This window comes from Brachyistius frenatus, unplaced genomic scaffold, assembly GCF_029030835.1.
Source record: "Brachyistius frenatus isolate BFR_SWC_R1_liver_20210118 unplaced genomic scaffold, ASM2903083v1 Contig_170, whole genome shotgun sequence".
Taxonomy (NCBI): domain Eukaryota; kingdom Metazoa; phylum Chordata; class Actinopteri; family Embiotocidae; genus Brachyistius; species Brachyistius frenatus.
Genome location: NW_027210769.1, coordinates 242,635 through 314,723, shown reverse-complemented (window position 1 = coordinate 314,723; position 72,089 = coordinate 242,635). Strand labels below are relative to the sequence as shown.

Below are 72,089 nucleotides of genomic sequence, written 5' to 3'. Positions count from 1 at the left end.
AACAAAGATATCTGATGAACAAAGATATCTGGTGAACAAAGATATCTGGTGAACAAAGATATCTGGTGAACAAAGACATCTGGTGAACAAAGATATCTGATGAACAAAGATATCTGATGAACAAAGACATCTGATGAACAACGATACCTGATGAACAAAGATATCTGATGAACAAAGATATCTGATGAACAAAGACATCTGGTGAACAAAGACATCTGATGAACAACGATATCTGATGAACAACGATATCTGAGGACGTAAGTAAGGATGTTAAGTGCGTGACTATCCGTGGTGTTACAGTACGGGTGCTCGGAGCGACCAAAAAGGACCAAAAGAGACCCGACTTCACCAAATGGGTCATTTAATAGATCTATAACAAGTAGAAACTACATTATATCACATGTTATGTGAAATTCAACAATCAACAGTGACATCATCAATATGTGCCGTAACAGAAGCATCTGTTTGTTCTCATGTTTTCTGGTTGTTTTTTCCAGCTGCATGCTGCTCTGTCTGTTATTTAGAGTTATTCTGAATCCTCTGAAGTCCTCGTCATGACATCGTCTCTCGGCCGTTGAACAGGAACCATATTTGCCTCCACATGCATGAAGGAGATCTGCATCGACCTGCTGCTCAGCCACTAATGATTCTCCTCTCACTTCCACTTCTCAATGAACACAATTGATTTCAGCACACTAACTACCTTTACACTAACTGGATATTTCCTTCTTTTGAGCACAGCTCTCTTCTTCTCCTGGATGATCACTTCATTACTCCTCATTGACCGACAGCAGCACCTCAGTCCAAACACAACCTTCAGCCTGAAGAGGGAAACTCAGAACCAATCACTGAACTGCAGATTTAGTTGAACGTTTTTTATTGTACTTTATTTTGGCCTCTTTTAGATCAATACTTTAGTTTTAACTTCATCAGCTTCGTTTCCAGGTTTAGTGAACAGGGAGGTGGTTTCCTGGAGGAACAGAGTCGTGCTGCGGTGTCGGGTCATATGAACACGGAGGATCTCCAGAACCGACCACAACAAACACGTTTCATAGATGTTCTCTGTTCTCCAACAAACACGTCTGAACAACATCTCCCAACAGCAGGTTGATGGTGAAGACAGCATGAAGAGCAACGCGTCGCATGAAGAGCTCGAAGGTTTAATAGAGACTTGGTGTAAAAATATAATAAATGCCCTGTAGTTCCTTTGAAGGACATTTCCTTCCATCTGACGTCACCTCAACGCATCCTGAGTAGATTCAGACGAAGCTCTGATTAAACAAGAATTAATTCAATTCAATTTTATTTTCATAATGAAGTATTCAATATCAAGACCGACTCCATGTCACATGTCCATCTTGTACCTGGCATGTAGTCAAACATCCATTTTCCCTGCAGACGTTTCCTCATTGTTATGTGGTGGGTGTTTTTCCAGGACCCAAATGCAAGCTCACAGACTCGAGGTATAAGTTCCAAAAATACTGTCTTTATTGTCCCAAAAAACAAACAAAAAACTACAAACCAAAAGGTGGCACCGAGCGTGTCCACTTTACGTCCAGTCGGGAGGGCAACTCAACCGACAGCTCCAGGGGGACACGGGTAACAGGGCAGCCGGCAGACCAGCGGAAGGGACGGCGTCAACAATCCTCCGAGCCGGGAGGGCAACTCCACCGACTGGTGATTTTGACCGGGATATCCGCAGGAGACACAGAGACCGGAGGAACGGGAACAGGAACAGGACTGACAGAGAGCTGACGGGGAGCAGACGGAAGACGGACGGGGAGCAGACGGAAGACGGACGGGTGGCTAACAAAAATGAACCGACCACCAGAGTTGTGCAGGGGCAGGGTACATATAGTCCGGGGAGGTGATCAGGGAGATGCAGCACACCTGCAGGTGGTGATCAGGGGTGAGTGGCTGCATCTGCTGGGACCAGTGAGGGGCGTGGCCACGGGAGGTGAGGGGCGTGGCCACAGACAAAGACAGGGGACACAGGAGGAGAGGTGATCGGGGGCAAAACGACAGAAGGTTTTGGTCTGAAGGAAACCACATCGATGTCTCTTATTATAATTATAATTATTAGCCACTGAAATCTTGCCTGTCATTACTGAACCTTTGATTTTAGTCCAACTACTCCTCTTGTTAACAGTCTTGACTCGTGTTCTGGCGATTTAATGTTTAAATCCCAGTTGCTTTGCTCTTACTGGAAACACAGACCTGCAGCGAATGCTGATGAGCCTGCAAGTTGCAGAACTCATCTCATCTCATCTCCTGCTCAATTAAAACCAGCTCAATGCTTCACATTTACAACCTCAGCCGGCCGAGGGAGTCCGGCTTCATCTGATCGCTGCGTCGTGTTCGTGTTTCAGAGTCGATGTTTCTGGGCTTTTACACAACATCACCTTCGTGCACCGCGCAGAGAGAATAAAAAACACATGTTGCCCCCACGAGGCAGAATACTCACCCCCAAGTGGGTTTTTATGATGAATTGTGTTGAAGTGAAATACGTTCCCACTCAGATTGTCCTTCAAACAGCTGTGATGTGTTCAGCAGCGCCGCTGACGGAGAGGAAAATGGAGTTTCTGCGCGACGTTATGGATGGTTATGTCGCGCTGCAATATGTGCTGTGGGTTTTCTGTTTTATGGCTGCGAGTGCTGCAGATCATATTTTTTGTCGTGAACAGTCACCAGCTGGGAAATTTCCAAACGCAGGACTTGGAGCTGGCGAGCAAATCTGTCTGATGGATTCTTCACAGAACGTCAAAAAACACAAACTGGTCCTTTAAACTGTTACATTATGATCCTGTTTGTTCACAAGCAATATTTAGCATAAAAAAACATCACAGACAGATCATCTGAGTCACAGAGTCGGTGTAGGAGGTGACATTTAATCATTTTTATGAATGTCAATCACGACCACAAGATACAAGACGACCGATCTGGTTTCTCAGATCTTCACTTGGACCTTTTATGTTTTATGTAAAGCTCTTTCTTTGAATCGCCTTGTAGCCATTCAATACTACATCCTGCCCACCGATAGCTGTAACCTGACTGCACCACAGGCCTGTCAATCAAACAGACACGCCCCCAAAAACAGGTCTTCTTGAATCTTCTTTTCTAATGAATGAGGGATTATTTTCAGATGGACCTCCAGAAAACTAAGAAGAAGGAGTGACTTTAGCTAACAACACCGAGATAACTGATGGACACATTTTATTCACTTTGGATTTGATGACAGAAGTTGAATGGGAGTCTATGGAGCCGGAGGCTTTTTGGAGCCGACCTCTAGTGGCACTCGCTGGTATTGCAGCTGAAGACACTTCTGGATCAGAACCATTTTACAGACCTGAAGCTACGAACTCTTTTAGAAACAGTCTGTGATGTAAACGTATGAAATGATTGAATTTCTCTCTCTGAGTGTTACATGACTGAATTGGTGTGTTTTAATTGCCTTTTATTTTCCCTCCCTACGGCCCGGTCCACTTAGCCAATAGAATTATACACTTGTGACAAGACAATTAATCTCACTGATAAAAGAATCAGCGATGAGGATCTGCTTTTTAATTTCTAATTACTGGAGTGTAAATATGTGAAGTAATGTCACAAGACTGATCCATTTCTCTGCGGGGAGCCTAATGAGGCAGATGTACATCAGGCTGACTTTGACTGTTAATCACTCGGCGGGAATCAGAAACAATGACAACAGCCCCTCGTCAGATAAACATGATGCTGTTGTGATCGGTAAACCGGGGAGCAGTCGGACCAAAATGTTCTCTTTGTCTGGCAGCGTGTGAATAGATGGCTTTACATAACACTCACACAGAAATCACACAGGAGGATGTCATTTTGCAAATATGAAGAAGTCTCCTCCGAGGCGAGAAATCACGAGAGCCAAGACGGAGCAGCACTTCCTGGAGCCGCTCCATCACAACACAACGAGGTGCCGCTCGCCGTATCCACGGTGACTCTCTGGGATATGGGCACATTTCTCTCTGTAGCACAAACACCAACTACAATGACATGAGGCTCATTTAGATGTGATTACTCACACAAATATACTTTACAGTTCACAGCTAAACTCCGTTTGTTTCGGTGGAGCAGCTCCAGACGATTACCGAGGAACGACGGGATTAAAGGGACAATTTGGCTCGTTCACCTGCTGTTCCTGGATCTGTAAAGTACAGAGCGCCGACTGGATAGAAAACACAGACTGGATAGAAAAGTGTGAAGCATGCAGAAGTGTCTTAAGCTGCAATAATGAGACATGTACGATCAAGATTCTGTAAAAATGGAAAACATTTTGGTAAATCTTGAAGGACTGAATGGGACCTTCATGCATGCTCAGCTGGTTTTAGTATTTTCTTATTTGTAGAAAAAGAGGTTGTCAAGCAGAAACTGGCCAAATGACAGTTAAACTAAATGACTAGTGGACCACATGTTGTCTAACAGCTCCACAAGGTAAAAGATATCCAACTAATTATAAAACTCTGTAACTGTCATCTTTTCTGAAACCATTGTTTGGTGTCCAGATTTTGAACTGAATATCTGCTGTTTATTATTTTATCACTTAAAACCTGAAAACTTTTCATTTAACAGTTTGGCCAAATCATAAATAATGTCAGAGCACTTCAAACAGAACAATCAAGAACTGACAGTCTCATAAGGAGAATCTAACAATCGGCCCTTGAGCAATCACTTCACCAGCAGGGAGGAAACACTCCCTTCAACCAGGAGGAAACCTGCGGTAGCCTCGGAAGTGAGTCATAAAACGAGTCATATCATGTGTCTTGTTTTTTCCTGTCTGTTTCCTGTTTTCCTTCGTGCTCACCGTTGTGTCTCGTTTCAGGTCTTCTTGGCTTCCTGCCCTCGTGTCTTCCCTCCGCTGATCGTTTCCACCCGTTTCCAATCATCTCCTCCTTCAGGTGTACGTAGTCTAACTTTCTTATCTCTTTTTCACCTGCCTTCAAGAGAAGAAGTTGAAGTCCATTTCACACTGCATCCCAACTTTTTTGGAAAACGTGGTTGTACAACACCAGAGACACTTTATCTTCCGACTTCTCCTGCGATGCTCATTCTGTCTGAACAGGCTTTTAGACAGAACTTGATTGGTAACATCTTACAAGAACAGACACAAAAATACCTTCAATATTTCGATTTGACCTTCACACACAAGTGAGATGTCAAACAAAGCTCCAGCGAGCTAGCTGTTTCTCCCTTATTCTGGTCTTAATGCTAAGCTAGGCGAGCCAGAAGAAAACCCATTAAACATGCCAAGTTTTCCCTTAAAAGATACAACAACAAGATCTTTTTTGTTCTATCTGCGTTGTGAAGCATCTCAACTATAAGCAGCGTGCGTTGGCATCACCTCGAGGCCTCGTTAGTTACGGCCAATTAACAGCACATTATTTCCAACTTTCCACAGAGTTCAAGTCACACACGTGTTTATATTTTGTCCAGAACCGTGACGCTGTGGTGGTTTCCAACATTGCTAATCTGCTGCACTTTCCAGGACGCCGCTGATTTACTCTGAGGCCTCGGAGGATGCCGGGGTTTTATGGTGAAGGTGGAGGGATGCGGCGTGTCCCACACAGATATGAATATTTTATTAGGCTTCTCAGGGGTCACTGCACGTCAGCCATGACAGCCACATAAATCAAGAGGCGTATCAAGCCGGGCGATGTTCTTGAGGTGCAGCAGACTGTTAATCCGGGCCAACTGTGACCCTTCAGACACAAACACGCCACAGGAATGTAGATAATGGGCTCTATTCATCAAAACCTCTCTGTGTTTATTTCTGCATAGAGTAAATAAACTTAAACACCTGACGTGCCTCCAGCTGAGAGACATGATGTCAAACTCAGTGTGAATCACGATAGGAAGTTATGCAGTTTTCTTGTAAAGTAAAATAATTTTTTTACAAGCGGGTTCTTATTTTCAATAGTGACCATCATCTCTATCAGTCCTGACTTTACTCAGCAGGTGTTCTGCTGCCCATAAATCCACAAGGACAAACAGTGTCAGAGTTATCAGATGGTTTCTGATGCGATTGGTAGCAAAAGATAATTAGAAGACAGGATGGACTTTTGATTTTTTTTTACTTAAAAGCTTTATTTTAGCATTTTTTTTCAGAATTTGAAAGCTGCACTTCTGTGACCTCACTTCTGTCCCGTTCTTGTGACCATGATGTACTTTACATTTTGCAACAGCTCAACCTTCAGCTGAGAGGAAACACCAGGGTTAGCGTCTCCCGTCGAGAGGCTGCTCGCTGCTCCAAAAAGATCGACTGAAGCTCGAAGCGGACCGCATGGATGAAAAAAAACCTTCTGGAAGAAAGTTTTATGATCAGATGAGACAAAGATAGAGTTGATTGGACACAATGACCAGAGGCATGTTTGGAGGCCTTCAACCCGATAACACTGTGCCCACTGTTGGGCACGGCGGCGGTAGCATCATGGCTGTTCTGCTGCCAGGGGAACTGGTGCAGAACACAGAGTGGATGGAATAAAGATGAAGGAGGAGAAGTTTTACAGTTTCACCTCAAACCATCGGGTAGACTGTTAAAACAACTGCCGCTCCAACGGGAAGATGACAAACAATCAAAGTTAGTCATGGAATGAACAAAAGAAACTAAGCTTTTGGAATTGTTTTCCCAAAGTCCTGACGTCAAACCTATCAAAAATATTACGCTTCTGTGCCTTCTGTGCCAGGAAACCAACAAAATAATTGAATTATATTAACTCTGATACAAGCAGTGGTCAAATATCCAATTAGAACTTGCTAAGGAATAAAAAAATTAGGTGTGTTGTATTTATAATTTTAACCATCCGTTGATTAAAAGAAAACTCTAAATAAATGATAAATTGTGCATCAAATTCTTGTTCTGTTCAGTTTTTCTATTAAAAATGTGTTTTTCAGTCTTTCTGCCTCAGAAAAATAACAATCCAAAGAAATCATTGAAATCTCAATTCTTATATCATTTATGGCCATGATTAATGTAAAACAGATTAAATTAAATAGATTGGATAATACATTGAACTATTTGTTTACTGGTATTTAATCTGAGCAAACGATTGCAGAATATAAAGAATAAATATTAGGCATCGACATAGAAAAGACGCAGGTCATGTAGTGGTGAAGATATATTTTCCTTTTAACTGCTGGATGCTGGAACAACAAACCTGTCGAGGCTCAGCTTCAAAGCGTCCTCAGTAAACTCACTGAGCCTTTGTGCATACTGTATGTTTAAATTGATCTCTGTAGCCCACCTCCAGCTGCCGAGAAGAAACCGGGTCTCCTCAGGTCACGTTTGTTCAGCACTCGAACGGAATCACAAAATCATTTAGTTCAACTCAAGAGTCTAATTATGAAGTCTTGTGCAAATAACAGCAAGTGAGGAGGCGCTGATGATGATATTCACTCTAACTTTAATATCTACAAAAATGATCAGAAGCACTGACGATCTATAGAATAAACAGAAAGATGAGTTCAGTTTTCTCTGAGTCTCACAGCACACTTAGTATTCTTGAGGCAGAAATGAATCAATGTTTCAATTAAAGCCGCGGCGATGAAAGAATCGAACAAGAAGGAGGCCGAACGCGACAGCTAATGGTTGCTAAGAAAACAAAACCATATCTCTGTGCACGAGCTGGAAAATGTCAGGATTGAGATAAATACTCGTTCACGACTTTAAACTCTGTATATGAATGACATTTCTTCACAGTTCTCCTAATTTATTTTTTTTAGACACAGTTAAGATTGTTTTTGGGCATCTTTTGGTCCAGTGGATATTGACAGGAAATGAAAGCAAAAACGAGGATGGGAACGATTCGTTTCCAACACTTTTCCTTCCAACTACCTTTAACCCCGCTGACAAACACGACGCTTTTACCCACCATGACAGCTCTCCATCAAAAAGTGGTTTCTGTATTCTGTTGTTTTATCTGCAGGCCGTCACTCTGTAAACGGTTCAAATCTTCTACATCACTGAACCGATTCTGATTCTGAATGACAACAAGCCACCTGAAAAAAAATCTAACCTGCAATGATCGATTGCTTCAAGAACCAAAATCCAAAGGTACTTTCCTCCAGCAGCCCTCCCAGTAGACCAGTACCCAGTAGACCAGTACTCACAAGCAGACCAGTACCCAGTAGACCAGTACCCAGTAGACCAGGACTCACGAGCAGACCAGTACCCAGTAGACCAGTACCCGGTAGAACAGGACTCACCAGTAGACCAGTACCCATGAGACCAAGACTAATCAGTAGACCAGTACCCAGTGGACCAGGACTCATCAGTAGACCAGTACCCATGAGACCAGGACTCACCAGCAGACCAGTACCCAGTGGACCAGGACTCATCAGTAGACCAGTACCAATGAGACCAGGACTCACCAGTAGACCAGTACCCAGTGGACCAGGACTCATCAGTCGACCAGTACCCATGAGACCAGGACTCACCAGTAGACCAGTACCCAATAGACCAGGACTCATCAATAGACCAGTACCCACCAGTAGACCAGTACTCACCGGTACACAGTAGACCAGTACTAACAGGTACCGATACCTGCTATGTAACACTAACCTGTTCCCTTTCCTGCTTTGCTCTGTTGACACCTGGTCTCAGGCCAAAAGACTCAATGATGTCACAACAGAGCTTTGAACCTGGTCTTAACTGATCCCCATCTCAAATGAACCAGGTCTTAAATGAACCCGGTCTTAACTGATCCCCGTCTCAAATGAACCAGGTCTTAAATGAACACGTTCTTAAATGAACCCCTGTTATGACGTGGTGTTTTACCAGGACCCAAATGCAGGCTCACAGACTCGGGTTTTAGTTACAAAAATACAGTCTTTATTTCAATAAACAAAAACAAACAAACAAACAAACAAATAAACAAAAGGTGGCACCTACAGCAGTCGGGAGGGCAACTCAACCGACTGATCCGGGGAGACACAGACCGGGGAGTTCTGTCCGATGTCCGGCCGGACATCGGACAGGACCGTTGGAAAAACAGAGTCTATATCTTCCAACTTGGGAGGGCAACTCAACCGACTGGTGACTCCGACATGTAGCCCTGCAGGTGGAACAGGAGCCGGAGGAACGGGAGCGTGACGGACGGGTGACTGTCGGTCCTTGCGGTGAACGACTCGCACTCACAGTAGCTCGCCATCGTCTAGCTGTTGCTAGTAGTAGTAGTAATGCACCGACCACCAGAGGAGTGCAGGGGCAGGGAGGTGATCAGGGAGATGCAGCACACCTGCAGGTGGTGATCAGGGGTGAGTGGCTGCAGCTGCTGGGACTGGTGAGGGGCGTGGCCACGAGAGGTGAGGAGAGGAGGACACAGGACACAAGCAGACAGGGGACTGAGGGGACACAGGAGGAGAGGAGAGGAGGACACAGAACAAGCAGACAGGGGACTGAGGGGACACAGGAGGAGAGGAGAGGAGGACACAGAACACAAGCAGACAGGGGACTGAGGGGACACAGGAGAAGAGGAGAGGAGGACACAGAACAAGCAGACAGGGGACTGAGGGGACACAGGAGGAGAGGAGAGGAGGACACAGGAGGACACAGGAGGAGAGGAGATTGGGTGTAAAACAGAGGAAAACAGAGGAAAAACAGGAATCCTGACAACCCTGTCTTAAATGAACCAGGTCTTAAATGATCTAGATCTTAAATGAACCAGGTCTTAAATGAACCAGGTCTTAACTGAACCAGGTCTTAACTGAACCAGGTCTTAAATGCACCTGGTCTTAGGAGGCAGGAAGCTAACAAATCTCAACTCAACTATTCAATCAAATATTACAACGTTATATTCTGCTGTGTCTTCTTTTCAAAGTAGAAAAGAAAAGATGAATACTTGTGAATAAATGTTTAAGGCTGGCAAAGTTTAAAACATTAACACTACAAAGGCTCTCGGAGAGCGCAGACCTTCTCCAACACTCGTGTTTCATTCTCTCAGGATATGCAAATTCATAACATCTACCACTACGGATGTCTCGGTAGATTCGTCCACGATGGCTCCGACAACCGCTGACTCTGAAGATGGAGTAAGAACGTGGATCCTGGAGGACGGCTGGTCCTCATGAACGTGGATCCTGGAGGACGGCTGGTCCTCATGAACGTGAATCCTGGAGGACGGCTGGTCCTCATGAACGTGGATCCTGGAGGACGGCTGGTCCTCATGAACGTGGATCCTGGAGGACGGCTGGTCCTCATGAACGTGGATCGTGGAGGACGGCTGGTCTTCATGAACGTGGATCCTGGAGGACGGCTGGTCCTCATGAACGTGGATCCTGGAGGACGGCTGGTACTCATGAACGTGGATCCTGGAGGACGGCTGGTACTCATGAACGTGGATCCTGGAGGACGGCTGGTCTTCATGAATGTGGATCCTGGAGGAAGGCTGGTCCTCATGAACGTGGATCCTGGAGGACGGCTGGTCCTCATGAACGTGGATCCTGGAGGAAGGCTGGTCTTCATGAACGTGGATCCTGGAGGACGGCTGGTCGTCATGAACGTGGATCCTGGAGGAAGGCTGGTCTTCATGAACGTGGATCCTGGAGGACGGCTGGTCTTCATGAACGTGGATCCTGGAGGACGGCTGGTCTTCATGAACGTGGATCCTGGAGGAAGGCTGGTCTTCATGAACGTGGATCCTGGAGGACGGCTGGTCGTCATGAACGTGGATCCTGGAGGACGGCTGGTCTTCATGAACGTGGATCCTGGAGGACGGCTGGTCTTCATGAACGTGGATCCTGGAGGAAGGCTGGTCTTCATGAACGTGGATCCTGGAGGACGGCTGGTCGTCATGAAGGTGGATCCTGGAGGACGGCTGGTACTCACGAACGTGGATCCTGGAGGACGGCTGGTCCACATGAACGTGGATCCTGGAGGACGGCTGGTAGTCATGAACGTGGATCCTGGAGGACGGCTGGTACTCACGAACGTGGATCCTGGAGGACGGCTGGTCCTCACGAACGTGGATCCTGGAGGAAGGCTGGTCTTCATGAACGTGGATCCTGGAGGACGGCTGGTCGTCATGAAGGTGGATCCTGGAGGACGGCTGGTCTTCATGAACGTGGATCCTGGAGGACGGCTGGTCATCATGAACGTGGATCCTGGATGATGGCTGGTCTTCATGAACGTGGATCCTGGAGGACGGCTGGTCCTCATGAACGTGGATCCTGGAGGATGGCTGGTACTCATGAACGTGGATCCTGGAGGACGGCTGGTCCTCATGAACGTGGATCCTGGAGGACGGCTGGTACTCATGAACGTGGATCCTGGAGGACGGCTGGTAGTCATGAACGTGGATCCTGGAGGACGGCTGGTACTCATGAACGTGGATCCTGGAGGACGGCTGGTCCACATGAACGTGGATCCTGATGTGGAGCTATTGTTTTGTCACTTTGAAACTTTAATCTGCTGGATATTAAGATCTATGACAGATTCCATGGCAACACATGGGGTACGACTAATAACTGGAAAACTATCAGTAGACTCTTCTGTAAGTGCGTGACTATCCGTGGTGTTACGGTACGGGTGCTCGGAGCGACCAAAAAGGACCAAAAGAGACCCGACTTCACCAAATGGGTCATTTAAACTACATTATATTTCATATTATATGAAACTCTATTCTAATTGTATATCCCATTGGGGAGGTGGAGTGATATTTGTAGTGATGAGCAGGATGTGTTGTCATGGTGATTTGACCAATCAGATCTCTGGGGCGGAGTTACTGGTTGTATAACAGGTTCTTCTTTGGCCCATGTTACACCCTTCCACCATGTTTCTTGAAAATTGGGAAGACCATTTTTCTGTTATACTGCTGACAAACTGACGGAACAAACCCCAACAAAAACATAACGATGTTGGAAAAAGTCACACGAGGTAACAAGACAACAGGTCGAAATGCTGACGCGGCACAAAGGAAGATTTTAAACACGGAGGGTATTTCTTACAGTGTGCAGCATATATTTCGTGCCTATGTGGCCCATGCGTTCCAATAAAAAAGAGTTTGACAAGAGTATATATATGTTGTCAGCATGGATAATGTGTGTAAGCAGCATGTACTTCACATCCCAACTGTCAGCCGGTGAGAAGCCAATAAAGCAATATGGAGCTGATTCTGCCGCGTCGTTCATGTTTGCCACCGGCTTATCATCAGCTGCTCGAGAGCCGGCAGCTCTCCACCGCCACACAACCTCCTGCTTATGTCTGTGTTTGTGTAATCGTTGCTCTAATTGATTTAATTGAGATTTAATATTCATCTATGCATTTATTTAGTGCTGTTTCCTGTGTAACACTGGGTATAAACGGTTGATAGCTTCAGTCATCATTAGAATCAGTGTAAATTTCAGATTTTAAAGACACGGTGTGTCGTGGCTCCTTGTGAGAGACATAATTACATAATAACCACTTTAATAAACTGGAAGAATAACTCCACCTACTTACTGTTTTACAAGGTGCACTGAGCTAAAACTAGTCAAAAGCCCCATTATTTTTTCTAAAATAATATTTTTTTTATCTACCTTATTTCCTATATCCCATAAGTATTTGTAAATTTGTTCATATTGTGTGCACTTTTTTTGTCTCTATGCTGCTGTGCTGAGTAAATTTCCCCACTGTAGGATTAATAAAGTCAAATCTAATCTAATCAAGACATCTAACCGTCATGAAGCTTCTAATGTTCAGAGTTTGCATGTTGGAAACTGTTTGAAACAGTTCATATATTTGATCATTTTACATCCCTCCAGTTTTTTTGCAATTGTTGCGGTCAAAAATGATTCATTTTGCGGAGTTTTAAGTGTTTTTTTGCATAAAATTGCAGAAATTAGAACAAGTTTCAATTTTAGGAAGAAAAATGCACGTTTTTTTAAGCACTTCCTGATAAAGGAATAAATCTGTAATCACTTCCTGTGATAATAATCCTGCTACACATTACAGAAATATTTAAACAGGACTCTTTATCATACAGACGAGACGAGTGGTCAACCTGCGCTACCATCTGAGTCGCAGCCTCCTCAAGGTCATTGTGCTCAGAGCAACAGGAACATATGTGTTCCATCGAGTGTGTTTGAGGTGGATAAGAAAAGAGCCTACATTTTGTTGTTTCCATTGAACTGCATTATGTGGGGTCATGAAGGGTTAAGGTGTCCGTCAAAACTCCACCTGACATGAATACTCAAACAATCCCAGATGCATCGAGGTGTCACCAGCCGCTTATTTTAGTTTCAGTATTTCCTGTTTTATTTCACTTCCTGCCCCCTCCCCCTCCTGACTCTGTGCACCTGCATCCAATCAGGCACTTGATATAACGCAGTTATCGTCTGCTGCCTGCGCCACCTTCTTCGGCCTTGCTTGAAAGGCGTCACAGCGTTATTTAGACTTTCAACCGGGCCACAGACACTTTTCAGTGAAGCGGACTTTTGGCAGGTTTCAGCAACTTTTGCTCAAAACGGTAAAACAAATTGAGTGTGAAAAGCTGTAAACTTTCCACACTCAACGGTCGCCATCTTGGCCTGACGATACTACGTCCCGCCCACCAATAGCTGTAACCTGACTGCACCACAGGCCTGTCAATCAAACAGACACGCCCCCAAAAACAGGTCTTCTTGAATCTTCTTTTCTAATGAATGAGGGATTATTTTCAGATGGACCTCCAGAAAACTAAGAAGAAGGAGTGACTTTAGCTAACAACACCAAGATAACTGATGGACACATTTTATTCACTTTGGATTTGATGAGAGAAGTTGAATGGGAGTCTATGGAGCCGGAGGCTTTTTGGAGCCGACCTCTAGTGGCACTCGCTGGTATTGCAGCTGAAGACACTTCTGGATCAGAACCATTTTACAGACCTGAAGCTACAAACTCTTTTAGAAACAGTCTGTAGTTTTAGTATTCTGAAATGAAATGATTAAATGATTTTGTTTATTTTCAACTGAACGTAAAAAAATAAACTTCAATAATAAAGAAATAATAGTTTGGCACAACTTGTGAAATTAAATCCTTCTAGTCCTCTAAACTTGTAAAGATCAAAATACCAAACTCCTTCACATTAGCCACTCTTCCTGCAATCAACCTTGTAATTGAAAATGGAAGTGCCTCCAAATGAGCGCCATAATTAGGGTTATCATCAGTGAGGGGAAGCCACTTCATAAACACTTGAGTCTGGAGTGCCTGACACCCTCCCTCTGAGCCGTTCATCACCGCCAACGGGATGATGTTTGTATTAATGACCATCTTCATCCTCGTCCTCATCACATCTTTAACTCATTTCATCAGGTTTGTGCTTTTGTATACTCAACTCTTAATTCCAGCTTGATTAGAACAAAAACAACTCCTCACTTCACACTTCCATCAAACAAAGGATCCAAATCTTCTGAAGCAGCAGCAAAAAACTTCGAAATGAAGCCTGGTGTCTTTGAAGCAGATTCCTCCGGGGGAACGAGGGAGGAGGAGGAGGAGGAGGAGGAGGGAGGTGAAGTGTGGGTATCATACAGACTGTGTTGACACAGCTGTGTGCTCCAGAGCTGATCGAGCTCCTGAGTAAATACTGAGGCAAAACTCAGACGTCCATGGTCAACCTGCATCAGAGGAACGTTTTCCTCTTCTTAAGATCAGAAAGGCTTTCAGAGGCGGACACGTTGCTATCGTTTGACCAGTTTATGTCCTGATATCCGTCGTTGAGCATCGAGCTTCAGGACTGACTGTCATGGTGGACGGTGGACGTTCGTCTTTACCAGTCTAGATGCACCAAATCCAATTTGTTTTCTCACAAACACCAGAGCGGACAGTCGGTCCTGAAGATCTGATTTAAGAAAAAAGAAAATCCAATTTGCCCGCTCAGAGCCAAAGATTGCTCCTCAGGACACTTCCAGGATTATCTGGTGTCCTTCAGAGGTTCAGGAGGTTTTAATTTGACCGCTGGGCTTGTAGCAGCAACGGGGTCGAATTTTCCTTTTCTCATTCAAACCGGCACATGAGGACTCTAAGATGAAGATCACTCAGCCTGTCAATCATGAAAGAACACAATTATCTGTTCAGTCGTGGAAATGAGAGGCAACTCTTCTCACATTATGGATCTACAACCAGATAGATATATCACACGGGTAGATGAGGCGACCTCGCATTTAAATCTAAACTTCAAACGTACATCACTCAGTGCAGAATAAACTCTGAACTAAATGACCTCGTAATGCTGCTGGCGGTTGAAAACCACCTTGAACAGCACTGTGTGCTCAGGAAGACGCTGCGGTGGAGGAGTGTCGGCCGGTTACTGATTGGTTGAAATGAAACGAGGTCTACGCCCAGTAGGGTAAAGCAAAACTCAGAGTAACTCAGATTTAACCTGTTGAACTCCGTTCACGTGCAGCAGAAGCCGTCTTGGAACGTTTTGTTTGCAACACTATGATTTACTTGTTAATTTGTGGGAGAATTAACAGGTTGAAAGGGAGGAAGAGGAGAGAAGTTGTTTTTAATCTGAAACCTTCCTCTTGTAAAACGCCGCTCTCAGCCAATCAGAAAAGCTCTGCTCACTCCTGTTAGTTCCTCTTTGTTTTGCAGACGTCACGTCTTTCAGCGAGTGTTCAAGGACGGCAGCGTGTAGCGGTTACTCTGCTCCGCTTTATTCCTACAGGGGGCAGCGGTATTGATCTTCACTGCTGAATTAGCATTTCATATCACCTTTCCTCATTTAAAATGGTGATTGCTGATATCTCACCAGGACAAATGGTTGGCTTGGGAATTGCAGCTGAGGGCGATACCGATCAGCCACGGAGAGTTAACGAGCTTATCATCACAATGTAAATAGAGGTGTGTGTGTGTGTGTGTGTGTGTGTGTGTGTGTGTGTGTGTGTGTGTGTGTGTGTGTGCGCTCAATGATTGCTTTAGCCCCCCCCCCCCCCCCGTCATGGTTGGTAATCAAAGGATAAACTGGAGGAGAATTACAAATGACTGTATCATCTGTGGATGTGACGGGGTCGGCTCTAAAAAGGATGATCATCCTCGGCTGTCTGTCACACTGTAAGAAGAGCAGATCTATCAGCTGGCTGCCTGCTGCAGGAGTAATAACACAGAATACACTTATTGATCCCTGTCCACCAAATCAAAGAGAATTAATTTACAGAGCGGATCAGCCGCTCGATGAGTCGACTTTGTAACCGAATGGTCATAAACGTGAGAGCTTCATCAACGGCTGTAATTAGTAACGCTCCACTAGTTCAGGTGTTGATACTTCTGAAAAGCAGGTGTTAATAGTTGGTATTTACTGCTGATGTTCATCATCCATTCACTTCGATTCTATATATAATCCCTGAAGAGCTGGACACGCAATTAGTCATCACAGTTTAGTCTTATTTATATAGCGCCAAATTACAACACAGGTTATTTCAAGGCACTGAACACATTAAAGTCCTGACAGCAGAACTTTACAGCATCATATAGAGAAACCAACAATTCAACAATTCACACGTAAAGTAGGAGGAACAAAAATCCTCTTTAAGGGAGAAAAACCTCCAACAGAAGGAAGGAAAAACTCTCTTTAACAGGAAGAAAAACCTCCAACAGAAGGAAGGAATAACTCTCTTTAACAGGAAGAAAAACCTCCAACAGAAGGAAGGAAAAACTCTCTTTTAACAGGAAGAAAAACCTCCAACGGAAGGAAGGAAAAACTCTCTTTTAACAGGAAGAAAAACCTCCAACAGAAGGAAGGAAAAACTCTCTTTTAACAGGAAGAAAAACCTCCAACAGAAGGAAGGAAAAACTCTTTCTAACAGGAAGAAAAACCTCCAACAGAAGGAAGGAAAAACTCTCTTTAACAGGAAGAAAAACCTCCAACGGAAGGAAGGAAAAACTCTCTTTTAACAGGAAGAAAAACCTCCAACAGAAGGAAGGAAAAACTCTCTTTAACAGGAAGAAAAACCTCCAACAGAAGGAAGGAAAAACTCTTTCTAACAGGAAGAAAAACCTCCAACAGAAGGAAGGAAAAACTCTCTTTTAACAGGAAGAAAATCCTCCAACGGAAGGAAGGAAAAACTCTCTTTTAACAGGAAGAAAAACCTCCAACAGAAGGAAGGAAAAACTCTCTTTAACAGGAAGAAAAACCTCCAACAGAAGGAAGGAAAAACTCTTTCTAACAGGAAGAAAAACCTCCAACAGAAGGAAGGAAAAACTCTCTTTTAACAGGAAGAAAAACCTCCAACAGAAGGAAGGAAAAACTCTCTTTAACAGGAAGAAAAACCTCCAACAGAAGGAAGGAAAAACTCTCTTTAACAGGAAGAAAAACCTCCAACAGAAGGAAGGAAAAACTCTCTTTAACAGGAAGAAACCTCCAACAGAGTTGGTGTCCAGACTGTTGTGTTTGTCTTGATAACACAGGTCTTTCCCTGATGATGAGCTGCTGTATCAATAAACTGAAGTGTATAGAAGTGCGTTCGCTGCTGTTTCCTGCTGGTCAGCCTAACGAGCAGCGGATCGTCCTCCTACACAGCTTCTCTCCACACGGCTGGCACCTGAACACCTCCACTAATTAAATATTTCCGAGAAACACTGACAGATCGTGTGCACATTTCAAACGCTACAACCTGCTGTTTATTAGTAGTAGTTCCTTTAGAGGTACCGTATGAGGATGCTTTTTCTTGTTATTCCCCAGTATTATAAATCAAAACGGATACGACTGAGGTTGCTGGTTTATTGTTCATATCAACATATGTCAGAGATACTTTTTACCGGGCATGAAAATAGCTTTCAGACAAAAGACAGATGTTAGAACAGCTTCTGTTTTGCATTTGCAAGTGCAAAGATGTGAAAGTCACAAAGGACTGATGGATAAAAAAAAACACTGGACTCCATCTGAATCCTTATTATGGACCTCGAAGGTGTTCATCTGCTGACTCATCACTGCTGCTGTCAATCAGAGGACATGTTGTCTCACCTGGACCCGTTGTCATTAATTCCAGCGGCTCCAGTATGTTGAGACGTCCCCCTGTTGTCTTGTTCTGTGGCTCCATTGTCTTCAGCAGCGTTGAACTGCAAACTTCTACGGTTCTGCTGTGACATCATCAGATTCTCTTCTGTGACATCATCAGATTCTCTTCTGTGACATCATCATGTTCTCTTCTGTGACATCATCAGATTCTCTTCTGTGACATCATCAGGTTCTCTTCTGTGACATCATCAGGTTCTCTCCTGTGACATCATCAGATCTCTCATTTGACATTATCAGGTTCTCTTCTGTGACATCATCAGATCCTCTTCTGTGACATCATCAGATTCTCTCCTGTGACATCATCAGATCTCTTCTGTGACATCATCAGGTTCTTTCCTGTGACATCATCATATCTCTTCTGTGACATCATCAGATCTCTTCTGTGAAATCATCAGTTTTTCTCCTGTGACATCATCAGATCTCTTCTGTGACATCATTAGGTTCTCTCCTGTGACATCATCATATCTCTTCTGTGACATCATCAGGTTCTCTCCTGTGACATCATCATATCTCTTCTGTGACATCATCAGGTTCTCTCCTATGACATCATCAGGTTATCTTCTGTGACAGCATCAGTTTTTCTCCTGTGACATCATCAGATCTCTTCTGTGACATCATCAGGTTCTCTTCTGTGACATCATCATATCTCTTCTGTGACATCATCAGATCTCTCCTGTGACATCATCAGGTTCTCTCCTGTGACATCATCAGGTTCTGTTTGTTTTTAATGCAGTGCTATCTGAGGGCCTGAAGATGACGGTCTCCAGATTCTCTGAATCTTTTAACGATATTATGAAGAAATCCACTAATTGTTTGTCATTTTCTGTTGAGGAACATTATTGTCAGATCTTTTTTTGCTCCCAGACTGATTAACCTCTCCCCACCTTCACTACTCACACACTCTCAAATGCTCTGTTTATTCTACTGATTTGATTAGTTGAGATGTTCCGTCAGGTGTTTGTTTTTTAGCGTTGCACAACTTTTCCTGTCTTGTTGTTTTGTTTTTTAAAATGTTGCTGGCATCAAATTCAAAACGAGTATATATTTTTCACAAAACATTTCAACATTTCATATGTTGTCTTTGGTCTATTTTAATTGAAATATAGGTTTATGGGATTTTCAAGTCATTGCATTTTGTTTTTAATTACATTTTAAACAGCGTCCCAACTTGTTTGGAAAGTGTGTTTTACAATATAAGAAGATTAAAAAGGGGAATTTGGGTTTTATAGGTTTAATTCCACATTTAATGAAGTAAACTGTGACTCATCCATCATCTCACAGCTGGAACACCTGGACTGTGATGAAGGACGTGTACATGTTGGATCTCAGCGAACATAAAGCACGGAGCGTCTCTGCAGGGAGATGTGAGAACGAACCGACTGGGATTTTCACCACTTCACTATTTATATCTACAGACGCAGAGTTTCAGTCAGACAGCCGAGTGTCGCTCCAGGCTCGCTTCACAGCTTCTTCCACACTGTCATCCTCCTGTTGTTGACTTGATTTGTGGGATCAGAAGAAATCAGCAGGCTTATCATCTTTTTTTATTTCTTTTTTTCACTCATGATCTGCTAAAAAAAAGACTCCATTTTTGTTGTTTCATCAAAGTTACAAACCAAAAAATTTGAAATGTTTCATCAGGAAATTGTGTTTTTCTTTTTCCTTTAGTGCCTCTGCAGACAGAAACTGGGTTTCTGCTCCCACTTAGTGTTGCCGCCCTCGGTCCGTCTCAACGATCCTCTAAACTACACTATCTGACACTCAACAGGACTCGCAGCCTCCGCTTCGCTCCCACCGCCCCCCAATTAGACCTGAGATCCATCGGCTCATTAGCTCGTCCTGGTTCCGGGCGTCTCCGCTTCCCCTGACGTCTCTTTCCCACTAACAAGACAAACTCTGTTAACGTACACCCTCCAATTATCAGACGGATGCGGCGGCGCTGGAAACAGTCTTTGAGTTGAGACGGAGTTTTAACAACATTTGTCATTCAGGAGGTTTAAAAGTGTCCATCAGTGACGTGTTGGCTGAAATGGACCTTCAGTAATGTTAAACATGAAATCAGTTGTCACGGTTACTGAAGCCGAGGCTGTGGAGGTCTGAGACAACAACCCTGGTGATGTCATAGTGATGTCATCATTGGTTTGTGAACGTTATGAAGCCTCCAGTTCAGATTCTGTCCGTCACCATCTTTGCTAGTTCAGAGCAGGAAGTGACCATATTTGGACGAGCTGGGGGAGGAGCCAGCGGTGGATCTGACCGATCTGATCGGAAACCTGACGATACTACGTCCCGCCCACCGATAGCTGTAACCTGACTGCACCACAGGCCTGTCAATCAAACAGACACGCCCCCAAAAACAGGTCTTCTTGAATCTTCTTTTCTAATGAATGAGGGATTATTTTCAGATGGACATCCAGAAAACTAAGAAGAAGGAGTGACTTTAGCTAACAACACCGAGATAACTGATGGACACATTTTATTCACTTTGGATTTGATGAGAGAAGTTGAATGGGAGTCTATGGAGCCGGAGGCTTTTTGGAGCCGACCTCTAGTGGCACTCGCTGGTATTGCAGATGAAGACACTTCTGGATCAGAACCATTTTACAGAAGTTAGGAACATTTTAATATACAGATAATATGCTAGTGATTTGCATTATGGGAAATGTAGTGCTTTTGCAGTTTGACCCATGTAGGAACTAAAAATGAGGACATTTTGGTCCGTTCTCCTTATTTTCAATATTTAAACAGCTAATAAAGGACTAAGATTAAAATATAGTAAGACTGGACTTCACTGTAACAGACAGGAACTCATCACAGAGCTCTTCGCAGCTTAACTTTAGTAAAAGTCTCTAATTTCCTGCCGTGACTCCCCTTCAGAGCTTCTCTCACGCTGCCGTCTTCGCCTTTTCTTCTTCACAGTTTTCACATCTTTCCTCCTCTGTCTTGTTTTGTAAGTGCCGCTATCTCCTCTGTTCATCAGCATCACACCGAGCGTGGTGGCGCCTCCGCTTCTCAGCGGCACGCCACCACTCTGAAGAAAACAATGAGCGTTTTAGAAAATGTCTGCTAATCCACTGAAAATGATGTGAACAGGGTTTAAACACAGTTTAAATTATATTATGTGAAATACAGTCATACGTTTAAATTCTGTTAAATATACAGACACGCTACTCTATAAAGTAACAGGCTCATAAAGCAAGAAAATATAGAAATTCATATATCTTATCCCAAAAGGTTTGAAGATGTAATTTCCTCTGTCTCATATTTTTTCTCTTCCTTTGCCAGACTCGATAACTTCAGTAACAGGGTTGTGTGCATGTTATAGGACACAATTTCAGTGCAAAATCATTATTATTTAAAATATGTTGATTAAATTAAGTGTTTTATTAATTACGTGAGATATATTTCAACAAAATCATACCCCCAAAAAGTAAATTTAAAACCTAAGTTAACTGTTATATTTGATTATAAGTTGGTCACGAAGTAGGCGGGACAAAAGATGTATGTACATTTTCAATTAAATTTCCAAGTTATTATGTTACATTGTTGAACTTCCACAAAAGGAAGCAATATGTTTCTGGACATAAACAAACCAATAATTGAGGAATAAAGTCACCTTCAAGATAACAAATATTAATTTTGTAGTTTTTATTTCATTGTTCCTTCTCAGATTTGTGTATTTGTAAAATCTGAGTAACAAAATGCAACTTCTTTTGTTTTTGTAGTTTTGATCACAATTAGTAAGATTGTTGAGACGTTACACAAAACAAATCCTTCAAACTCCTGAAACCTTCGTCACATCCGGAGGACGTCAGTTTGGACTTCGTTTCCCAGAAGCCTTAGCGCGGGGTCGACCAAAGAGCATCCCTGAACAGAATAAAGCTGATTTTAAACTAAACTAATCCACGTAGTTTTAACATTAGCCTTCCAATCTGGTACGAAAATGTGTAGAATCTTTAGTTGATGTTAATACTAGAAGAAACATCATATTAGCAGCTTTTTCTGTTACGCAATACATTTATGCGTTAGTTTTTATTTGCCATCATATTAAACGCGGAAGTAAACTCCTGAGAGAAACATGTCTGTGTCCAGCAGCTACGCGCCCGTGAGCCATGTGCTCTTCGACATGGACGGTTTGTTGTTAGGTACCAAATCCGACTTCATGTTTGATATCTTGTGGTTTCGCTTCTGTCAGACGACTTCGAGCAACTCATTTTGTGTCCTCCGAACTCCTTTGAAAAAAAGTACATGTTCACAATGTCTTCGCATAAAAGGAAAACCACGTGTCTCTTCGAGCATCCCATAACATGACTGATCCGTTATGGTGTATTAGTCAATTCGGCACATATTTCAAATATATTCTTTCGCTCCAAACGTATAAAATCAGCGTTAAGCAATGCTGCAGATGGCTGTCCGGTAACTTATTTCCGGCTAACCACCGAGCGGTGACCCACTTCAAAAGTTCCGATTTTACTGACGGCTGGAAACTCTATTGTAATGAACTATGTGCCGAATTAAAGATGATCAATTAATGACTACCTTAATACAGATTATATTTAGCCTGATTATTATATATGGATTTCCAAGCCTGGCTGCCAAAAATCCCCTTATGTTTCAATGAGGTTTGGTTTGATAAAACAGCCCCGTCGTGGACTGTTCTTGGTTCAACACGTCTGGTCAGTCATTTCAACTATATTTTAACTTTATGATGTAATGTTCACACGTTTAATCAGGCCAGGTGTCTGGTTATGTTTGGTTACTGATGTTTGTTCCTGTCATATGTTCATATTTCATCCTGAATGACTTTCAGTGAAAGCTCTGCATCTTTTCCGTCCCTGTTTCCGGACTCTCAGACACGGAGCGTCTTTACACCGTGTCCTTCCAGGAAGTGTGCGACCGCTTCGGAAAGCAGTACACGTGGGCCGTGAAGTCGTCGGTGATGGGGAAGAAAGCTCTGGACGCGGCCCAGTTCATCCGGGACGCTCTGGAGCTCCCGATGACAGCCGAGGAGCTCCTGGTCGAAACCAGGCGGATCCAGGAGAGGATCTTCCCGTCGGCCTGCCTCCTGCCAGGTAACCCGATCACCGGCCACCGGCCACCGGTCACCGGGTCACTGGGTCACCGGGTCACCGGGTCACCGGCCACGTTTCAGACTCTCACTGACGCCCAGCTGGGTTTTCTTTCATCAGCTCCTGTGTGGGCTGCTGCTCCTTCTGTGTGTGTGTGTGTGTGTGTGTGTGAGAGAGAGAGAGAGAGAGAGAGAGAGAGAGAGAGAGAGTGTGTGTGTGTGTGTGTGTGTGTGTGTGTGTGTGTGTGTGTGTTGTTGTGCCATTTCTGAGTGAGTGAGGATTCTTATTATAATAAAATAAGAGAGAAAAGCACAATAACAGATGCTGTAAAAGAAGATGGTGCAGCAGTCTAACAAGTGACTTCATCATGGAGTTATAATTAAAAACATCTTATTCAGAAAACGCTGGTTGTCAAGGTGACATCAGCTGATATAAATGTATAGGAGCTGTTTTATGATTATGTTTATTCATGACATCATCAGCTTGGTGTTCATTGGCGGTTCCTACAGTAGATTTGACCTGTCAGGTATTATACAGCTGTATTGTGTTTTTAATTATGTTTCTTATTGTTTTATTACACAACCAGTAGCTCCGCCCCCAGAGATCTGATTGGTCAACTGTGCTCAAATCAGCATCACTACAAATATCCCTCCACCTCCTCAATGAGAATATAGAATTAGAATAGAATTTCATACATGTAAAATAATGTAGTTTCTACTTGTTATAGTTCTATTAAATAAGCCATCTCTTTTGCTCCTTTTTGATCGCTCCATTTAGATTACATATTTTATTTAGTGGGAACTTGTATAATCATAATATTACACTGGAGGTGATGTTTTAACGTCATTATTGACACGGCAGCGACTGTTTTCATATTGAATATTGCTTTACTGCACAGTTTGTCCTTTTTTATTCTTTATTCCACATAAAGTATGTGTTTGATTCGGTGGATCTGCTCCGCCTCCACTGATTCCTGCAGCCTGCTGATGTTGACATGTTTCTGACAAGTGCTTTTTGTGTTTTCTACTCTGAGCTGCTGCTGCTGATTTCTGCTGCTGAGAACTCTTCAATCCACCCGTTGATGATGGACTGTAGTTCCTCATCATCAGGTTGACTGATTTTCACTATAAAAGCTGCTCAACATAAAATCCACCTGTTAACTGAAAATCCGGTGACGACCTCATTAAGTTACTGAAAGAGTGCAAAGATGTCATCGAAGCAAAAAGCTGTTTACTGAAAATGTGAAACATATTTTGCTTTGTTCACGATGTTTTTGTTTCCCACATGTTATTTCACAGTTTCTCCTTTTCAGCAGATGCAATTTCCAGCGCAATTTATTCAAAGTCTCGATACTTTTTACCAAAATGTGTTTATACACTAAGAGAGACGTAATTTCCTCGTTACTAAACACAAAGCATTTACTTTTTACAACCACATGCGCAAAGCAAGTTCTGTTGACTTATTCTCAAAAATTCAGGGTTCCCCTGGGAACTAAACTTTTCAATGGTCACCATGACAACTGTCACGTTAAATGTGGGTGTGGGTGGATGAGGCCTCAGATCTGTCCTGCTGTGTGATGTGCTGATTTCTGATTTCGGGGCAGAAATCTGATCAACTAATAATCAGTCACTCCAGGAAATCAATCGCAATAATTAACCACATTTAAATATTCGTGGGAGCTTGAAATTTAGCAACATTTAATACATTTTTCTGCAAAGAAATGTCGTCAACAGAAACTCTGCTGAAAGTATTACAGCATCATAAAACCTGTAAAGTAGTGTTTCCAAACAAAACTCAGGCGTCGTGGGAAACGTGCTCTTATCTTTAAAATATATCGTTTGCAATGTGCTTATTGTTAAATGAAGTGATTACATATGAATCTTTATCAGGCAGGTGTCTTGAAACAATTAAATACAAATTCCTCAACTTGCAATTTTTTGTAATTATTGCAATTCAAGGGCAAAAAAACTCACTTAAAACTCCACAAATTCAAACATTTTTGATCACAAAAATGACCAGATAGTTGTGCTGTGCTGGAGGGGCTGAAGTAGTTAAAGGCTGCTTCAAGAGATCGAACAGGGGAGCCGTTGCTTCGCTCTCACTGTTCACGTCTCGCAGTGTTTCTTTGTTTTTCTGTTTTACACCCAAACAGAGAAAGTGAAGTCGTGTGTTGACGTTTCATCACAGCTTCTCCAGACTGAACTCAACCGTGCGATTTGAAGCAGCTTTATTAGCCCGGTTTTAATGTCGCATCATGTGCGCCACCAGGCGTGGAGAAACTCGTGCGGCATCTGCAGAAGCACAACATCCCCATCGCCGTGGCGACCAGCTCGGCCGGCGCCACGTTCGCGATGAAGACGAGCCGACACGAGGACTTCTTCGCTCGGTTCGACCACGTCGTCCTGGGCGACGACCCCGAGGTGAAGAGCAGCAAACCGCAGCCCGACTCCTTCCTGGTCTGCGCCGGCAGGTTCGACCCCCCCGCCGCTCCGGAGGAGGTAAGAACTGCCGACTCAGCGGGAATCCGTCCGTCGCACGTTGTTTTCATGTTCAAATGAGGGTCTGAAATCAGAAAATGATTCATTTCATAAACTTGTTTTCTATTTTAACTTGAAGTTCAAATGAGGAAACGAGAGAACGTCCAATGACTGAACTCCATTTCGATATTCAATTATTTGAATTTGTGTAACCAGGAAGTTCCTGGTACACCTGGTTGTAATGTGTTACTCCCGTCAGCAGGTGGCGGTAACGCAACATCGAGGGCTGGAAGCCACAAGAGGGCGCCGTTCAAGTCGTTTCTTAGCGTGTGTTTGTTCACATTTTGGATATTAAATATGAAAAATTAACAATTAACCGTCACATAAATTCACACTTCATCGTGAGTCCTGTGACCTTAACGACCTTGGGTTCACCAACGACCTCCACAAATAGGTTGAAGCCTCCGACGCCCGATTCAGTCTGTTTGAACTGAAGAAGTCAGATAACAGTCAGATCCAAAAATCTCTGTGATCCTGATCAGGACGTAGTTTTCTCCAAATTAATAGATAATAGATCATATAATAATCTCTCTCTCTCTCTCCCTCTCTCTCTCCCCTTCTCTCTCTCTCTCGCTCTTTCTCTCTCTCTCTCTCTCTCTCTCTCTCTCTCTCTCTCTCTCTCTCTCTCTCTCTCTCTCTCTCTCTCTCTCTCTCTCTCTCTCTCTCTCTCTCTCTCTCTCTCTCTCTCTCTCTCTCTCTCTCTCTCTCTCTCTCTCTCTCTCTCTCTCTCTCTCTCTCTCTCTCTCTCTCTCTCTCTCTCTCTCTCTCTCTCTCTCTCTCTCTCTCTCTCTCTCTCTCTCTCTCTCTCTCTCTCTCTCTCTCTCTCTCTCTCTCTCTCTCTCTCTCTCTCTCTCTCTCTCTCTCTCTCTCTCTCTCTCTCTCTCTCTCTCTCTCTCTCTCTCTCTCTCTCTCTCTCTCTCTCTCTCTCTCTCTCTCTCTCTCTCTCTCTCTCTCTCTCTCTCTCTCTCTCTCTCTCTCTCTCTCTCTCTCTCTCTCTCTCTCTCTCTCTCTCTCTCTCCTCTCTCTCTCTCTCTCTCTCTCTCTCTCTCTCTCTCTCTCTCTCTCTCTCTCTCTCTCTCTCTCTCTCTCTCTCTCTCTCTCTCTCTCTCTCTCTCTCTCCTTCTCTCTCTCTCTCTCTCTCCTTCTCTCTCTCTCCTTCTCCCCCCTCTCTCTCTCTCTCTCTCTCTCTCTCTCTCTCTCTCTCCCTCCATCCTCTTCTATCCTCCCTCCATCCATGTTGCCGCGGCGACTGTGAGTTCATCGGCAGATGCAACACGTCCTCTCATTATCAACAAGTGTTCGCTTGTTCTTTTTCTCAGAGTAGCTGGGAAATATCGGAAGGTGCACTTTTTTATATTTAATTATGTTTACATTTTTCAAATGTCACTACTTTCTGAGACTGACGTCAGTCTGCCTAATGCAGGAAAAACACAGTGAGAGGATCTCAGGTGAACTCGGAGCTGTCAATCATCTCCACCTGCTGCTGCGCCGACTTATAAATTACAGCTGCAGCTCTCGCGTAACGGTATAATAATAATAATAATAATAATAATAATAAAGGTGTCTTTAAAACCCAGAATATAAAGTGAAAACTGTTGCTATGTTAATAATCTATTAAAAATTTTTTCTCACGATTGTTCAACAATAACAATAAATACAGCAACTTTTATAAATAAAAAAATTAAAATTCTATAAACAGTTTTCTAGTAAATCATAGAATTTTTCATCAACCCATATCAATTTCAGGTTTGAATGAACAACTTCCGGTTAGTTACCACCCACCCACCCATATAAGGCTAAATAATACATAATAGTAAATACAGTCAGGTAAGGCTAAATAATAATAAATGCAGTCAGGTAAACCCAAATAATAAATAATAATAAATACAGTCAGGTAAACCCAAATAATAAATAATAATAAATACAGTCAGGTAAGGCTAAATAATAATAAATGCAGTCAGGTAAACCCAAATAATAAATAATAATAAATACAGTCAGGTAAACCCAAATAATAATAAATACAGTCAGGTAAGGCTAAATAATAATAAATGCAGTCAGGTAAACCCAAATAATAAATAATAATAAATACAGTCAGGTAAACCCAAATAATAATAAATACAGTCAGGTAAACCCAAATAATAAATAATAATAAATACAGTCAGGTAAGGCTAAATAATAAATAATAAGAAATACAGTCAGGTAAGGCTAAATAATAAATAATAATAAATACAGTCAGATAAGGCTAAATAATAAATAATAATAAATGCAGTCAGGTAAACCCAAATAATAAATAATAATAAATACAGTCAGATAAGGCTAAATAATAAATAATAATAAATACAGTCAGGTAAGGCTAAATAATAATAAATACAGTCAGGTAAACCCAAATAATAAATAATAATAAATACAGTCAGGTAAGGCTAAATAATAAATAATAATAAATACAGTCAGGTAAACCCAAATAATAAATAATAATAAATACAGTCAGGTAAGGCTAAATAATAATAAATACAGTCAGGTAAGGCTAAATAATAAATAATAATAAATACAGTCAGGTAAACCCAAATAATAAATAATAATAAATACAGTCAGATAAGGCTAAATAATAAATAATAATAAATACAGTCAGGTAAGGCTAAATAATACATAATAGTAAATACAGTCAGGTAAACCCAAATAATAAATAATAATAAATACAGTCAGATAAGGCTAAATAATACATAATAGTAAATACAGTCAGGTAAGGCTAAATAATACATAATAGTAAATACAGTCAGGTAAGGCTAAATAATAATAAATACAGTCAGGTAAGGCTTAATAATAGATACTAACAAATTATTAGGCTGAAAGAAAGGCCGAACATCTATTTTGTTAAATGATGTTTTTTATGCTCTATAAACTGATGATTGCGTGGTTGCTAGATGAAGTGTGTGATTTGAGTGATGCGTGCTGCACCGACCTCTTTCTCCTGAGATCATATATGAACCAGGAAGCAACAAGTGCTGCATCAGGTGGAGGAAACATGCATGTCAGACGGTGTATGTTATATATAACATATATATATATATATATATATATGTGTGTTATATTTAACATACACTGCTGGTGTTTAGCTTCCTGGACTTTTTTTATTTGCAGCTAATGTGCTCGATCTGTGGCGTCGCCGGCAGGACGTGATGTCAGCCGCTGACAGCGTCGCATTTCTTTCCCTCCGCAGCACTTTGATCACTCTCCGACGCTCTCCGGGTTCACGGGCTGTTTAACATATATTTTCAGACGCTCTGGAAGCCTTTCGCAGTGTTGAGTCAGTCTGAAATAGCTGCCAAATATCTCCCTGGAAGAAGCAAGAACATTGTGAGGGCTGACCTACTTTCATGGAAACACTCACTGTAGACCACATGCAATAGAAACGCTGGTGGGATGCTAATTATGATGAATCCACTGTCCATCATTGTTCAGTGCTCAGATTGATGAGGGAGGATCTCATTAAATGACATGCAGTTTAAACTGAGTGTTTTTCAGGAATATCTATTTATATTTATCTTTATATACATATTTATCTCTTAAAGGATGGTATCATACTGATAACACACTCTTATTATGTGTATATTTATTTATAACAGCAGTGATATGTACGTTGTATGCTGTGTATGGAGATCACAGTTGGTGCTGTTGTTATGATCCCTTTCCTTTTACTTGAATTGCACCTTTATAATTAATCCCAGACAGTAAACTGTAGAAAAATACCCGTCAGTCCATTTGCTCTGAAATTGGCGATTTTATATCACAGGCCTGTCAATCAAACAGACCCCCCCCCCCCCCCCACAACATACAGCTTTTTAAAGCCTAACCTTTAATTAATGATGGAATATTTATGGTTCACCAGAAAACTAATAAGGAGTGACTTCAGCGAATGGAACTATTATGAATATTGGGGGAAAAAATATGAGATTTTTATTTTATGAGAGGAGTTGAACTTGAGTCTATGAAGCTGGAGCCTTTTTGGAGCCGACCCCTGCTGGCTGTCGGTGGTATTACACTTTAAGGCACTTTCGCATCAGCCTCACTTTTCATGCCACAGTCTGAATTTCAAAAGGATTGTTCTGAAATAGTTTCAACCAAATTGAACATAACCTTCGTGAATACAAGATGTCATGCTCAGCTGTCGCCACAGTATTTTAGTTTTGCTGAGGTCGGCACCTTTCATCCAGTCCAGAATGCTTCTTTATGACCAGTGCAAGCAGATATCTGAGCGCGGAAAACGTTTAGCAAACTAAACACTCAGAAATCATGTTTAAAAACAATATAAACTAAAGCTGGTTTAAATTGTGACCATCGCGTAAGGCCTGTTTAACAAGAACATTTACAGTCCATCCAGAAAGTATTCACAGCACTTCACTTTTTCCACATTTAGTTATGTTACAGATTTATTCCAAAATGGATTAAATAATTTTTTTTCCTCAAAATTCTACACACAATATCCCATAATGACAATGTGAAACATTTTTGTTTACAATTTTTGAAAATCTGTTAAAAATAAAGAATGAAAATATAACACGTACATAAGTATTCACAGTCTTTACTCAATACTTTGTTGAAGCACCTTTGTCAGAAATTACAGCCTCAAGTCTTTTGGAGTATGATGCTACAAGCTTGGCTCCTATTCTTGGGCAGTTTCTCCGATTCTTCTTTGCAGGACCTCTGAAGCTCCATCAGGTTGGATGGGGAGCGTCGGTGCTCAGACATCTTCAGATCTCTCCAGAGATGTTCAATCAGGTTCATGTCTGGGCTCTGCCTGGGCCTCTCAAAGACATTCACAGAGTTGTCCCGAAGACACTCCTTTGTTATCTCGGCTGTGTGCTTCGGGTCGTTGTCCTGTTGGAAGATGAACCTTCGCCCCAGTCTGAGGTCCAGAGCGCTCTGGAGAAGGTTTTCATCAAGGATGTCTCTGTACATTGCTGCATTCATCTTTCCCTCCATCCTGACTAGTCTCCCAGTTCCTGCCGCTGAAAAACATCCCCACAGCATGATGCTGCCACCACCATGCTTCACCGTAGAGATGGTGTTGGTCAGGTGATGAGCGGTGCCTGGTTTCCTCCAAACATGACGCTCGGCATTCAGGCCAAAGAGTTCAATCTTTGTTTCATCAGACCAGAGAATTTAGTTTCTCCTGGTCTGAGAGTCCTTCAGGTGCCTTTTGGTAAACTCCAGGTGGGCTGTCATGAGCCTTTTACTGAGGACTGTCTTCCGTCTGGTCACTCTACCATACAGGCCTGCTTGGTGGAGTGCTGCAGAGATGGTTGTCCTTCTGGAAGGTTCTCCTCTCTTCACAGAGCAACGTTAGAGCTCTGTCAGAGTGACCATCGGGTTCTTGGTCACCTCCCTGACTGAGGCTCTTCTCCCCCGATCGCTCAGTTTGGTCAGGCGGCCGACTCTAGGAAGAGTCCTGGTGGTTCCAAACTTCTTCCATTTACAGATGATGGAGGTCATTGTGCTCATTGGGACCTTCAATGCTGCAGAAATGTTTCTGTACTCTTCCTCAGATCTGTACTTCCATACAATCCTGTCTCGAAGGTCTACAGATGATTCTTTGGACTTCATGTCTTGGTTTGTGCTCTGACATGTCAACTGTGGGACCTTATATAGACGGTGTGTGTCTTTCCAAATCATGTCCAATCAACTGAATTTACCAGGTGGACTCCAATCAAGTTGTAGAAACATCTCATGATGATCAGTGGAAACAGGAAGCAGCTGAGCTCAATGTTGAGTGTAATGGCAAAGGCTGTGAATACTTATGTACATGGGATTTTATAGATTTGATTTTTAATAGATTTACAAAAATTTCAAAAAAACTTTGTTCCCGTTGTCATTATGGGGTATTGTGTGAGAATTGGAGGTGGTGGAGGAGGAGAAGGAGAAGGAGGGGGAGGAGGTGGAGGAGGCGGAGGATGGGAGAGAGGGGGAGCAGAGGGAGCAGCGGTATCATAGTAACATCCGATTGTCTGATTTTCCTTCATTAATCTGTGTCGCGTCCACACACACACATGTAGACTCATCCTGGGACACACTGCCTGGGAGTGTGTGTGTGTGTGTGTGTGTGTGTGTGTGTGTGTGTGTGTGTGTGTGTGTGTGTGTGCGTGTGTGTCCATGTTAACATGGTTAAAAGCAGCTCTCATGTCTCTCCTATTTTTACAGTGTGACGTTTCTCAGAAAACAACAACACGCAGAGAAACACGTGATCACGTGTAGCGTGTAGTCACAGCAGAATCCCCGTGTCGGCTGTAATTATAGCACTCGCGTCATTTAACAGGTGAAGAGCTGTTTTTTCCCGTCTGAACGAGGGTAAACAAATGTCTCGTGACTGCTTTTCACTCGTCAGACCTTAAACATTTCATGACCGCTGGCTTTTATCCAAGAGAAGCTCCATGTAGAAGGACAGAGTTAGTAGTTGCAGCGCTGCAGCAGACAGACGGGACGAGCTGCAGTGGAGCAGTGAGGACAGAAAAGTGGACGAAGCTTCAGGTCTGAAAACAGAAGTGTCTTCAGCTGCAATACCAGCGAGTGCCACTAGAGGTCGTCTCCAAAAAGCCTCCGGCTCCATAGACTCCCATTCAACTTCTCTCATCAAATCCAAAGTGAATAAAATGTGTCCATCAGTTATCTCGGTGTTGTTAGCTAAAGTCACTCCTTCTTCTTAGTTTTCTGGAGGTCCATCTGAAAATAATCCCTCATTCATTAGAAAAGAAGATTCAAGAAGACCTGGTTTTGGGGGCGTGTCGATATATTAATTTCCGTGATAAATATTCTGATCATAATTTCTGGTTTGATTTATCTCTGACAGGCAGAGTTATAAAACTGTAGAGTAAATGTGTTAGAAGATGAGGTGCAACGTGATGAAACGCTGCAGGCCTCAGGTGAGTAATGTTCTGCTCACGCCGGCTGTCTCAGTTGACCAAAAGTGAAAGAAAATGTCTCTGCTCTCTTTTCCATGGAGAGCAGAGACATTTTTCACGAGTCTAAAGTAACAGCGTTGATGAGACAGGAGATATTACCAGAGGTGAGGAAGATTAATGAAACATGACAGTGAGCTGGTTGCTGCTCGCAGTGAGAGGCAGCGGGAACTAGTTCCTGTCCGCCATTAATCATACGAGGCGTTACACCTGGGGAAGGCTTTATAATCCACATATTCATATATGGTACAATTCAGACGTGAACTTTCCTTTCTTCGCCTTAAATTGTCCCATTACTGACTCGACAGAGCTCAGCGCTCCCTTCCCAACGCCGACGTGTCCGAATGTTAACTTCAGTGGTGGAGGTCAACTTTGAAATGTTTGTTTGGTGAACCAAGAACGGTTGGTTTTCTTATTTAAGAACAAAATCTACACACACGAGGGCTGAAATGTTTACACCAAATAATTGTTCATTATTAATAATCTGATAATTATTTTGGTCTCTGCATCGTGGTTTTGAGTAATCACCACACTGACACTCCAACGACCGGACTACAGCTTTGCCTTCCAAGTTTAATGGCAATCAATTTGCTTGTTAGTAAATCAAAATGAATCAAAATTTGACAGTGTGATTCTTTATATATTACGATTAATCTCAAGAAGGAAACACGTCACGAACAAAACAAACAACATGCCGGGTCACCGTGTGGCTCTTTTTCTAACGATGCTTCAGACACTTCTGCATCGGATCCATTTTTCAGACCTGAAGCTACGAACTCTTTTATAAACAGTCTGTGGTTTGAATCCATGTCTTGAAATAGACACGTGCTTTCATGTGAGACATGATTCAACTATTTAAAAATAACCCTCATCATCAGCAGATTTTCGGGCAGATGCTTGATAATTTTCCAACTGATGAACACATGTAAAAAAACAAGTGTCCTGACCTGCCGGTTGTAAATCTATCTCCAGCTGCTCTTCAGATAACGAAGGTTTTGTTTCTGTACAGCCGAACACTAAACTGAACATCTAGCTCGGAGCAGGAAAATGTTAATGCCGTCGCTCTACGTTTCAAACCACAACACAACGAGTCGCATTAATGATCCTTCAGAGTCAAACTGCTGATTTAGAGCTTCCCTGGTGCTTTTCTGCATTCGGTTGAGGAGTGAAACCAGAAGGTCTGCTGGATATCCAATCTTTTTTAGTTTCTCCTCTGACAATTAGGTTTCTTCTGAACATCACAACGGATAACAAGGTGTCTTGTTAGCTGCCAGAGGACCAGGCTGGGGAATATAACGTGGTCAATTAAGCCCATACAGTATGCACCACATCAAGGACGTGGGATCACTAGATAACACTTCCATACCTCTTTTTTACTTTTACAGTTTAGTGTTTCAGGCCAATTTTGAGAGAAATATTTGCATAAAAAGTGAAACAACTTGTATGTAACTTGGATAACAGCCACGTACACATATATGATATTTCTTATGTTTTATGTGTTTCTTAATGTCACTTTTAAGTAGGCGTTATAGTGTTTGCTGCCAGGGACCATGAAGAAACATAGTAAACACACAGTTCATGTCTCAGGCTGAAGACGGGACGTTTTGATTCACTCCCTCTGAACCAAAAGCAGAAAATCACCAGAAAATGAGGAACTCCAACGTGTCTGTGTTGTAGTGCGTTTATAAAATCAGATTTTTCTGCTCCGGGCTGACTTCTCAGTTTCGGGAGGTTTTCAGAAGAATCTGAAGACAGACATTGTTGGGAAATCATTGAGCCTGTGCTTTAACAAATCTCCAGGCGATATTCTGTTATAGGCTGTAACGTACGTTTTATTGCAAGTCAATCTGTCAGTTTTATTACCTGATGAAATTTCTATTGTTATATTCCCTTGAATCCATATTTTGCCTTTTAAAAGTGATATCTTGGAAATGTCTAAAGGGACCTTCTTGAAATTTGACACAAATGTTCCCTTGGGAAACCCAGGTTTATATCACATATGGTGTACGGTTGAACTTACTTCCTGTATCCATTTAAAATTAAAAGCAGTTTAACATATCAGTGTGGACGGAACACTTTCAATTCTTAACAAGGCTTTTATTGTGAAATATTTGCAGGAACGTGTTGTGAAAAGTATAAGTTTAAATGAGTTATCACGAACAACTGTTGACAAAAGTATTTTTCTATATTTTTTTGACTTCGAAACAACGGATATATGCAGTATTATTGTGTAAACTTTCCACTACGGTGGTTACGCAACCTTAGAAACAAAGCCACAACTTAACCTGGCACGTGCAAACTGGTACTTAAACAAATAGTACTGAAACCCTTGTTTGAAAGGATCAACTGATGAATTTTGCGGTCAAAGTTTATGTGACCTCAAAAAACAGGTTTGTGTCCAATGGAAGTGTGATCTACCCAGAGCCAGCTGGACCTGCTCCACGGGCTTCACCCTCCTGTGGGGTCGGTGGTCTTCACGGGCCGACTAATAACTTGGTTTGGATGTCAGGACGTATTGTAGGTTCAGGTCGAGTTAAAAAGTGACAAAGCGGCGCGTTTACTACGTTTTAAATAACTTCCAGAAACATATTGCATCCAGTCGGACGTCCTTTTCATTGATGTATATCTGGATTCATCAGTCAACGCAACTCTTCTCCATCATCCACTGAACCTCTGCCGTGTCCTTCCCCACCAAGCGTTCGACCTTGTTCCCTCTCCTGAGAAGTGGTTCACTCATCCTCTCGACTCTTTCGGTAGGACTGCTGCTGAACGCCGTCCTGCCTTCTTTGTTTAGTAAATTACGTACCGGCGATGAAGCCGGGATCGTTTTTTGATCCGCCTGATTGAACTTTGGATACATCAGTTTCTGCAAAGTGGATGCAGGGCAGTTCTTTCACTTCGTTCTGACGCCACGTTTCCCACCGACGCTGCTGAGTCAGCAATGTTCTGCTGGGAACTTGAAGCACAGCCATATTTCTAACAGGTGATCAATGACTGCAGGTTGATTTAGTTGAACACGCCATCTAAATACTGCTTCACTGGAAGGATACTTTCCCCTCTTTTTCATTGTGTCCACATGGGAGGAACTGAGAAACTTTTGAAGTCCTATAACTTTGTTTTGTGGGACTTTTTTTATGCTCCTCCCTCTGCCTGGGATACTCTCCGCCGTTGCCATAGGAACTACAGCTACCAACGAAGATGTTTAAAGTAGCAGAAGAACGAGTTTCAAATGGAGGCGCACAACAGTCGAGGCTTTATCACGCCAGTACACATCGGAGGAGGAAACGCATCGTCGGAGGAAACGCATCGTCGGAGGAAACACATCATCGGAGGAAACGCATCGGAGGAGGAAACGCATCGTCGGAGGAAACACATCAGAGGAGGAAACGCATCGTCGGAGGAAACGCATCGTCGGAGGAAACGCATCGGAGGAGGAAACTCATCGGAGGAGGAAACGCATCGGAGGAGGAAACGCATCGTCGGAGGAAACGCATCGGAGGAGGAAACGCATCGGAGGAGGAAACGCATCGTCGGAGGAAACGCATCGGAGGAGGAAACTCATCGGAGGAGGAAACGCATCGTCGGAGGAAACGCATCGTCGGAGGAAACTCATCATCGTCGGAGGAAACGCATCGTCGGAGGAAACACATCATCGGAGGAGGAAACGCATCGTCGGAGGAAACTCATCGGAGGAGGAAACGCATCGGAGGAGGAAACGCATCGTCGGAGGAAACGCATCGGAGGAGGAAACTCATCGGAGGAGGAAACACATCATCGGAGGAGGAAACACATCGGAGGAGGAAACACATCATCGGAGGAGGAAACACATCGTCGGAGGAAACGCATCATCGGAGGAAACGCATCGGAGGAGGAAACACATCGGAGGAGGAAACACATCATCGGAGGAGGAAACACATCGGAGGAGGAAACGCATCGGAGGAGGAAACACATCGGAGGAGGAAACACATCGTTGTTGGAAACGCATCGGAGGAGGAAACACATCATCGGAGGAAACTCATCATCGGAGGAAACTCATCGGAGGAGGAAACGCATCGGAGGAGGAAACGCATCGGAGGAGGAAGTGCATCAGAGGAAACGCAGCTGGAGGTTGTTGTTGATGATTCATCGTCCGACTTCAGTCTCAACACGTTCCTGCAAATGTTTCACAATAAAAGGGTTTCTGTCATAGAACGCTACAAAGCTTTTAATTTGAAACAATACAGGAAGTGTTGAGTTTCTATTTACAGCGTAAATGACAGCGGATCATAACGAGGCTTCAAGTGAATCAGTTAATACATCTAATATAATTATGATAGATTTAAACCGTTCCATTTGTTTTTATTGGCCCTCCTGAATGAAACTCTTTGGATCTTCAAACAGGTCAAATATGTTGATGAATTTCGTTATTTCACAGGTGCAAACAGCAAAAGGCCTCAGAACCTGTTTAGTTCTGGAGGAAACTCTGTAACTACAGTGTCCGTTATATTTAACCGATGTTTTACTGGACTGTGTCCCACTGTCCCACCACTTTCACTCCAAAACCATTTTTAATCCACACAGTTTGGTGATTTAAGGAAAACCTGCTCTGAGAAATGAAAGAGTGGGAAAAGCTTTTCTCAGAGGCAGGATAGAGTCGGACAATTCCCTTCGGCCACGGGAGCTTTGGATGTCCAGATAATGATGCTGCAACAACACTGCAACTATGATTCAGGACCTTCACCAACCCTCATTCTTTTCATTGGCTTTCATCCCTCAGAAACCATCCCGGGTTTACAAGGAGTCACATAATAAGGAATCAGCGCTGCGATCCACAATGGAGGAAAAAAGAAACAACTCTGTTTCCCAAGCTGCAGTCTGTGGACTTCCAACATTTCATTCATCACTTTAGCATTTCATTTCCCTGCAGTTTGAAGCTTGTTTGGCCTCATGGTCAAGGTCACTTACGGAACAGATGCATCTGTTGTGGAAACGATGCAGCGGCCCTGAAAAAAGGTTTCCGCAGAACACTCGGAAATCGTCCCGAGAGGTTTCCATCGGCGTCTCGGTAATCTGTTCCACTCTGTGAAAGTCAGGATGGTAAGCTTCTGGAATACACTCCAAAATATTATGGGTCTGTGAAGAGTTTAGAGTGCAGTGATGGCCAGGTTGATTTAAGACCACTTAGCTCGGTAGGCCTCTCATCCCTCTCATCCAGCACAGCGTATGACTTTCTATACTTGCATGCGGATACGCAGCTCCGTCCCTCCTCTTCCTCCTCTTCCTCCTTTTCCTCCCCCGTTTGTGTTTTCTGGAAATCTGCTGGATACTTTATCACCGCAGACTTCAAATGAGTGGGTTAAGCCCGCTGCAGGGTCCTCCTCACATCACAAGCAACGCGAAAAGGAGGCCGGGTGGCTGTGAGATTTGCAGACACTCATTTTGGCTCAATGGTGATTTTTTTGATGAGGTCCTTGGGCTGTCCACGGGCTTTTCTTTGAGCCAATTGCAATCTCTTTTAACCCGGCGCAGTGGTAAGTTATCTCTCGATGAAAACGTGCTCGGTAAGCTTCCCCCTGTAGTGAAAGCACTCTGTCGGTCTGTCAACATGTCTGACTGTTTTTATTCTCACTAATGCCACGAAGAACCTGTTAAACTAAAGGTCACATCGGTCGACTCCAAACATGCACGTTTGACTTTACAAAATAACTTTACGTTTTCTTTATGACAAACTAATTAAACTCAGCAATCACATCTATAATCCTGCACAAATGTCATTTAGGAGTTTTTAATGACGTAGATAAAAAGACCACCGGTGCATGTAGAAATGTTCAGTAGTTTCAAGGACTTCCCTTCGTGCAGCGTTAAAGGAATAATTCTCTTTAAAACACCCGTTCTGAATATAAAGCACTCTCCCCTTTGTAGGCTTGAGAGGTGGCTCTGAGATATCCGGAGTTATTGAGGACGGCATCTGTAGTCGCCCCGTACTCACTGCAGTCCCAGAAAGACTAAGTATTAGAACAAGTTTACCTCTTAGAAGTACACTTATGTTTGCTGTACAGATGTCAGACTCAGGGACTCTGGCAGATGTATTGTTTGTGTATTGCACACAAAACCAAATCAACTCACCCTGTTTTGGGAGGCTGTAGCTCAGTTGGTAGAGTGGGTTGCACACTAATCAGAAGGTTGGTGGTTCGATCCCCAGCTCCTCCTGTCCACTTGCCCAAGTGTCCTTGAGCAAGACACTGAACCCTAAAATGGTTCCCGATGGTGAACCGTCGGTGTGTTGTGAGTCGCTTTGGATAAAAGCGTCAGCTGAGTCAGAAGGCTAGAAGCAGCAAATATTCCTACTTCTTCAGTTTGTTTACTTGTGCTTCACTCACCCTTGGGATGTCTTAATCCTCAGGGAGGGCGCTTGGTTCGTCCAGCTTGTTATCAGCGTGGTACTAATAAGGTCAGAGTTCACAGCAGACATTTATAGCACTTTCCTCTCAACATTTATCTGACATCCGCTGTGTTGTTCACCCGGCCGGTCATTACAACGTGGCCTTGGGGAGGGAAAGGCCTCTGAATCAACCTTGAACCACTGAGGCTGCGATCGCGACCGTCTGACGTGCGACGCTAACGCACGGCACTCGCACTTGTTGGAGTCGGCCGTGGCGAGCGTCCGTCCATCACGGACTGTGTTTCTGCTCTCTGATGAAACGTCACGCCGCCCGGGGCTCCGCGGTCATTTAGAAACCGCGACGGGCGATCTGTCACTGTCGCTTACTCACTGGCCGCTGCACGCAGTACAACAACGGACACGCTTCCCTTCAGCTGCTGCATCACCGGAGAGGCCTGACGTGTGTCTTTGACACATACGTGACCGTGTCAGCGCGTTAAAGTTTCACATCATGTATCAGGCATGCATCTCCGTCTTATTTCTTCTTGCTACGGTTGTCTCATACGTCTGCCTGTCACAGCTCTGTCGGGAGTAACAAACAACCTCTCCGAGTAAAGCACATGATCCTTTTACACACCGTGAGCGAGTCAATCAGAGCAGACTGACAGGATGATGTATTATGGTCTGTGAATGTGTGTTTCCATGAGGCGTGTAATACCTCTTGTTATCTTACTAAATATAATTCAAGGAATCTCTGTCTGTATATTTTTGCGTGTATGTTTGGCCTGAGAATATCTCCACAACCGTTGGTCCCACCTGCTTCAGACTTGGTGGGGGGGTTATTGGGCACCTGAGGGTGGGACGTGGTGACTTTGGTACAATTTGGACATGTGGCACTTGTAATATTTAATAAACTAATAAAAATAACATTTTTAACATGCAATTCTCTAGTTTTTCTAAAAATTCCACAGATACTTAACCTGGATTATGAATTGCTTTAGAATTACATCAGATAACTACCAGCAAACAGCACATATTCTGTGTTTATATTAAAGTAATCAAAGAAGTAGAAACAGGGTTCGCTGAATCAATTCTAAAGACAACTTTCCACCTTTTAAATTGTGTTCAACCAGTTGTCCAATGACGTTGTTACACCTGGTCTGGTTGACTAGAGACTGAATGTTTACCTCTTGTCTTTGTCCACTTTCCCTCTGATGAACTGACAGTTAATGGACAAAGTACTCAGATACTTTACTCGAGCAAAAGTAACAGCACCAAAACCTAAATAATGACTAAATAAAGAAGTAAATGGGACCATATTTAATAGAATAAATTAGAAACAGTAATGTGATATCCAAGTTTGACTTAATACAGTATCCTTCCTGCCTCTAGTGGTTATGATTTATATTTGTAGGGTTGGGATCTGATAGTGGTTTCCATATTGGATCTAATTCCCTGCAGGTAAAATAGCTGCATATGCAAAGAGAAATATAGTGAATATAAAGGTATAAGGCTTCTCCGACTATAAGCTGTTACTTATTAAATAATTCTGCTGCAGAATATATCATCTGAATCTCATAAACATGAATTCCTAAATACCTAAAATAAAACTTTTAGCAGTTGTCTGTTTAATATCCTCACTGCGAGCCTGAAAACACTGGCAACCTTCCTCTGGAGACGTGATCGAGTAATTTCAGTTGTCTCCGAGATAAACTTTTATTCACATCATCTGAATAATTTAAGATAATCAGCTCCATACTTCTCAATCAGAACCTCCAGTATTCTGAGTTTCTTGAGAAAATCCTTCATCTTTTTTTCTGTTAGATGCACATTATATCTGATGGTACTAATATCATTTTCAGTTCAAAACTACAGGTTGTTGGTAGGATGTCTTGGACAACAAAAGTCCTCACAGATTTTGACATGTTTTTTGTTTTAGTCCCTCGTGCATGCTTAGATTTTAAACCATTCCACATACAGAGACATGTGTTTGCACTTATTTGCAGTCCAGCCGTTCTCAGCTCTTGTTTCCAGGTTGTGTGATGGAGATCATTTGATGGCTGCATTTACCGGCCCATCACTCATCCTGAGGCTCGGCTCACTACATCCCTACATTTTCCATCCTTCTATTTTTCAGGTTAGAAAATTGCAAGTGAAAAATACAAAACAATGGCAGCCAGACAGGTGAATTTGATGTCACGTTCAGACCAACAGAAAGTCGGCTCAGCCCCAATTCTGATCCTTTGAATTGGTTCAGGACATCCACAGAATCAGAATTTCATTTTTCAACACTCGATGACTATTTCAGCCAGACACTGGTGTGATTTTTACGTTTAAAATTGCCTGCATTTTTGCCGAAAAACAACATTTTGATATTACTGTATTTTAATTTACGATAACCCTCCTTTTTGTATGGCAAAATTATTTGTGTTCAACTGTCCATTAATAATAGGACATTACAGAGCTCCTCTTTTTCAGCTACTTTCAACATACTGATGTTTTTCATACATTTATCATATGACCACAAATCATCATAAATATCATATGCAGGATATTACGGTAATTCACTTCTTCTAAAATAATCTATCAATCAGTTAACAGATTCATCTTCCAGTTTAACAAAGCTACGTTTATTTGTCCTCTTTGCACTATTTTGTTATATATAAAATGAATATTTTTTTTCTTGACGATGAATGATGGATGTGTAGTTTTAAAGCTGCTTGTTTTTACCTACTGAAGGAGACACGTTTTGGATTTTAAAGGGAGTGGCTCGGAGCAGGATCTTTGACATCACAAATCGTTTTAGAGCAAATCCTGATCCGGTTCAACTCATAAATACACAAACAAACTTGAGAGATGAATATTTGCATATTTGTAATGTCTAAGAAGGAATTTTTGTTTAGAAAGATTTTTACAAGGTAATCGATATTTTTTTGGAGAACCATATCAGACACAACTTCATATTCAAAGTCGAATGTTTTATATAGATCTTAAATGACCTTTTAATACAGCTTCCTTCTTCCTATCAGTGTTAAAACACCACAAGCATGTGTTCCTTTTGGTTCATTTCCAAACAATAAAACATCGTTATCATTTTCTGTACGGCTCAGACCCATTAAATGGGTTTTCTGATGAACATTTCCACCCTGCCAGACTCTTTGTCTTCGGCCGTGTCACATATTCAGGCAGACAGACTGTCGGCGTGCAGCTGACACTTTGCCGTCGCATCTGTGTCACATGTCTCTCAGTCACCAAGCCGAACAGTCCAAAGTCAACCGGGGAGCATCTGTGTGCTGGGGGTGTAATTCATTGGAGGAACTGTGGATGCAGACGCTGGTTGGATGTGACTACGTGGGGGCTCGGGAGTGTTTGCTGGGCATTAATGCAGTTAGGAGGCTGGATAATTAGCTAAAAGGCAAAATAAATCAAACTGAGTTGAGGGTTACAGTATGATGAACTTTTAGTCTTTTACACGTTACACAAACAGCTGCGATGCACTTTAATATATCCCAGACCTGGACTTGCACCGTTGTTTATTAGATGATAATGAGATGATATTTGCTTTATCTAGTCAGCATAAGTTTTAGCTTTCTCCATGCTTTTTGGGCTACCCAAGCCACCGTAGGGCTACCCAAGCCACCGTAGGGCTACCCAAGCCACCGTACCGTTATGCTGCGTTCGCACCGAACGGGGCGCTCGGTGTGAACGCACCTTAAGGAATAGACGGCCATTAATTTTTAAAGCGGCGGCTCACTTGACCGCAGTGTGTGTCTGCCGAACCCCTGAGAGTGACTCTTCGAACCCCTGAGAGTGACTCATCGAACCCCTGAGAGTGACTCGTCGAACCCTGAGAGTGACTCGTCGAACCCCTGAGAGTGACTCGTTGAACCCCTGAGAGTGACTCGTCGAACCCCTGAGAGTGACTCTTCGAACCCCTGAGAGTGACTCATTGAACCCCTGAGAGTGACTCGTCGAACCCCTGAGAGTGACTCTTCGAACCCCTGAGAGTGACCCATTGAACCCCTGAGAGTGACCCATTGAACCCCTGAGAGTGACCCATTGAACCCCTGGGGTTCGATCGAACCCAGGTTAAGAACCACTGATCTCGTGGCTGGTGAGCAGCCTGAGTTCATGTTGACAGACTTATTGAGAAAAAAATAAGCAAAGTATAAAGTAAGAAATAGGAACAAACTGTATTTCTTTTTTGAAAGGTACAGCTATACAAAGTACATTTTTTGCCACAAACTTTTTTTTCATTTCCATCATTTTAGTTTTAATGTGTTTTTTTTTTTTTTTTACAAACTAATCAAAACTCTCCCTTGAAAGTTCTGTCTGGTGTATTCAGCATTTCATGGTTTCTTGGTTTTGTTCAGTGGCGGTTTGTAGCAGCAATCACAGTATGAGAATTTGGTGCCTAAATTTCAACCTTGGTCTGAATTTGTTTTCAGGCTGGCTCTACTGAAAATGGACTGTTAAAAAAAAAAGACTCCTGATATCGGGTTAAGGACGTCACGAACGACGCAGTGGTTCAGAGGATGGCGTCGTAGCCTCTCGGCAGGTTCTGGGTTCGAACCTGTGTGGACTTGAATGCTCTCAAAAGGATACAGCAAACTAAGGATCTTTTATTAGTCCTGGTTGTGGCAAAGTACAAGTACAAAATTCAGAAACATCCACGAATTCAAGAGTTTTTCTTTTTATGCACCTTGAATACAACATACAATAACATGAAGAAAAATGATGTCAAAATTGAATCAAAGCAATACATATTTTGTATTTAAGATTGCTCTAAGTAGCCGCGGCTTGCCTTGACTTGTAAACGTGAAGGTTATTCAATACATAACTATTTTCGAGAACTTTAAAATAAATTAATCTTTTCGTTAATACTCAAAAAAAACCATCAATACCTCAATGAATTGGACAACAGCGAGCAAATGCTTTGCAGATTTGAGGAGTTTGAGGTCGACACCCCATGAAGCTGGTTAAGTGTGCAAAAACTATAAATGAGTGTATTCTTTGGTTTGAGTTAGAAAAAAATACAAGTTTAGAAAGAAAAATGACTTCCTACAGTGGTTCCCAGTATGATTTCAGTTCCAGTAGTCCCCAGTTCTAACATCCTCCCGTCCTCTATGATTTCAGTTCCAGTAGTTCCCAGTTCTAACATCCTCCCGTCCTCTATGATTTCAGTTCCAGTAGTTCCCAGTTCTAACATCCTCCCGTCCTCTATGATTTCAGTTCCAGTAGTCCCCAGTTCTAACATCCTCCCGTCCTCTATGATTTCAGTTCCAGTAGTTCCCAGTTCTAACATCCTCCCGTCCTCTATGATTTCAGTTCCAGTAGTTCCCAGTTCTAACATCCTCCCGTCCTCTATGATTTCAGTTCCAGTAGTTCCCAGTCGTTGGCTCTCAACAGAAGTGACAGCAGCGTTTTCTAACCGTATTGAACGTTTTTAATTCATCTCATGGAAGATTTCATGGAGACTTCTAACAGAAGTTCAATTACAACTACACGTGGCCGTCCACTATAATTAGAATGATGACTCTTATCTGGACATCAAACATCATATTTCAATGATGTTTGATGTCCCCTGTGATCCGTCCTGTACGTGCAGCTCCATCACGCTCGTCTCATGGCCGCTTATTGAAGACGTGTCCTTTATTGAGCGGCTGTCTGCAGCCAAACGAGTCCTGGGTCCGGTCCAAATCACTGCATCCAGGCTCCGGCTGCTGCCACCCGCCTCTGTGTGTGTGTGTGTGTGTGTGTGTGTGTGTGTGTGTGTGTGTGTGTGTGTGTGTGTGTGTGTGTGTGTGTGTGTGTGTGTGTGTGTGTGTGTGTGTGTGTGTGTGTGTGGTAATGAGCCAATTGTATTTAAGACAATACCAAAGGTGTGTGTTTTAATGCGCACACAACCAACAAAGCGTTTACAACTCTGGCCTGCGTCCTCTTCGTCTTGTCTCATTCGGCGGTGCTGACTCGGGTACGAAGTGGATCCAGGTTCTGTTGGCTCTGATGAGTCCTGTTTGGGTTGTAAATCTGCCACAGCACCTTTTGAAGAGGGACCAGCTGGCGTCTCCTCACCGCTCCACTCAGGTGAGGAGACCAGTTTCTGGAGTTTTGAAAGTGAAATGTTGCTTCCTTCCAGATGTTCAAGCTACCCATGCCATGTGCACTAATGCATCCTGTACCATCACAGATGCTGGCTTTAGAACTGAGCTGATAACAAGCTGGATGGTCCCTCTCCTCTTTAACCTGGAGGATGCAGCGTCCATGATTTCCAAACAGAATCTCAGATTGTGATCCATCAGACCTCAGGACAGTTGTCCACTTCACCTCAGTCCATCTTCAATGATCTCGGTCCAGAGAAGGCGGCGGTGTTTCTGGATCATGTTTCTATCTGGTTTCTTCTTTGGAGAGTTTTAACATCATTTGTGGACGCAGCGATGAACTGTGTTCACAGACGATGGTTTTCACAAGTGTTCCTGAGCCCATGCAGTGATTTCCACTCCAGAATAGTGTGTTTTTAATGCAGTGCTGCCTGAGGGCCTGAAGATCACCACCATCCAATATTGGTTTCCAGCCTTGTCCCTTGTGTTCAGAGATTTCTCCAGATTCTCTGAATCTTTTAATGATATTATGAACCGTAGACGATGAAATCCACTAATTCTTTGTAGTTTTACGTTGAGGAACATTATTCTTAGATTGTTGAACTATTTTCCAACACAGTCTTTCAGAGTGGTGAACCTCTCCCCATCTTCACTGCTGAGAGACTCTGCCTCTCTGAAATCATCTTTTTATACCCAATCATGTTCCTGATCTGTTGCCATGGTAACCTGATTAGTAGTCAGATGTTCCACCAGGTGTGTTTCTGTATTTTTACTCTGCCCCAGTTTTTTTGAAAAATGTTTCAGCCATCAAATTCAAAATGAGCATATACTTTTGATAAAGCAATAAGATTTTTTAGTTTCAGCATTCGATGTTGTTTTTGGTCTATTTTCAATAGTCGTATGTGGAGAAGGTGTTTATTCCTTAAACCTTCGCCAGAGAGTGGCTCGGACTGTTTCCTGTCTCATCAGTTCCTCTGATGTACCATGAATATGGATTATGAGGATTTAATGTTGGCAGAGAAAAGGTGGATAAACTCTCGTCTCCCTCCACAAATGTTGGTAAAGTGAATTCGAGTGGATTTACCTTGTTCCATTTTGCTGAGGCTTTGTTGCCGTGGCTCGGGTATTTAGGAGGCACGGCAGCGCCTCTCCGTGTGACAGCCACTGTGGGGAAATGGATTTTGGCTGTAGTCAGCAGCTGTTGATGCTGCTCTGGTCATCCCAGGCAGAAAATGTGTCGGAAAAAATTCAGACAATGACAATTGGATAAATGTGTTCACCAAAAGGACGAGGTTGGGTTTTACAAGCTGGACTCATTTGGTATTTATAGTCACTCGGCCGCACAAAAAGTCGTATTACAATCCGTATTACTTTTTCCATGCAATATGCAAATCAGGGTGTAACCACCAGAGGAGGCTGGTAATAGATGGTAAGCTTCACTAACCGATTGGTAACTGCCAACAAAACCTTCTAAAAGGATTATCATGATAAACCCGAGATTATGTTTACTGCGGTGGAATCTGGGGGGCTGCATCTGAACATGTCATTCAACTTAAAATATAACTCTTCAAATCCAGCAGTCCATCAGGCGGGCTCACTTTAGAGGAAGATTACTTTATAACATGGATGTTAACTCTCGTGATGGAAGATAAAATAACTGGCAATTTCCCGGCTTGTAAAGAAATCCTGTCTCTTGGTGTTTCTAAATATTTTGTGCATCTGACAAACCATCAAACTGATTTATTACTCAAACAGAGAAGAGCAGCCTCCCTGGATGATGTTTTATTTCGCCAACAATGTGCCCACAGCAACACAGTGTTCGTCTTATTTGCTTTTTAGTCTGTACGAGCAGCTGAATTATGTGTCTTGGAGGAATGAACGCATTTAAACCATTTGAACATCTGACAGGATGATGTCTTATCGCAGTTATTTGTTTGTTCTGCTTGCTGTGCTTATTGACTGTTTATGCAACCAGTAGCTCCGCCCCCGGAGATCTGATTGGGCAACTGCTACAAATATGACTCCACCTCCTCAATGGGAATATAGAATTAGAATAGAATTTCATATTATATGTAATATAATGTAGTTTCTACTTATTATAGATCTATTAAATGACCCATTTGGTGAAGTCGGGTCTCTTTTGGTCCTTTTTGGTCGCTCCGAGCACCCGTACCGTAACACCACGGGTAGTCACGCACTTAACATCCGTAGTTACGTCCTCAGATATCTTAGTTCATCAGATATCTTTGTTCATCAGATATCTTTGTTCCAACCAGACTGAACTAGCTGATCAGTTTAGTGTTTCTATGTTCTGTATTTATTCAGTTAGAGACTAGAAATCCTCTCTGTTGCTAGGGTGGTTGCTAAGGGTCGGACTACTTCCTGGAGTAGGAAACATTTCGTACTTTAAATACAGTAAGAGTCTACTGATAGTTTTCCAGTTCTTAGTCGTACTCTGTGTTGCCATGGAAACGGAGATCCCACTAACAAAAAGTTTCATATTTAGAGAATGAATTGCTCCACAATATGAACACATTTAGATTATATGTTTGATTTAGTTGGTAACTTGTTGTATGATCAGGTTATTGACGTTAAAGAACACCCTCCGGTGTGATGTTGCTCAAGTTGACAGCCCACAAACTGGTCAAATGTGTGTGTTGAGTTTGGTTTCGGTCTGGTTCTCTTCAGACAGTTTGTCTGTAATCTGTAATCTGTAATCTGTAATCTGTAATCCAGCCCAGCGATCCGTCCGCTCCGCGGCGCCGTCTGTTTTCATCCATTTCAATGCAGCACACTGGAAGCAGATTAAAAGGTCATTTCGCTCACTCATCGGGTAATTACTCGTTTTAATTGCTCCCAATCAAGGGAATTAGCGAGGGCCCTCTGTTGTGCACTCTTCAGTGTTTCTGCCACCATTGTTCCACTTCCTCCAGTTTTCAGGCTTAGTGACATCACAAAAGTCCATTAGGGTTTTCAAAGAAACTGGAAGAGGCGTCTTTGTTCTACCTGAATACGGGAGGAGAGGAACAAAGGTCCTCCAGGTGCTCTCTGAGACTCCAGTCATTGTACAGCTGTTTCCTGTTTGGGCTGAAGAGCTCCTCAGTGAAAGTGGTTCTGAACCAGTAATGGAGTCAATAAAAAGGGCAACGAAGGAGGCGTGTCTAATGCAGGTTAAAGGGGAATTTGTGGCATTTATTAACGCTAATTTGGATTAAAGGAGCAACCTGACCCCCCGGGAGTGAATATTGATCTGCAGTTGTTGTACTTTCAACAATAAATTACAGCAAACAGCTGATTCGTTCTGCAGATGTTAACCTGCTTCAGGTTTCTGGACACGTTGTCATGCCGACACTCAATCTCAGTTCAAAGATCTATGGCTCTGTTTCTGTTGAACAGTTGGTGTGACAGTAACTGTCCCTCCTCCACCTCCATCTCCACCTCCTCCTCCACCTCCATCTCCATCTCCACCTCTACATCTGTCCACCTCCTCCTCCACCTCCACCTCCTCCTCCATCTCCATTTCCTCCTCCACCTCCACCACCTCCATCTCCATCTCTACATCTGTCCACCTCCTCCTCCACCTCTACCACCTCCATCTCCACCTCCTTCTCCACCTCCATCTCCACCTCTACCTCCTCCACCTCTACCACCTCCATCTCCGCCTCTACCTCTGTCCACCTCCTCCTCCACCTCCACCTCCTCCTCCATCTCCATCTCCTCCTCCACCTCCACCACCTCCATCTCCATCTCTACCTCTACATCTGTCCACCTCCTCCTCCACCTCTACCACCTCCATCTCCATCTCCACCTCTACCTCTGTCCACCTCCTTCTCCACCTCCTCCTCCACCTCCATCTCCATCTCCACCTCCATCTCCATCTCCACCTCTACATCTGTCCACCTCCTCCTCCACCTCCACCTCCTCCTCCATCTCCATCTCCTCCTCCACCTCCACCACCTCCATCTCCATCTCTACCTCTACATCTGTCCACCTCCTCCTCCACCTCTACCACCTCCATCTCCATCTCCACCTCTACCTCTGTCCACCTCCTTCTCCACCTCCATCTCCACCTCCATCTCCACCTCTACCTCTGTCCACCTCCTCCTCCACCTCCACATCAATTTAAATCATACATGTGTTTGATTCTAATGTTAATTATGCTGTTTGTCTGGAGAAAACTTAAATCACAAAACTTTTGGAATTTAAAAAAAGTTACGCAGAAAAATATTCAAAACCTTATTTCTTTTATTTGTTTTTCTTTTCTGATGCTGCAAGAAAAATAAACCTCCACGACTGTAATTCGGCTCGAGATTGCAGACAAATGTTTTATGCAAATTAAATATTTCATTTTTAAATTGATTCATCAAAGTTCACGATTTGGAAAGAAAGAATAAAAGAAAGAGCGGCTCGGCGGCTCACCACGGCTGTTTTCCACCATAATTTACTGCGAGCTTTTCTCGTACTCAGCTGGTATCCGGTCACGCAGAAGGAAAAGTTGTATTCCAAGTTGATGGCAGATGGAGTAAAGAGCAGCTGGACATTCAGCGGGTAGAAGTACTGAAAGAGTGTCCTCTCAGCTGAAGGGAGGTTTTACTGTTCAAGTGTGTTCGTGCACGTTAAATGTGTCTGAATTAATTCTCCTCCAGTTTTCTGCTACGTAACATGTTGCTCACAGTTCACACAGGTCCTGGAAAAATCAGATGAATTAGAACCGCCTTCATATTTCTTATAGATACTGGGTAACTGGGGCAACGGCTGCTTTCACGTCCTTTTATCGAGTCTGGTCTGGAGCTGAGTGTTCATGCACAACAGAAAAAACCCACACTCAGTGGTGTCCCTGAATGTGTCCTCCTTCCAGTTCTTCAGTTGAAGTTATGCACAAACCTTCTTTATACTTCCAGTACGTACTGCACCCTGACCTTTGACCCTCTTGGTCATATTCAACTCAATTCAATTTAACACAGGTTATTTCATGGCACTTAACACATTCAAGTCCTTTCAGAAGAACTTTACAATATTATACAGAGAAACCCACAATTCAACAATTCACACCGTCGTGATCCGTCGTGCAACAACAAACTTGATCAAATTTATAAAAGTGTTCGTAGCTTCAGGTCTGAGAAATGGTTCTGATGCAGAAGTGTCTGAAGCACGGCCAGTCTTTACGTTATCGATTGACTGGATCTGAACACGTGAAGAAGAGCTTCTGGTCTATAGGCTAACAGGCTGTTTCCTTTTGTCCAGTGTCTGGTGTTCGAAGACGCTCCCAACGGCGTGAAGGCGGCGCTGGCTGCCGGGATGCAGGTGGTGATGATTCCCGACGACAACCTGGACGCCGGCCTCACGGGGGAGGCCACGCTCCGCCTCCGCAGCATGGAGGAGTTCGAGCCGCCGCTCTTCGGCCTGCCGGCGTACGACTGAGCCACGAACCGACGCTGGAACCTCACCGTGTAATACCGTCTTTGTGTCCGACTCCATTCTCCGTCTTCGAAAGGAAACGGTGAAAATCCCGCCGATTGTTTCCCCGCCTGCCTTCACAACGTGGCGGGGGAACGCCGCTGGGTTTTGCTGGTGCCGGTTAAAGACGTTTAATTGCCATCTGTCGAAATAAAGCATCACATCATTTCACAAAGCCTTTAAGCTGTTAAAATGGAAGCCAGTTGATTTGTGACTCCTTTTCTGAAATGTGTCACACTCATGATGTCTAAACTTCTACCACCCACCTACTTCTCAAAAAATATCATTCGTAATGGCCAAAGTAGCGTCATCACTGCACTGAAATGGAATAACGATAATATATGAAATGAATCCCAAAACAACCGTCCATTTATACATGATCTGCTTTCTGGAAACTGGAGCCGATCCCAGCTGACTTTGAGCGGTTAATGCCGTCACCTCACAAGACGGTTCTGGGTTCGGACCTCCTTTCTGAAAGGGTGCAGATAACAGATGGAAAACATCCAGTTCAAATGAATTAGATTTGGTTCTTGGTCCACATTGTGTTGAACATCAGAGCCGCTGCAAAACATCTAGAGTTCAGTAGAAACACGCCAATGAGCCCAAAGCTTCACTCAACAGAAAGGTCCAAAACTAGAGCTTCGTCCAGACCAACCTGCTCCATCAGTGATGTCATCATCCATCAGTGATGTCATGAACCATCAGTGATGTCATCGTTGGTTTGTGAACATTATGAATCCTCCAGTTCAGATTCTGTCCGTCACCATCTTGTTAGTTCGGAGCGGTTTGGAGCAGGAAGTGACCATATTTGGACGAGGTGGGGGAGGAGCCAGCGGTGGATCTGACCGATCTGATCGGAAACCTGACGATACTACGTCCCGCCCACCGATAGCTGTAACCTGACTGGACCACAGGCCTGTCAATCAAACAGACACGCCCCCAAAAACAGGTGTTCTTGAATCTTCTTTTCTAATGAATGAGGGATTATTTTCAGATGGACCTCCAGAAAACTAAGAAGAAGGAGTGACTTTAGCTAACAACACCGAGATAACTGATGGACACATTTTATTCACTTTGGATTTGATGAGAGAAGTTGAATGGGAGTCTATGGAGCCGGAGGCTTTTTGGAGCCGACCTCTAGTGGCACTCGCTGGTATTGCAGCTGAAGACACTTCTGGATCAGAACCATTTTACAGACCTGAAGCTACGAACTCTTTTAGAAACAGTCTGTTCTGGACCGGATGAGTTCAGGTTGGATTTGGACCGTTTTGTTGGATGAAGCTTTGGGTTCGGTTATTTCTGAAGATAATATTTCACAAAATGTCTCCTATGAAACCATCTCTGAGCTCTCTGAGGAGTTGAACTGCTGACCTTGAAATTACACGTTGTGATTGTATTTTGGGTTTCTGAAGACTGTTGTTTCCGTGTGGTTTTCTCAGAAGACGTCACCACGGTGACGCAGTCGGCCGTCAGTGAATCCGACGCCTCATTGTTTTTAAGCCGTTTTATTGAAATGCTGAAGACACTTCTGTTGCTCGCTGTAATCCAGTAAAGTTCTTCCAGTCTTTCATCTCCGCTCGTGTCTGACTCTGCAGAACTACAGTTCACATGTTCCCCGACCTCTCGCCGAGCGGGTTTTAACGGGGGGGGGGGGGGGGGGGGTCCCCTCCGGCTGCTCAAATAGGATTTCACCGCCCTCCCATCCACTTCCCTCAGTGCCTTCCTGGCCTTTTATCCTCGGGGAGGAGGTAATCTCCTCCACTCTTTTCCCTTCCTGCTTACACACATCTCTCCGTAGCTTTACAGACAATTTACCTTCTCCCGGCCTCAATGCTGCAAGTAATGAATATTTAATTTAACAATTAATCTGTGGATTATTTTTGTATTATCATGGAGGAGTAAAGGAACTCGAAAATATCCACATTTAAGGAGCTGGCATCGGAGAATTTTTGCTATATCAACGCCAGTTGCCGTGACGATAATGACGTTAAAACAGTATACAGTGATTACACAACAAGTAACCATCTGAATAAAATACATAATCTAAATGTTTTCATATTCACTCTCAAAATATTAAACTTTTTGTTTGTGTGATCTCCGTTTCCATGGCAACACATGGGGTACGACTAAGAACTGGAAAACAAACAATAGGCTCTGAATGTAACGTACGCAATGTTGACTACTCCAGGACCCTTAGCAACCACCCTAGCAACAGAGAGGATTTCTAGTCTCCAACTGAATAAATACAGAACATAGAAACACTAAACTGATCAGCTAGCTCAGTCTGGTTGGAACAAAGATATCTGATGAACAAAGATATCTGATGAACAAAGATATCTGATGAACAAAGATATGAGGAACAAAGATGTCTGAGGAACAAAGATATCTGATGAACAAAGATATCTGATGAACAAAGATGTCTGATGAACAAAGATGTCTGATGAACAAAGATGTCTGATGAACAAAGATATCTGATGAACAAAGATATCTGATGAACAAAGATGTCTGATGAACAAAGATGTCTGATGAACAAAGATATCTGATGAACAAAGATATCTGATGAACAAAGATGTCTGATGAACAGATATCTAATGAACAAAGATATCTGATGAACAAAGATATCTGATGAACAAAGATATCTGATGAACAGATATCTAATGAACAAAGATATCTGATGAACAAAGATATCTGATGAACAAAGATGTCTGATGAACAGATATCTAATGAACAAAGATATCTGATGAACAAAGATATCTGATGAACAAAGATATCTGAGGACGTAACTAAGGATGTTAAGTGTGTGACTATCCGTGGTGTTACGGTACGGGTGCTCGGAGCGACCAAAAAGGACCAAAAGAGACCCGACTTCACCAAATGTGTTATTTAATAGATCTATAACAAGTAGAAACTACATTATATTACATATTATATGAAACTCTATTCTAATTCTATATTCCAGTGAGGAGGCGGAGTCAAATTTCTAGTTATGATCAGGGTTTTTCCTGAATGTTCAGTTGACCAATCAGACCTCTGGGGGCGGAGCTACTTGCTGTATAATTTGTCTACTGAAGTATGATTTTGTTTTTCTTGCTGTGAGTGTTTTGTATAGACTGAAATAGAAAGACACTTTAAAATCAGACAGCAGAATGACTTCATGCTCTCTGAGTAACATTTTTGTCCTGTTCTGCAAACGTGTTAACTTTTCATTCATAAATAAATAATCCCCAAACACAAATCCAAAGCATAATAATTATGCAATTTCCATTCATTTTTAATTTATTTTCTTCTCCACTTTGATTTCAGATTTAACTAGGCTGTCGGTTTATTTTCAGACATATCTTTTTTTCAGGACCTTTAGAGAATGTACGCATCGTATATCGCGGGATGTGCTGCTTCATTTTGAATTTATTTGAGCATTTAACATACGTAGTGCAGCTTTAGTTAACCTGTCACATCCGGTTCACTGACTGCATAATCAGATGAGGAGCCATTAAAACACAAGCACAGCAGGGTGCCGCTTAAAGGAGCACATCCGATATATGAAGACGGGGACACTTACTGTTTATGGCTTCATATCAAAAAGAAACGTTTTACAACAAGTTGAAAGGAAAATGACCTGAAATGATGACGTCATAAAGGATTGGTGGTAAATAAAAGCTTCCAGATGACATACGTCCCTCGGGACACTAACAAATAGTCCTCTTCCATGTTTGGACTCTTACATACTTACTCTTACTCACAATATGTTTTGCATTCTGTTGCACAGGTGTAACCATGGTTACCTTCACATCTGCCCACTTCCTCCTATTTCATTTTTACGAATGCGACCACTTCCTCCAAATTTGTGTCGTTTCTACTTTCGAACACGTGACATTTTTTATTCCAGATACTGTGGCGCATTCACAGCGCAACATGGCCACGAGGACGCACACTACATCTCCCATAATGCATCACGGGGCCACACAGCTGCAGGTGTTTAAACCGCCTGATTGAAGAGGGGGATAAAAGAGGCGTCACAGTGGCTACAGAGAGGACGAAGACCAGAGGACACGGCTGGACGGAAACGAGGGACATTTAAATCAGAGGGGATAAAACCTTATTCTCCTCGGGATGTTTGAAGTTGAGTCTTTGACCAGAAAATAAAGCCGACTTTAATTTTGAAAAGGGAAATTCCAAAGACTTTCCTCCTGATATGATGTTGTTCTTGGCGTGGCTCTGATGTCATAACTCCGCCCACTACTGAGAACCAGATCTCAGATGGCGTGGCTGCATTTCAAGACTCCATTTGAATGAACAGATCCAGAAGACAAAGGAGAAACGTGAGCGCCGATGAGAGCCGCGTTGTGACGTCATGATATTCAAACTGTTTCTGACCCGTTTCACCTGACGGAGAGCATTGAAAGGCGTCGCCATGTCTTCCTGTCAGCTGACGGCTGGAGACCATTCCTCCAGATGAGTTTTTGTCCGACAGCCTTCGGGCTGCAGCGGGCGACCGATGCCCCGCTGGACCCGCCTGCTCCTCAACATGCCCGTTATGAAATATGTAAGCGTCTGGAGGCGATCCTCTCTCCTCCGACATTTGCATTCTTCCACCATCCCTGCCAATCACTCTCCTCTTCTATGTCCTCTCCTTTAATTCTGCCCGAGTGTGCGGAGGGCAGGAGAGAGACGACGTCTCCCCGACGTCGCCGCCGGACGTGTTCGCAGCCCATAGCAACACATTCATTCCCGACGCCGAGGTTTTATATCCGGATTTTATCAGCAGCTTCTTCTTACAGGCAAAGTGGAAACACTGCGCCAGGGAGTCATTGTATGTATGACCTCATTTTAAACATTAAGCCCTTTTCTTTTTCTTTCTTTTTAAGGAGCTGGCAAACACTCAGCGACTGAGTGAAAGGAGCAGGATGGGAGCAGATAGCACAGGCAGGCCTCCCTCTCTCCAGATATCCATATATCCATGTGTATATATATATATATATATATATATATATATATACATATATATATATTTATTTATTTCCTCCAGTCTCGTCTCAGAAGTGAGGAATCAGAAAGACTTTATGTCGTTTCTATTTGTGAAGGAAAAATCCACTTTACTGCAGGAAAAGTGGGATTTAATCCACCAAGAAACTGATTTGAAGTGTTTTAATTGGTTTGAAATCCAAAACGTTGCATCTCAATTCTCTGCAGCAGTTCTGCAGACATCTTTTGTGTTAATAGTCTTAAAGGAAATCCTCCTTTTTCCTTTAAAAGACTCGGCCAAAAAAAAACAAATAACTCCGCTATGTGCAAGGTGGCAGAACTTTAGATAGATTTCTCTATTCTTGACACCAAGCGGAAAAAAAGCATATCTCAAAGTCTGCATATCTCCAGCGAACAGGCGGAGCTCGAATTGCCAAGAAGAGCGGCGGCTCCGACGGAAGGAGTTCTGCTGGATGCCGTTTTGTATTCTGCTGCCAACGTGTGAAACCTCGACGTGAACCAAACGGGGATTTTATATGGAGATGAAGATATCCAAGGCCTCTGACCGCGAGAAGCACTTTTGTCTGTTAGCAGATAGGATGGAGAGACAGAGACAGACAGAGACAGACAGACTCCATGCAGCAAGGGAAATAGCACTCATGTTTTATTCAGCTTCCAGTGATGAGAGAGTAAATGTGATTAGAGGAGCAGGTGAGGGAGACAAGGAGGATGCTGGGAAGCAGATTTATGACTGTAAAAAAAGACGTTTAATGCTCAATTAAGGCCAGACTTTATCAGATTAACAATGATGCAGTGTGGAATGAACAGTGAACTCTTTGTTGTCTTTTAGTGTCCTGGGAGTTTGATATTGTGGAATAATGAGGGATGATTTGCAATGAATGAACGGGACATGAACCAGAGAATACAGCAGTTGTAAATATTCTTTTGGAACCTCAGTATAATGAAAACATCAACCGTCAGTGAGGTCATCAATCATCAACCGTCAGTGAGGTCATCAACCGTCAGTGAGGTCATCGATCATTAACCAGCAGTGATGTCATCATCCATCAGTGATGTCATCGTTGGTTTGTGAACGTTATGAATCCTCCAGTTCAGATTCTGTCCGTCACCATCTTTGCTAGTTCGGAGCGGTTTGGAGCAGGAAGTGACCATATTTGGATGAGCTGGGGGAGGAGCCAGCGGTGGATCTGACCGATCTGATCGGAAACCTGACGATACTACGTCCCGCCCACCGATGGCTGTAACCTGACTGCACCACAGGCCTGTCAATCAAACAGACACGCCCCCAAAAACAGGTCTTCTTGAATCTTCTTTTCTAATGAATGAGGGATTATTTTCAGATGGACCTCCAGAAAACTAATAAGAAGGAGTGACTTCAGCTAACAACACCGAGATAACTGATGGACACATTTTATTCACTTTGGATTTGATGAGAGAAGTTGAATGGGAGTCTATGGAGCCAGAGGCTTTTTGGAGCCGACCTCTAGTGGCACTCGCTGGTATTGCAGCTGAAGACACTTCTGGATCGGAACCATTTTACAGACCTGAAGCTACGAACACTTTTATATCCAGTCTGTAGTTTTATATCCAGTCTGTGGTTTAATATCCAGTCTGTAGTTTTATATCCAGTCTGTAGTTTATATCCAGTCTGTAGTTTAATATCCAGTCTGTAGTTTAATATCCAGTCTGTGTTTTATATCCAGTCTGTAGTTTTATATCCAGTCTGTGTTTTATATCCAGTCTGTGGTTTAATATCCAGTCTGTAGTTTTATATCCAGTCTGTGGTTTAATATCCAGTCTGTAGTTTTATATCCAGTCTGTAGTTTAATATCCAGTCTGTAGTTTATATCCGGTCTGTAGTTTATATCCTGTCTGTGTTTTATATCCGGTCTGTAGTTTATATCCAGTCTGTAGTTTATATCCAGTCTGTAGTTTTATAGCCGGTCTGTAGTTTTATATCCGGTCTGTAGTTTATATCCGGTCTGTGTTTTATATCCAGTCTGTAGTTTTATATCCAGTCTGTAGTTTAATATCCAGTCTGTAGTCAGTTTGTCGTTTTATATCCAGTCTGACCATGATTATCGCTGACCTTGTTGGATGAAGGCACCAGTTTTGACCCGATCATGTACAGGTCGTTGGAGGAGAATATTTTCAGGGTTAGGTCTGGATCAGGTGGTCTACAGGCCTGAGGAGTTACAGAGTTCATAGCTAGATGGAGGTCAGGGAAAAGGCTTAAGAAGAATCATTAAACTCTTCAGGGCTCAAACACCAGTGAGGCACGGCAATAAACAAGTGTAATCCCTCACCCTGACCTGTCTCCTCATTGTATTCATTCTAATGAGGTCAGTGGGTTGGGGAGACAAGTGTGTTGCTTTTAAGCAGGCAGAGACAGTGAACTGTGACGTCTGAGAAATGACATGTAGTTCCTGCTGTGAGCAGTGTTGGTGTTCATTTTTAATTGTCCAACAGTCCATCCTGACCAGACGGGACTGTCTTCAAACCTTTTTTTGATTCTATCCTTTACGTTTGTGTTGGATCCAATTTAAGTCAGTTTAATTTTTATTGCACCAAATCACAACACAAGTTATTTCAGGGCACTAACTCTAATTTAACTGGAAGAAAAACTCTCTTTTAACAGGAAGAAAAACCTCCAACAGAAGGAAGGAAAAACTCTCTTTAACAGGAAGAAAAACCTCCAACAGAAGGAAGGAAAAACTCTCCCTAACAGGAAGAAAAACCTCCAACAGAAGGAAGGAAAAACTCTCCCTAACAGGAAGAAAAACCTCCAACAGAAGGAAGGAAAAACTCTCTTTAACAGGATGAAACCTCCAACAGAAGGAAGGAAAAACTCTCTTTAACAGGAAGAAAAACCTCCAACAGAAGGAAGGAAAAACTCTCTTTAACAGGATGAAACCTCCAACAGAAGGAAGGAAAAACTCTCCCTAACAGGAAGAAAAACCTCCAACAGAAGGAAGGAAAAACTTTCTTTAACAGGAAGAAAAACCTCCAACAGAAGGAAGGAAAAACTCTCTTTAACAGGAAGAAAAACCTCCAACAGAAGGAAGGAAAAACTCTCTTTAACAGGATGAAACCTCCAACAGAAGGAAGGAAAAACTCTCTTTAACAGGAAGAAAAACCTCCAACAGAAGGAAGGAAAAACTCTCTTTAACAGGATGAAACCTCCAACAGAAGGAAGGAAAAACTCTCCCTAACAGGAAGAAAAACCTCCAACAGAAGGAAGGAAAAACTCTCTTTAACAGGAAGAAAAACCTCCAACAGAAGGAAGGAAAAACTCTCTTTAACAGGATGAAACCTCCAACAGAAGGAAGGAAAAACTCTCCCTAACAGGAAGAAAAACCTCCAACAGAAGGAAGGAAAAACTCTCTTTAACAGGAAGAAAAACCTCCAACAGAAGGAAGGAAAAACTCTCTTTAACAGGATGAAACCTCCAACAGAAGGAAGGAAAAACTCTCCCTAACAGGAAGAAAAACCTCCAACAGAAGGAAGGAAAAACTCTCTTTAACAGGATGAAACCTCCAACAGAAGGAAGGAAAAACTCTCTTTAACAGGAAGAAAAACCTCCAACAGAAGGAAGGAAAAACTCTCTTTAACAGGAAGAAAAACCTCCAACAGAAGGAAGGAAAAACTCTCTTTAACAGGATGAAACCTCCAACAGAAGGAAGGAAAAACTCTCTTTAACAGGAAGAAAACCCTCCAACAAAAGGAAGGAAAAACTGTTTTTTAATTTTTTTCATTTCAGTAAAACTCCCCCAATCAAACATGGATAATATTGTCGGCTTTTGATTTGACTCTGCGCTGCCCTGCTGAATTATTTATGGCAGGAATTGATTTCTGACTTAATTTTTAATCACATCTATATCCATCCCACCTTCCTCTCCGCTGATATGACACGCTGCGTGTTGAATTCGCATCGGGACGCCTCGGCAGGTATCCCACTCTGGCTCATAACCCTGTTCTCTGAGGCTCCCTGCTGTGTGTGTGGGGGGGGGGGGGTAACAGTGATCTAATGCAGAGAGGGAAATGGAAAGTAAAACGGGATCCATGAAGACTTCACACACAAGGAGAAGAGCAACAAACGAGCTAACGGAGCATCTGCGCCTCGTCGCAGCGTTTCATCTCTCGCCGTTAATCTTCTCGTCTTCTCAGGCGTTCATCACGCGGCTCAAAGCTTCCACTGAACCGGGAGGACGCGCCAACGAGCGTTGCGCGAAGTCTCCCGTCCCCACGGCAACGCAAGAGGTGGCTGCTGCAATAAAAAAAATTAAGAAATGAAATATCCATGCGTGAAATACACCGCAGTTTTAAAGGAAAGCAAATGAAGCCGTAAACGAGGTCGTCGGGGTTGAATCGAACGCGCCAGGAGAGCCGGTCCTGGACAAGATGGAAGGACCAGAAGTGAGACGTGAAACACAACAAATTCACTAAACGTCTTTTTGATTTGATCACTTACTTAGATTTTGGGGGCATTATTACGTTTGAAAGTTGTATCTTCTTTTTTCTCTGTTTGATGGTTTTTACAGAGTTTTACATGTATGCTTACCGATCACCGCGGCGACGCCAGCGCAGCAGGTGAGCATCTCGGTTATCGTGTTACTTCAACACGCTTCAACTCGAGCGGCAGAACGAGGACTTCAGACTCGACTTGAACTCGTCTGAGAGAGTTGACTTCAGACGTGAAGGCGTAAACCTCCGGAGACATTCAAAACAAGTCTCTGCTGAATGGGTGTGATGTAACGACACTTCCAACTGCAGCCAAAACAAAGAAAACTCCAAATCTACGCGAGAGAAATGAGCTTTTCATTTTTAAATCCAATCAGTGTAAACAAAAGTGATTTCCCTCCCTGCAGCCGTCCAAAGGATTTCCAAACACAAATCAATTTTTACGTGCTACTTCCTGCTTCTAATATTAAAAGAGACCCAGTTTACTCTTCTTGAAGATCTTAGAGTTTAAATCTCTTTTCTTTTCTCTGTAAAAAGCCTCTTTTAACCAACATTTAATGAGATGTTTTTGAATAAATGCTCTACATCTTCCACAAAAGTCATCACTTTAAAATCTCTGCATTTCATAATTGAAAAATATGAACAGTGTGAAAATGTAACGTATACAGTAAATCTGAGAAAATGTTTTTAACTATAAAAAGGGAGTCTGGGAGCTGATAGCAGCTCAGAACATCATTTTTTCCAGCGCAGTAGTTGTGATCTGGTGATAAGGCCATAAAGCTAAAAGAGAAATAAACACACACACACACACAGGTTGTTTGGTTTGTTGTTGTCGCCGCGGGTAACAATCCATACATCCACAGACGACATCTCGGAGGAACACAACACCACAAAACTATTCATGTTTTTATCTGCAGTAAATATTGTTGCAGCCCAACGAAGGCAGACAACAGAAACACCGTCGTATTATTGAAATGACGTCTTTTCTTAAAGGCTGATTTCTCAGAAATAAAAGTTGCTCTGTTTTGTTTGTGGTTTAAATGATCAGTTCAACCAAAGGATCAAAAACAAAATGACAGTAAAATAGTGGTTACCTGAGTTTTCACGAGGCGCTCGCAGCATAAAGTCACATCTGAGACACAGTTCATTTTTCAATATTTCCAGACAAACATGTTTTTAAGATAGAGTAAATAAATAATAATATAAAGTATTAAATAAATAGATAAATTATATATTTATTTATTTATTCATCAGTCCCTCAAACATTTTGAGCATTTTTTGTGATTGTTGGAATCAAAAATGTAAAGTTTTGAAGCTACGTTTCTAAAAAAAATGATAAAAAAAAAAACTAAAGCAGTAAAGAGTTTTATTAAAAATGTATTTAAAAAGGTTTTATGGAAGTTTCTTTCTCTCCCTTAAGGCCTTCAGCAGAACCTTTATTTACTACATTTATTGAAGAGAAATCACAGGAATGAAAAAAAAAAAGCCTCCAGCAATGGTTTCCTGCAGGGACGGATCTGCTTCCAGCTGCTCTCGGGGCCTTCGGCCTCCAGGGGCCCGGAAGACCAGCGACTGTTTGTCCACTGAATAATTGAATGAGCTCCACGACGGTTTCATTCGGCCCAACCTCCAAAAACACATCGTCGTCCATCAGACCGTCCCTGATGATGAGCAACTCATTGTTGTCTCAGACGAGAGAAACTCATCTGTATTTAATATCTTTTCTCAACCTGAGCATCAGGACATGAAAACACCAGATTAATCAAAGAGACTCCGATATAATGTTGAATAAAGTTTCTTCCTCTGAGAGTAAAAATCTGAATTCACATCAAAACTCAAGAAAAATGCTCGTTAATGTGAACTTTTCTGAATTTTGAAAGTGGATTTGTTTGTTTGAAATAAAATATATTTAGCTCTCGATCGTCAGAACGATTTCTGACAATATTCATCAAAAAAGACTTTTACATTTATCAGTGAAGCAAACACAATGATGATCAGTAGGATTGTTTGTGATTGTTTTGATGAATTTGTGTTTGTGATGAAATCATTTGCAGTAAATGTTGCTTCTTTTCATGTCATAACCAAAAGTCTTCTGAATGACTTGATTTCTCCTCACAGACTGTTTCTAAAAGAGTTCGTAGCTTCAGGTCTGTAAAATGGTTCTGATCCAGAAGTGTCTTCAGCTGCAATACCAGCGAGTGCCACTAGAGGTCGGCTCCAAAAAGCCTCCGGCTCCATAGACTCCCATTCAACTTCTCTCATCAAATCCAAAGTGAATAAAATGTGTCCATCAGTTATCTCGGTGTTGTTAGCTAAAGTCACTCCTTCTTCTTAGTTTTCTGGAGGTCCATCTGAAAATAATCCCTCATTCATTAGAAAAGAAGATTCAAGAAGACCTGTTTTTGGGGGCGTGTCTGTTTGATTGACAGGCCTGTGGTGGTCTGGAGGTCACAAACCAACGTGTGACGTCACCTTCAGCCTTCGATGTGAAACTCAAATTCTCACAGTGAACGAGCCATTAAACTGTTAACATAACAGCTGCGTGTGTCTTTGTGTGAAATCAGCAAAGCGTGAAATAGACACGCCCATTCATTAAAGCAAAAACATGTTATTGTCATGCCTAAATATCGTGGAGCGTAACTACTGCACGTTTGGCTTCTGGTAACAGTCGTATATATTACAAGTAAACCAAAACCAAAAGTGTGGTTTCAACTGTGTGCTTTACAGGAAAATGAAACCATGGTTACGATTTGGGAAAAACAAACATAGCTATCACAGGTTTTACTTCAGTGGAAGATTATTGAATTATTTTAAAACCCTCCAATGACCCACCATTTCCCCCCAAGTTAAGGACCAGACGCTTCTCTAATAAACATCTGTCGGGGTGTTTTCGTGGCTCAGTGCAAAGTCGGACCAGAACTTTGGAACGAGCAGCTCTGCAGAGGATGACCACCAGAGGACAACGTTATATGGTGCTGCATGCTGGATTCATATTCCACGTCATTGTTTATAATTCGGGTAACGTTTGGTCCCGAAAACAACCAGGACGGCCCATTTTAACTCCCATTACCAACCGTTTTACCACCACCATGCTAATGGCTTAAAAGCAGCTCCATTAACACAGATTCATTTGACACATGACTAATTCTCCTGCTACCAAACCAGCGGGACGCCCTGCGTTGTAAAGCAGCCATTAATGCCCCCCCCCTCTAACCTCCACCCTCGGGACGTTAATGGACAGTGAGCAATGCGTCCTTGTCCATCTGTTTAAATGTACGAATCAGAGCTCTGCTGAGTGGCCAGGAAAGACCCCCGGGGGGGTCGGCGCTCCGGGGGGTCTCCGGGTCCATGAAGTGTTTGTCTTCACCTGCTGGGACATCGATAGCAAACAAACCGCCGCGTCGCTCAGATCCAGCTGTTCCTCTTTAAGCGGCCGGTGTGACAGTTTAATTTCAGACACATTTCTTGGAGGGTTTTTGTGGACCGGAGAAGAGAGACGAGGAAAAGACGACAACGGTAAAATGAAACGGTCGTGTTACAGCGGCCTCCAGCTGTTCACGCAGGAAGGAAGTGTCGGATCCAGATGTGCTGACAGGCTGCCGGACGGACAGACGACGGGTTCACAGAACCGCCGATCAAACACTGGAGAAATGTTCCCAGACGACAACATGGGTTCAGATAAATCAGGATTTTCTGTCCTGCATGTGGACAAGGAAGACGTAGATGTCAAGATGGAGGGACGCATTTCGACCTTAAAAACATCAGTTTAACAGAAAAGAAAAGACAAAAATCTCTGAAGTTCATGACTCATCAAATAATCTCCAACGATACTGTTTCTGGTCCGAGGCGTGTTTTCAGAAATGTTTTTAGTGTTTGACCTTCAGAGCCACCGTAACCTGCAGGTTGCTGCTAATTCATGTTGTGGAGCGAGTCGCTCTCTAAATATTTAACTTTTCATTCGTGCCATCTCTGTTTCCATGGCAATACATTGGGTATGACTAACAACTGGAAAACAATCATTGGACTCTTATGTAATTTATGTGATGTTTACTACTCCAGGAAGTAGTCCAACCCTTAGCAACCACCCTAGCAACGAAAGGATTTCTAGTCTCCAACTGAATAAATACAGAACATAGAAACACTAAACTGATCAGCTCGCTCAGTCTGGTTGGAACAAAGATATCTGAGGAACAAAGATATCTGAGGAACAAAGATATCTGAGGAACAAAGATATCTGGTGAACAAAGATATCTAATGAACAAAGATATCTGATGAACAAAGATGTCTGATGAACAAAGATATCTGGTGAACAAAGATATCTGATGAACTAAGATATCTGACGAACTAAGATATCTGACGAACAAAGATATCTGATGAACAAAGATATCTGATGAACAAAGATATCTGATGAACAAAGATGTCTGATGAACAAAGATGTCTGATGAACAAAGATATCTGGTGAACAAAGATATCTGATGAACTAAGATATCTGGTGAACAAAGATATCTAATGAACAAAGATATCTGATGAACAAAGATGTCTGATGAACAAAGATATCTGGTGAACAAAGATATCTGATGAACAAAGATATCTGGTGAACAAAGATATCTGATGAACAAAGATATCTGATGAACAAAGATATCTGGTGAACAAAGATATCTGATGAACAAAGATATCTGAGGATGTAACTAAGGATGTTAAGTGCGTGACTATCTGTGGTGTTACGGTACGGGTGCTCGGAGCGACCAAAAAGGACCAAAAGAGACCCGACTTCACCAAATGGGTCATTTAATAGAACTAGAACAAGTACAAACTTCATTTGCCATCTTATATTATTTGTTGAGACCATTTTTAGAACGAGAAAACAATCTTCTACCAAATTTGTGAATTACCAGCACATCCATATTAACACTATACAGCAACACACAGAAATAGTATTTAAACTGTTCTTGTTCTGAGGTGGCTCATTAGGTTTTAGAGGCTCATCGTTTATTTATGAAATGCTTCAAGGAATAGATGGACTGACATCTCTCATCCAACTGGGAAGGCCGTGGTCCACTTCAGACTCCCTGAAGAGCTGAGGGGTCAGATGTGAGCAGTGTGTGTGTGTGTGTGTGTGTGTGTGTGTGTGTGTGTGTGTGTGTGTGTGTGTGTGTGTGTGTGTGTGTGTGTGTGTGTGTGTGTGTGTGTGTGTGTGCGTGTGTGTGTGTGTGCGTGTGTGTGTGTGTCTGTCTGTGTGTGCGTGCGTGCGTGCGCGTGTGTGTGCGTGTGTGTGTGTGTAGTGTGTGTGTGTCTGTGTGTCTGTCTGTGTGTGCGTGCGTGCGTGCGCGTGTGTGTGTGTGTGTGTGTGCGTGTAGTGTGTGTGTGTGTGTGCGTGTGTGCGCGTGTGTGTGTGTGTGTGTGTGTGTGTGTGTGTGTGTGTGTGTGTGTGTACAGGTAGACGGTGCTCTTCACCTGCTGCTGATGAACCTGTGTGTGGATGCTGCATGTAGAACGGTGGCGGTCGCAGACAGATGACTGCTGGCCTAAAAAAAATAAAGGTTTTATTTACAGACGATACCCGGAGGAGGACGATGAAGAGGAGGAGGAGGAGGAGAAGGAAGAGAAGGAGGAGGTTTCAGCACCGATGGCACACACTTTAAATTATACAAGCTTTGCTTTGTGACAAATAAAACAAAGACAGAAATGGAAGCAAATCTCCAGAGTCCCCGATGCAATAAAAGCCTGAACAATGTTTAAGACTTTATGTTGGACGGCCAAAACTTTTAGTTTGCTGCTTCCCAGCTGGCAGAAAAATACGAGCAAATTTCTCACTCTGCTTCGGTCTGTGGGGAAATTTATGATATGCAAAGACGTGAGTCCATGAAGACAACGTTTGTTTAAAACCACTAAATTAGAAAATTAGGGCTTTGACAGCCAGAGTACACACACTGAAAACATGGCATCAGGACTGTGGATGGAACTTTGAGCTTTGGGTTTGTTTCATTTTAAAATGATTTTTCTGACATTTTAAGCAGTATGTCCTCAAACAAAAATAAGATCTCTTTCAAGATCTTTGTTGTCCTGGTAACCAAAGTGAAAACACGCTTATTGGTTTGCTGATGTTTGCGCTCTAAATCGAGGTGGTTGGGTTCAGATGGTTTGATTCATTGGTACGGCCGGTAGTCTGCCTCTGTGCTCTTCATCTCCAGGTAGCTCCTCCTCCTCTCAACTGGCTGATTGGCAGCACCTGAATGTGATTGCTGGTCAGGAGCAGAGTATGAAAGCCTGAAGGAGCCCGTCGGCCACCAGACGTGTGTTGTGGTCACTGATGGTGACTTTAGTTTGCCGACAGCTGTTGATCACTTCTTTTTCTGCCAGTAATCCTGCTGCTTGTTTTAAAAGTCGTTGTAAATGAGTTTCTGAGTTATACTTGTACGTTTGTTTTTCCGGCTTCCTTTTTATTTCCCTTGGTTTTCTTTTGACTGAGCTGCTCCCAACCAGCAGTTGTAACCTGACTGCACCACAGGCCTGTCAATCAAACAGACACGCCCCCAAAAACAGGTCTTCTTGAATCTTCTTTTCTAATGAATGAGGGATTATTTTCAGATGGACCTCCAGAAAACTAAGAAGAAGGAGTGACTTTAGCTAACAACACCGAGATAACTGATGGACACATTTTATTCACTTTGGATTTGATGAGAGAAGTTGAATGGGAGTCTATGGAGCCGGAGGCTTTTTGGAGCCGACCTCTAGTGGCACTCGCTGGTATTGCAGCTGAAGACACTTCTGGATCAGAACCATTTTACAGACCTGAAGCTACGAACACTTTTATATCCAGTCTGTAGTTTTATATCCAGTCTGTAGTTTCATATCCAGTCTGTAGTTGCTCCCCATCTGTCCTAGAGACATTCTGGGGACGTAATGATCATATAAATGATGATATATGTTGGTGGATGAATCATCTACCAGACCTTTAAGGTTTGAGGTGAGTTCACCTGAAGTTTACACCCAAACTTGCGCTGCGTTAGCGGATCTTTAGCAACATATCAGCTGTTGCATCGTTCTGTTTTGCGATGAAAATGGCAACTTAGCACAAATATAAGCTACTTCTGTGCCACTAAAATACCAATTTATGCTGCGTCCAGTCCAAAAACAGGACCGTAAAAGGATCTAAAGAATGACCACGACACATGAACTCAAACAGCTGCTCGCTGGTGTCACAGCTTGCTCTGCATAACTCACCAGTCTGCGTCGCTGCCGGATAAACAGGTGATGGGATGTGTTCATGGTGTTGTGTTCACCTCACAGCTCAACAAACTCCCAGCTCAGACGGAGGACACACTCTGGGCCCGTGTGCCTTTTTTAAATTACTGTGAAAGAAATGTAAGCGAGCGTTTCTCCCACCGCTGACCCCGTGAGGTGGGCTTTTCATCTGGAGTGGTGTGAACGGTGTGTTTACCGACGCCTCAGAAAGCACGACTCAGCACACCAAGCTCATGACGAATTCACCAGCAGGGAGGACGGAGGGAGAGCTGCACAGCCACTTTAATTATGAATCTCTAAAATGATGAATTACTCATGTCTCCTGGTGCTTCGGAGCTAATGCATTGATTATAGGCTGGGGACCGAAGGAGGAAACAAGAGATGTCGCATTAAAGTGCACATTTAAACATCTAATGACTTCTTCAAGTCTGATTACTGACTTCACACCTCCACACACGCTTTTAAATATGAGAATACTCTGAGTGTGCTGGACACTTCCACTCTCAGCGCCAGTGGATCTCTAGTGTCGGCACCTTTTTAACCTCATGTGTTCAGACCAACCAGCAACCATCAGTGATGTCATCAACCAGCAGTGACGTCATCATCCATCAGTGATGTCATCAACCAGCAGTGATGTCATCGTTGGTTTGTGAACGTTATGAATCCTCCAGTTCAGATTCTGTCCGTCACCATCTTGTTAGTTCGGAGCGGTTTGGAGCAGGAAGTGACCATATTTGGACGAGCTGGGGGAGGAGCCAGCGGTGGATCTGACCGATCTGATTGGAAACCTAATGATACTACGTCCCGCCCACCGATAGCTGTAACCTGACTGCACCACAGGCCTGTCAATCAAACAGACACGCCCAGAAACTATTTTCCATCTGTCTCTATTCCTTGAAGTCATAAATAACGACCTGAGATTTCTATTCTGAAGGTGTCGTGGATAACTTCCTTTTCTGAGAACTGCCAAGATCTTATTTCACATTTTGACAAAAGTCCTTTTCTTCATCATCTTCATCAAACAACCACTTGGAGAATTCGAGGCTGCTTGTTAGTTGACCGGTGATAGATTCACGTCGGCCCAGCTGACGAAATGAAAGAAAATGTATTTCTCTCCTCACAAATCAATATCTTTGTAGTTAAAAACAAAACCTCCTCTCACATCCACTGTAGCTGACGACTTAAAGAAGTCATGATGCAACATTCCTTCAATCGCTGCGTAAAAGATGCAGTTTTCATGTTTCTGAACAGATTCAGGGATCCTGTTAAAGAACATTGCAGCTGTATTCAATCTTCTCTTTAACGGTGATGAACCGTAAGATAATTTGTAATAAAATGTCACGTAATGAGTACAACTTCATCAGCTCACTTTCAGATAAATAAATCAAATTCCTGTCCGATTTTAAATCACTGCGTCTTCAGTATTAAACCCGCTCTGTTGTGTCTTTACCTGCTTTTTAATCTGAACAGGCAGCAGCTCTGTTATAATATGATGCTTTATAATGAGTCATAAAACATATTACTTGTCAGAGCAGTCAGTTCTTACAAGCTCATAACTTTGGCTGAAACATTTGTCTTTGCTTTATTAATGTGCTCGCGCACAGTTTGATCTGTCTTGGTGATGGTTATTGAATTAAATCCACATTTATAAATTTCATTTGAACTTGATTTAAAGCAGGAATAGAAATCAACCTGAGGCTGTTAGGTTATCGTGGAAGGATTTATTCAGAATTTTCTGGCATGCGTGGTTAAATATAGTGGTGGAAGAGTAGTGGAACGACAGCCAATTACAAATCCCCTGTGCGTACCCTGAGGAGGGAGACGACGTGGTCGCCTTACTAAAAGGAATTATTACAGCATCAAATTAAAGTCAAGGTCCCGGCAGGGTGACATTTCTTTGGGATTTTTAGCCGTTCGGTGGCTCCTGCAGGGAAACCGCCGTCCTACCCGGAGATCCTTCGACCACGAGCCAAACCCTGCAGGAAACGCCCAGCCGCTCCCAAACACACCGGGCCGGGCCTGATGTGGGACGGGGCACTTTCAGACTGGATTTAATGAGACTTCAGAAGGATTAGGGTTGGTGAAAATCTCTGTATCCCCTAACGTCCCCCTCATTAATTAGACAGGATCTGCTCTCATCAAAGGGATCCGGCGCTGAAGCCTCTTGCCGGGGAAGTTGGCCGGAGAAGAGGGGGAGCTGCTTCCGGGGCCGTCCGGCCTCTGGGCATTATTGACCTGTGATTAAAGTGGGTTGGTCCCCGTGCACGCTCCACGGCCAGAGATGCTGCAGTCCCTCTTTATAGGACCAAAGAAATACTGGTGATTGTAATAAGGTTTCTTTACATTTGTTTAAATGTAGCATAGAAACAAATTCTGTTGATTAGTACTAAATCATATTTGACCTGCTATGTGAGCAAAGAATTCTGAAAGTAGATTTTTTTTTTCTGTATTTTAACCTGGCATCACAGCAAAACGTGAGATAGCCACGCTTTGGCCTCTCTAGGCGTGACAGTTTCACATTTTGTAAGCGTGAAACTTACGAGCACGTACGTAAAAGTAACGTAACAAAGGATCGTGCGACCAAGGACATTTTTCAGTGGTATTTGGAGGCAGGACATTATTCTTTAGTTGTGTTTTGTTTTGTAACCGTGAAACTGTCATGCTTAGGGAGGCCAAAGCGTGACAATTTCACGTTTCACCGTGAACCAAATGACTGTATGTCCTGAAAGTGCTTCTTGTAGTGACTATTTCATATTACCTACTTCTCCAGCGTCTCTGGTCGTCTACATGACCCTAATTAAGAACACATCAGTGCACAGTATTAACTGTATCCTGATTATGATTTATTATGGTGTGGATCATATTATAACGTGGTAACCTGGCTACCTGTATGGTTCTGTCACGTTTCTGTAATTCATGAAGAATAAAAGATACAGCAGGTTATGTGACTGTCAGCTCTCAGCCCAGTGTCCTCTCTCTACCAGCTGTTTACTGCAGAGTCAGCACTGCTTTTTTGAACAATGTGAAGGACACACTGAACATCAGTGCCCGACCTCAGGAGCAGTTCACGAATAGTTCTTCCGCCTCCAAATCCAGCTCTAGCAACTCAATGTTACTGTTTCTATGTGAACTATTAAATGAGAGACTGGAAATATACCAATCCATTAAATTCAGAGTTGCTCTATAGTGTGTGGTGACAGCGCTGCTTCACTGACCGGCATCACAGTCAACGTAAAGTACGAGTTTCTAGTTGAAGCACATCCAGACTCACTGAATCATTAACGTTGCTTGCGTAAACGTGTGCAACATCTTCCACTCGCTGACAGGTCATTTGAATGATTTCACTCACACATCTGACGTGAAAAAGAAGCAAATCCTTATATTTAGTTTTTCAGGTCTCATCAGTGGAAAACAGAACAGGCTTTTATTGGTGACACATTCATACAGTAAATATATCTCAATATGCAAAGACGAATTTTTACATTTGCGTTTACTTGAAGAGGTTCATTGGTTCCTGAGTCGTTGGTGGGTCCATTTCTTGGAGCAGCTGCAGTCGCTGTGTTCATCCTTGCAGGCCCAAATGGAAATGAAGCTGGAAGACAGCTGACATGACATGTTGACAGGCCCGGCTGTAGAACGGCCCTTCAGCAACATGTCCTTATGTATGGCCAGTGACAGTTGTAGGGGACTTGTGTTGTCATGGTAACAACAACCATGATGTGAGTTCAAATAAGTCTGTTAGTCGCAGCGCAAATGCAGCCGTACAATATAAAAGGCTCTCAGGTTAACTACAAACAAATTCCAATTAAGTTAAACACAAAAAGATAACAATTCAAAAATCTGTTCACCAACTCATATGATGAATTTATCAACACCACAACATCAGTTGATTTATTAACACCACAACATCAGTTGATTTATCAACACCACAACATCAGTTGATTTATCAACACCACAACATCAGTTGATTTATCAACACCACCTCAGTTTATTTATCAACACCACAACATCAGTTTATTTATTAACACCACCTCAGTTTATTTATTAACAACATCAGTTTATTTATTAACACCACAACATCAGTTTATTTATCAACACCACAACATCAGTGTATTTATTAACACCACCTCAGTTTATTTATTAACAACATCAGTTTATTTATTAACACCACCTCAGTTTATTTATTAACAACATCAGTTTATTTATTAACACCACATCAGTTTATTTACACCTCAACATCAGTGATGTTTGCAGCACATTGCTCTTCATCAGTGCTGTTAATAAATGAGTCGCATCGGGAGCGTTAAGTGTGAATAATTTACTTCTGCTCCTCAACATGGTTCCAGCTCCTGATCTTACAATACTGGACGAGAGTTGTTTGTTCACTTTGAAGATTTTTTTCTAATTCCAGTGTTTGGCATTTTTAAGGTTTTTGTCTTGCCCCATTGAACCTCTTCCTGCACTGGGCAGCGGTTCATAATACATCATAAATAATTTTAAAGGGATGAGAGGAGCTGATTTAATTGTCCATGATTGAAGTCGGTTGTGATGCACCTTGTAGTCATCCATTCCTCATCCACTGCACCAGTTGCACCTGCAGTTGTGTTCACCAAAATACCAAACAAGTTGGACACATCTGTTCCAATAATCGGCCCTTACGTGGCGTCATGGTAAAATACTTTGCTTCACATGCTCCCTGGATAAAGAACCTGCGTCTGATCCACCCAACCAGCTCCCAACGTAAACCTGACTTCCTCCTTTGCTGCCGTCATCATGACTCCGCCCCCTCATGGTCACAGTGAGTTGAGCCATGGTGGTATGAAGCTGCTTGTTTCAAGAGTTGGAGAAGTCTCTTAGTCTCTGTCATTGATGTATTTTTCTTCTTCAAGCCCTCGATTCCTCCCTCCATCCTCCTAGATGTCTGTCATCTCTTCG

General features: G+C 42.8%; 1 protein-coding gene across 1 annotated transcript; it reads left to right on the top strand.

The window, feature by feature from the left end:
* Positions 1-22,054: 22,054 nt before the first annotated feature.
* Positions 22,055-50,643, top strand: pudp (pseudouridine 5'-phosphatase). Its single transcript, XM_069717187.1, has 4 exons — positions 22,055-22,135; positions 22,844-23,062; positions 25,328-25,557; positions 50,253-50,643. Exons 1-4 carry the CDS (start codon positions 22,069-22,071, stop codon positions 50,427-50,429), a joined length of 693 nt encoding a protein of 230 aa, XP_069573288.1. The 5' UTR covers positions 22,055-22,068; the 3' UTR covers positions 50,430-50,643.
* Positions 50,644-72,089: the final 21,446 nt, after the last annotated feature.

Bases quoted from the DNA above. Each gene is read 5' to 3' on its own strand.
- pudp (XM_069717187.1), top strand. From the start codon at position 22,069: ATGTCTGTGTCCAGCAGCTACGCGCCCGTGAGCCATGTGCTCTTCGAC. The intron at 23,063-25,327 runs GTAACCCGATCA...GTGCGCCACCAG, and splicing joins GTCGGCCTGCCTCCTGCCAG to GCGTGGAGAAACTCGTGCGG. The intron at 25,558-50,252 runs GTAAGAACTGCC...CCTTTTGTCCAG, and splicing joins CCCCCGCCGCTCCGGAGGAG to TGTCTGGTGTTCGAAGACGC.